The sequence below is a fragment of the Lytechinus variegatus genome, chromosome 1, assembly GCF_018143015.1.
Source record: "Lytechinus variegatus isolate NC3 chromosome 1, Lvar_3.0, whole genome shotgun sequence".
In the NCBI taxonomy this organism is placed as follows: domain Eukaryota; kingdom Metazoa; phylum Echinodermata; class Echinoidea; order Temnopleuroida; family Toxopneustidae; genus Lytechinus; species Lytechinus variegatus.
The window spans coordinates 6865445-6937533 of record NC_054740.1 but is presented as its reverse complement, the minus strand read 5'-3'; the positions used below and the strand labels follow the sequence as shown (position 1 = coordinate 6937533).

Sequence of the window (72089 nt, the reverse complement as noted above, 5' to 3'; positions counted from 1 at the left end):
GTCACATCCCCACGTCATGGCTGGGATACACCATGAATACTGGAAGCTTATAGTATCGTCTTTGAAAAGAACATTCTATGGAAGCTTAAAAGTGCCACCGAGATGTTGAGATAATTATCTTGGGAAGTGGACATCTTGATAGAAAAGATCTGATGACGAGATCCCGGATCTCATCATGTCGACATCTTTTAGAAGAGATGATCAGATGACAAGATCCTGGATCTCGTCATGTCGACATCTTTTAGAATAAATGACCAGATGACATCATGACAAGATCCTAGATCTCGTCATGTTGACATCTTTTAGAAGAGATGATCAGATGACAAGATCTTGGATCCATGATCATTTCATCTTATCATCTCTTCTAAAAGATGTAGACATGACGAGTTACGAGATCATGACATCTGATCCCCTCTTCCACTGGATGTAGACATAATGAGATCCGAGATCTTGTCATCTGATCATCTCTTCTACAAGATGTCGACATGACGAGATCCGAGATCTTGTCATCTGGTCATCTCGTTTAAAGGATGTGGACACGATGAGATCCGGGATCTTTTCATCTGATCATCTCTTCTGAAAGATGTGGACATGATGAGATCCTGGATCTCGTCATCTGGTCTTTTCGCTGGCAAGATGTCGACTTTTGTACATTACAAAAACACAAATTTTTACTCTGCCTCATTATGCTTACCTAGCAAAGCTTAACTGAGATATTCTGGATGGTTCTTCAATCAAATGCAATCAATAAAAAAAGAACTATACGTATAAATATAATTTCTCTTACAATTCTTATATACATGTATAAAAAAAATTACAGAAGTAAACTGGATATTAAAGATGCCGTTTATAAATTGGACATTGTTTTCTGATGCTTTTCAATTAGTGACTCAAAAAATTACGAATTAGATCACAATTATATTCGTAAATTACTGAGGTAAACTGGATGTTAAAGATGTCGTCAAACTGTAGATGTTTCTGTTCCTTTTCAACGGTGTCAAAATGTTCTTGCCTTCCCATGTCAATGACGTCACTAAATGTGAAGGAACCCGGATGTTCATCGTTACCCATCATGATCAGGGATTCCAAATCTGGGAGTCTGGTATTAAGAAAAAGATCGGGAACAAACTTAGCTTTTAGAGTATGATCAGATGTGGCACATCGGTATAAATAAACGAGTCAATATTTTTTTTATTTTCTATGCAATTTCTGTTTTCACGATTTTCATCATTAGACTGGTTCCAAAAATAATTCACAAATGCGTTCTACATCCAATTACGAAGTTCTTAAATTCTCAGTACATCCCGTAAATGACAACTACAATTAGAGATGGCCATTAGACAAAAGCTGAGAATTTTCGATAGACTATACTAACAAGAAAAACCTTTTCAGAAACGATATTTTGTTTCTGTTTCTTTGATATTTTTCGTGCAGAGAGGAAAGGGCATCTTTCGGGATTCGCAAGGTTCACAATTTCAGCCAGCGAGTACTATTGTGGCCGATGTAACAATTAAGCCTTTTCATGGTGAAGTTGCCCCCCCCCCCCGAAATTTTGAAAACTCAAATTTATTATTAAATTTTTCACAAAATTCACCAAAAGGGTGCACAAAATCCTTAGAATTCACTTCATAAAATGCAAAAGCGCGCCGTGACAAATTTAGTTGCTTCGCTTTCGACTTTCTTCGAAAAATGTTATGCTTGCCCCCCCCCCCCTCCCTCTACTCCCACCGGAAAAAACAAATCTGCGTACGGCCAAGGATAAGCACTGTCTTATAGATACCGTTTACTGCTGAGATGACCAGGTGTTGCTTTCTCGAGCTCGGGACAGATGTTTGAGATAATATCATAATACCTTTGTGTCTTGAATGGTTTAGATGCTATCAACAGCTTCACATGAGCCTGCAAGGGAAAGGAACGAAATATACCGCCTGTAACCAAAGAGTGAAATTCACTCAGAAATGAGTGCAGTTCTACTACCTATTAGAAAATTTGATATTAGCATTTATGTACCTTTTTTATGAAAGGGGAAATGCGGCTATCCATTATTTTACTCAGTAATCAACAAAATTGGAACTATGTAGATCTAACAAACAGGACTTTGTATCCAAGACTTTTGGCCCAATAACGTTGTAGTGGTCGCATAAAAGGACTATTTTTTCTACTTAATAGCACAAATTAACTCACATGAAAGACTGAAAGATTAATCAGAGAGCATCCTCGCACAAAAGCGTCATTTCGGGGGGGGGGGGCACTGCGATTATCCCCCTTTGGGCAAACATATCGATTCCTCCAATAAATTTAACAACTAAAAAAAGTATGATAAGCCAAGGAATATTATTGGAAGGAACTGTGAACATTAAACTTGGCATAAAATAATATCAAACATAAACATTTGTTATTTTTATGCAACATTCTGTAATGGCGGACAACGCGCGCCGAAAAAACAAATACCTTTTTCACCCCCCCCCCCCCCGAACCGAAACATGTATCTTTGCCTCTGTCCTCACCTTGTTCAATGCATACTCGATCTCTGTCTCAAGATAAGCTGGGCTCAGGTTGACCAAGATGGCGCCTAAACGGGCACATGCAAACAGGGTGAGTGTCCATTCTAGAGAGTTTGGTCCCCAGATACCGATGCGATCTCCCCTCTTCGCCCCGATTGATGCTAACCCGGCTGCAAGGCGATCAACCTAGAATAATATAAAATGGAGTGAAGTTTTCCTGTGTAGACCTATTTTTAATGTAAGAACTCCTTCGCTTTCACGATATAACTTTCCAATATACGAGTATTATCAATTAATGTTTGCTCCTGACGGGATTTGTTTTTCCTTGAAAGCAACAAAGTTGATTGGTGATCGAGGATTATCCGAAATAACAAAGCACTTACGCCACACTTTAGCGAAGTGAAATAACTTTTTAAATATTTAATATTTATGTGATGATAATTGTTTCAAAAACACGTTTGATTACGTATACTTTTGGAGAATCAGTAAATAGAGCTACTTGAATCACAACTCTCAGCACAAGTATCGGATCATATCGCTTAGAGACCTCATCAGGAGTCAGCGCTTCTCGATGGCATAGTGGAGGAATCTTGACTACACACAAAACAAAATGAGTTTGAATCCCAACTCAGGTAACTAAAAAATTGATACAGAAAGTAGGTGGACTGGAAGTCTCGACAAGATTTTTGCTATTTTAGGTGGGGGTATTATACCTTATGCACCCTAAGGGCATGATAGGTCCATGCTATGGGGTAGACGTGTACACCCTCGAAGGTGCAGATGGTCACCCCAAATTAGGGGTGCACCGCTATAGTTGGTACTCGTATCGGGACAATCCTCTGCACCCATAGGGGTGTAAAATTGCACCTGAATTTCTAAGAGTGTCAGTAATGTAATGAATAGCCCCTCCGTTCAAAGGTATGAAACATTTATTTGTATTTCAATTAACATTATTCTTCCTGCGGCAGATATTTTTCCCTGCCAGGGGCGGAGTAACGTATTTTCGTTTGCCGGGGACAAAGCCAAAAAAGGGCACTTATATGCAAAAAAAAAATGCAATTTGGTGCATTCGGATATTTTCATCTTGAGATTATCATCTGTGTGAAGACGTTGTGGATTTTGTAGTAATTAAATTGAGCAAATTTTTTTGGAATTGATTTCTGATTGATGAGATACATATTTAGGTTTTATTTTTATCTCGTCGAGTGGTTTGAAAAAAAAAGGCAAATCTGAAGTTGTAAAACTTAATTACTAACTAATCACTGTTAAAATGGCATCATTGCGAGATGTTGCGAGCCGAGAATTATGAGCTCAAACTTTTGTAAATTTCATGTAATAAGACATGACAAGTAAACATTCTGTCCTCATGAAAAAGAATGTGAATCTAACTAAAGAATTAACGCGAGCGCGAAGCGTGAGCTGACATTTTTATATACTGACCAGAAAAGAAGCCATTTAAAGACTGCATTTAATAACTCATAAATAGGATACGGGCTACATATCTCACTAATCGAATGATGCGAGCGCGAAGCACGAGCTTAAAATTTGTGATATTCTAACCAGAAAACTGAACATTCTAGGCATTTTATTTAACCAGGAACAGAAAGACTACTATAAACAATAAATGCGAGCGCGAAACAAGAGCCAAAGATGTGTGATATTCCAACCCGAAAACTGGACATTCTTTGGATTTTTGTAACCATAAACAGGACACCTTAAAATAAATAATAATTGATGCGAGCGCGAAGCGCGAGCCAAAAATTGTCTAACCTAAAATGTATTATGTTTCACCTCAAAAAGGGGATTTCATTTTTAAAGAGTATTTCATTATGAAACAGAGCACATTCATTCGATCTGAAAAAAGGGCATCTTTTCCTCCGGGAATGGGGGGGGCACTTGCCCCACCCCACCCCCTCAGTTCCGCCGCTCCCTGTTCCCTGCATCATATTATTAATGGGATAAAGAATTCCTCGCTTAACAGCTTGATAGCTAGAAAAAAAATACAATGTGAAAACAACAGGTTTAAAGTAACACCACGGGGTGTGACCTCGTATTAACACCGGGATTATGATAGTCGAATTCGACACTACTTACTTCCGCGACACACGACGGGCTCAAGAACTGAAAATGTATTGTCAAGTGCCCTTCAAGGCAAAAACATCAAAGTCTTTGAACATGCTGACACATTCTACACACATTGCTTTTAGTTTTGCATCACTGCCAGTCAGGATGAATCCAAATTTAAAGTATTCATGGTAATATTTTCTCACAGTTACCTTCTGAGACTTTTCAACAGTAAACTTGTTTCCTCCCTCACCCTTTCGCTTAAAAAAGGTAATTTTTTATGTAAGGCCTAAGTATGTTTCGTGAAAATTGAACACAAAGCACATTTGAAAAGGTCCGGTAAGGTTCACATCAAAGTTAGATCGAAACCACCATATACAATATGCATGTATTGTATGTATATTGCAACATGCACGGTGCTTTAGCTTTGTTTGACCAACGTCGACTGATCGAACATGACACTTTTGGACTGTGCTATAGTTTTTCCCCTATTTCTTTTTCCTCTGGATCTTCTTGCGGCCCACAGGTTGAGAAGCGCTGCATTAGAGTGCATTGCTCTTGTAGATCGAGTGTTGTCGTACTTATGCAGAAAAGGCGCAGTCGCAGGAACACGTGTAAGAGGAATTGCAGTGAATATACTAAAAATAATTTGCTGTTTGAGCCCGACCAAACAGATAACTGTTCAGTCAATCAACCTGTGTACTAATAATTGATATCAGCGAAATGTGATACTTTTCAACTCATAATATGACGCGCGAGTCCTTTATTCACATTTGAATTCGATTTAAAACCGGTGGGGTTAATTCAAAGTTCCTCTTTCTTGCAGTGTTCATTTAACTGTATCACACATGCGTGTCAAAATTATTTGTCAAAAGTACTATTGAAAACATTACTACAGCTGCATTTGTGCTAGTAGATATTCCCTTTTTTCTGATCACATGTCAAACATTGATTCAAACTTGAGCGAGCACCAACAATTTGTTCCAGTGTACGTCACAAATTGCTTAGCGCCTAAATGAGGGAAACTGACAAATTCTGTGATACACCGCCCACCCCCCCTTAACCCACACTGATCAGCTGTAAACATTGGGATACAAGGATGATCGTTATGAAGACGTCGTCCAATTAACAACTCAGAGTCGTTCATGTTTGAACATGAAGACATAAACATTCTCAGCTTTCAGAAGCACAAATAGACACACTCATTCGACGACAGGTGAATATGTACATCCAATGATTTAGAAAAGTGGCATAATTTTTATGTGATAATCGTAAGGGACCATATATTATGAGTATTCGGATTGGGAAAAACGACATTATACACACCCATCTTGTATCGAAACGACACGTATGAGCCATTATGAGAAGGTATTATGCAGGGTAAATAAAAATACAAAATAGAAATATTGGGACTGTACAACAATAGTGTGTTAATAGAGTTGACTGGCTGTTTCAACCCTGGGGTTTTAGCAGATCGAGTTGTATGTCAGGCGTCATAATGCTTGACGGTTTTTATGAATAGAGACCAAGGATGTTTTACCACCATGAAAAGACTATTTTCTGGTTGAATGCTTATATTAAGGTCTTCGTGATATTTCTCCATACGAATCCACGCAGTATGCCTATGAATATGAAATACACGTAATGCACATCTCATTGGTACCAGTACAGCTAATCAATGTAAATGACTGTGTCATGTTAAATTCAGCTAATCATAGTGGTGTTATTTTGTATATGTTTTGCATACATGTATGCATGAAATGCACAGAGATGATATTTTGAAACATTAAACTGTCTGATCTAGAGTTTGAATAAAAAAGCTTCATATATGATTTTATGGTCCCAACTTAGGGTTTTAAAGGACCACGGAAACGGAGGTTACCTCGAGAGAAATGTATAGTAGAACAACCAAGGAAGGGGGAGGAGTGGTATGAACCACTAGAATAAAATAATCCAAATAAATGTGTGTCTCAGTCAACTGTCAATTAGAAGAAAAAAATATCACACTATTTTCAAGATGCATTTTCCGAGGAGAGTTAATTAAAATTAATGAAGAACAAAAGAAGAAGAAGAAAGAAAATAAAAACGAAAGAAGGATAAGAAGTGGTAGTATAGTAGTAGTAGTTGTTGCTGTAGTAGTGGTGGTAGTGGTAGAAGTCGGTAGTTAATTAGTGGAAAAACCGTGGTGTAGTGGTTCTGATCGACTCTCGCCTTGTAAACAGAGGTTCGTGTGTTCTAATCCAACCGTGGTATAGCGTCCTTTGACAAGGCGTTATTCCACAATTTGCCACTCTCGACCCAGGTGCTAAATACACCCTGTAGGATGCGAAAGTGATTGTATGTTTGAACTTGCCAGCGCCATTAAGAGGCTGATATGCGATGAATGCAAGGAATGCTCCCAGGGAGTGGAGATTGTGCACTTTTCGTGCGGGATTGAAATGAATCCAATGACCGGGATATGCTATAAAGCGATTTGAGCCGTTATTGGAAAAGCGCTATATAATTATAAACAAGGCAAATAAGCGATGTCGTGTCTCGTTCACTTGTGAAAATAACCAGAAATGTTGCGATTTGTAACGGTACGCAACATAACTGTATCAAAAGTTCATTGTGAAATGACTGGGATGAGATAATATTTGTCATAAGAGAGTCTTGCACGTAAACTTTAACGTTGACCTCAAAATCACCTTTGACCTTACCTTGACTGTGACCTCCCACTGCTGCAAAACATGCAGGTCTCTGATCCTACCTCGACAACAGAAGATATTGTTAAAAAAAACTGACGGTTGCGGAGTTATGTGTCATAAGAGTCTTGCGTGTAAACTTTAACATTGACCTTGAAATTACTTTTGACCTTACCATGTGACCTCCGACAGCAAAATAACATAAAGGTCTCCTAAGTACATCTACAGCCCAAGTTTGGTGACTTAGGGTTGCAGAGTTATATGTCCTGCAAGAGAGAACGACGGACGATATTCACCTCTGGTGAGCGAGACAACTTAGCTATTATTATAATGGTGGTGGTAGAATGAAAAGGGGCAGAAAATAAGATGAGGATAAAGATTAAGACAACATAATTGTTGAGAGGGAGGTTTATACCAAAAAAGAATGATTATCAATCAATGCCCACCTCTTGTTGGAATTGATAGTAAGTCTTTCTGATTCCATCTTCACGAAACACAACGAACTCTCGATCGGGATGTTCATTCGTAACCTCATCGAGGACCTTGCCTAAGGTTTTGCCGACGAGGACTGGTGAATTTGGGAAAAGATCACGGCCTTGGGCATAACTAGATGTGTACTTTGTCCGTAAGCTGTAGGGATTACTTGAGATAAAGACAAATCATTATTTTTTATTGGTGTTATCTTGGGTATATATACGTCACATTGTTACACTAGATTTAGAAAACAAGTGGAATGCATGCCTCTATAGCAGTCTCGCCTCCATTACGCGATTCAATATGGCAGCAGGGCTGACTTTGAAAACTCCTATAAAATAAATATTCACAAAACACACTATTCATATAATGATATAGTCCTACATGTGCCCTAAATGACAACTGACCTTGATCATATGACCTATAGGACTTAACAGTGATACTTGATTACCCCTATGTCCACATTTCATGAACTACATCCATAAACTTTCAAAGTTATGATGGCAATTCAACAATGACCCCCCCCCAAAAAAAAAAAGAAAATTGCCAAAGTTCACTGACCATAATTGACCATTGACCTTGGTCATGTGACCTGTCATCATCTCTGTCAAGTCATCAATATTACTATAAAGACTATAATTAAAACATAAATTAATCTTGTTTTTTAATTGAAAACAAAAATCTGACACAAGTCCTCAGTTGTGCTCGGTATCGAACCTCGTACATTATTGTGTCTATCCTCTCCTCTATTTTCTCTTTCTCTCCTGTCCGCTTATCCGCCTTCCTATACCGCTCATTTATTTACGGCATCAATCACATTTTTCGCGCATTATATTCTTTCCAGGTCATTTTATATATTTTTTTCTCCTTTTATACACATCATTGAATCCAGTGTGCTTTCTACCTACGTTCTGCAGCACCCATCCATCTTCTCAGGGCATTCTCCCCTTTTTCTTTTCTTTTTCGGGGGGGGGGGGTGGGGGGAAGGGTGGGGATATTTTAGGACGGGTTGTTTTGTCCTATACAAACTATATTTTTTATAACTTCGTATTTATTTTGTGAGTATTATTTCTCTCTCATTTATTCATTTTTTCTCATTTGATTACATATATCTGTATTTGTACTTTTGGTTGTGTTATCTATTTTTGAGGGGCCCACATTGTACAAGCATTGCTTTTTAGTGGGTCCCTCCATTTCCATCTTAATTTAATTTCTATTGAAAAATGGTATACTTATTTAAAACCTCCAATGTGTTGCCCAAATTTTGTAAGTGTTTTTTTTTTCACAACATATGTATTATTATTTTTGTTTCTTTGCAACGGATACAAATACTTATGTTTATATATGGTATACAATTTGTTTTTGTTTGATGGAAGTGAAATAAATAAAATTGAATTGAAATTGAATTGAATTGAATTGACCTGAAACTCGCACGGGAGTTCAGTGATACTTGATTACTAGTAATCTTATATCCAATTTATAATATGAACTGGATCCATAAACTTCCAAAGTCATGACGGTAATTCAACAAATACCCCCCAGTTAACCAAAGTTCATTTTGACCTTAGTCATGTGACTTGAAACTCGGGGCAGAATATTACGTAATACGTTATAAATTACCTTTATGTATAAATTTCATGAACTAGGTTCGTTGAAAAGTTCAATACACTAAGAGTAATGGGGAATATGTGGAGGAAATAAAGTTTCCTGTCACCAAAATGACTTTCACACCATATTTGTGTAGTCCTATTAATAACCTTGGCAATGTTAGATCATTGTATTTGTGTTACAGTCGCATCCCGTCACAAGCTTTTGCTTCAAGAGAACTATGTATTCTTCTGCTGACAAAAATTTTGTACATAAATTTATATGACGAATGATTTTATATAATTCATATTGAAAATGATACTTGTGAAAAAGTGAAGACAATAAAAGTTTACTGTCATGATGCGGTGTAAGTCCCCCTCCCCTCCCCCATACACCTACATAACAAATGATCGGCCTTAATTATGCCATTACATTTGCCAGTAAAAAGGTGAAAGAAAATAGCAATTATCGCTGCCAGAAAAATATATCCAAGTTCCTCTTGTCAGTTTTTGTATATTATCATGTCACTTCCAGTTTTTCATCATGGAGGAAATTGGCAACGAATTTCAAAACCTCGCTAGCTTACACGTAGGTTTAGCCTATAGCATCAACGACAATGAAAAATCCTGTAATGTAAAATGATAAAGCCCAAAAAGAATCATAACTACGAAAACAATTAACAATTACAATCCTTCAAAGAATCATAAATCCTGAATTTTTAAAATGAAATATCGAAATTTTTGCTCGCTAGCTTGCTCCGCTCACTCACAATTTCTAACGATACACGATACCTCGCCCCTGAAAGATTTTGGCTCATTACAGCACTGATTCAATGTTTATTGGACTTGAATCGGGACTGAAAAGAGTATTAAATCACCCCGAAGTCCTTCGCCATGAAGTGTTACTCGGAGCTGAACCGCTCTTGAATCGATGTGTTCCCCGAACATATTCTTTTACAGGGTTTCTTGGTTCTGTCTTTTTTATGGCAAAGTATAAATATTTGCATACGAGTGGGTCGAGAAGCCAAAAGTTCTACATCGAAACAATGAGGTTAATGATTGTTTACCAACATCTTTATTCCTCTCCGATTGTTGATTCTGTACCTTTACAGCTTTATCTAAACATAGATAAACGGTAATTTAAAACTGAACTGGTAAGATTTAACCGTTTTCGGTCAAAGGAATGATGATTTTTCTTAATTGCTGTTTTTTGTGATGAAATTTCTTTCACGGGGTGTGAGATAGAACTTGGTTTATATTCTCATATTATTATTGCAAATATACTTCCACCCCAAGCGCGCGCATATGGCAAGCCGTATTGATATATATTGTGATTTTGTGATATCACGAATTCGAATTACTGATATCACTAATTCGAACTACTGATATCACTAATTCGATTTAGTGATATCAGTAATTCGATTTAGTGATATCACCAAATCGAATTAGTGATATCACTAATTCCCATATGTTTTTCACACAAATCCCTTTTTTGATATCAAGAAATAGAATTCGTGATATCACTAAATCGAATTAGTGATATCACTCAATCGAATTAGTGATATCACAAATTCGAATTTGTGATATCACTAAATGAATTTGTGATATCAAAAATTCGAATTAGTGATATCAGGAATTGAATTTGTGATATCACGAATTCTATTTCGTGATATCAAAAAACGGGTTTGTGTAGTAAATGAATAGAAATTAGTGATATCACTAATTCGAATTTGTGATATCACAAAATGAATTTGTGATATCACTAAATCGAATTAGTGATATCACTAAATCGAATTAGTGATATCACTAAATCGAATTAGTGATATCACTAAATCGAATATGTGATATCACTAATTCCAATTTTTGATATCACAAATTCATTTAGTGATATCACTAATACGATTTTGTGATATCATTAATTCGACTTAGTGATATCACTAATTCGAATTAGTGATATCACAAAATCGAATTTGTGATATCACAAAATGTACAAACATTTAAACATTGATTTTACGCAGAATTTCACTTTTGTTTTCGAGCATTAGTATTGTGCTCAAATTCATTTTGTAATTGTGCCTTAATTTAGCGCTCGAATTCACTTGGGAATTTTTTACTTTACTTTCTTTTGGCCGACAATCACATATATGGCAAGCAGTATTGATATATATTGTGATTTTGTGATATCACGAATTCGAATTACTGATATCACTAATTCGAATCACGAATTCGAATTACTGATATCACTAATTCGAATTACTGATATCACTAATTCGATTTAGTGATATCACTAATTCGATTTAGTGATATCACCAAATCGAATTAGTGATATCACTAATTCCCATATGTTTTTCACACAAATCCCTTTTTTGATATCAAGAAATAGAATTTGTGATATCACTAAATCGAATTAGTGATATCACAAATTCGAATTTGTGATATCACTAAATGAATTTGTGATATCAAAAATTCGAATTAGTGATATCACAAATTCGAATTAGTGATATCACTAATTTCGAATTAGTGATATCACAAATTCGAATTAGTGATATCACTAATTCATTTAGTGATATCACAAATTCGAATTTGTGATATCACTAATTCGATTTAGTGATATCACTAATTCGATTTAGTGATATCACAAATTCTATTTCTTGATATCAGAAAAGGGATTTGTGTGAATAACATATGGGAATTAGTGATATCACTTATTCGATTTGGTGATATCACTAAATCGAATTAGTGATATCACTAAATCGAATTAGTGATATCAGTAATTCGAATTAGTGATATCAGTAATTCGAATTCGTGATATCACAAAATCACAATATATATCAATACGGCTTGCCATACTACCGTTACTACTTGCCTCATGGTCATCATCAACATCATGTTCATCCCCTTCCTCGCGCTGGCAGATATCCAACAATTTGTTAACACATTCTTTGAGATAACCATGCATTTCGACAGCGAGACCAGCGGCTACTCTTTCGAGGTTTACTTTCACTGCGTCCAACTTTACCCCGGGGGGGCACTCAGTATATAACGCATAGTGGGTATGTGCCGCGGAGGGGACCCCCATTTTTACACTCAAATTTCCGAGGCATAGCATTTTTGCCTTGTTGAGAAAAAGAACAAAGAAAGCCGCTCCAAGGCATAGCATTTTCTTCTTATCGAGAAAAAAGAAGAGAGAAATCCGCTCCAAAGCTTCGCATATTTTTCGTTACGCCGCTCCGATCGCGTTGAATGTGCTGCAATTTTGGTGAAAAGCGGCCGCAGAGCTCCCCGGCGGAGGCCGCGCTAGCTGCATCATGCACGCATGACCGTTCCGTAGGGATGCATACGCGCTCACACGCTGGCGATCCGTTCCAAGGACCCCCGTTTTCACAAACATTTGTCGTTCCGAAGCCCGTTCCAAGGACCCTCCTTTTTACAATAAGCCCGCTCCAAGGCCCCCGTGTTTTGTCTCGCCCGCGGCACACCCCCACCACTTTTTTGGTCGAGTGCCCCCCCCCCGGGAACTTTACCTTCGCCAATACACGTTCATCGTTCAAAATCAGTGTTTCCACTTCTCGCAGAGTTCTACTCATTCTTGAGAGTACGCTGTCTGGTACCACATCATCATTGACATTAGCCGCCATATTACTCAAATTTGGAATTGTCCATAAAACATGAAGAGATAATTAATGATGGATTGGCACATGAAGATTGTGGCAACGTGAGTGTAGGTTAGCGAGAGTGTGTAGTAGACGCGATGTCGAAAAAATAATAATAATATTTAAAAACAACAAATTGGCAACATATCACGAAATGAATTACTGATATGTTGCCAATTTTTGCACAATTAGCGTTCATTTTTTTTGTCTAATGTGCCACTCAAAACTAAATTTCAACCATAAAAATGCAAATAAAGTATAACTTGTTCATTTTTTTTAATAAAAAAACAAACCCCAAAATATCATACGTCAAAAGAGAATACTGAATGATTACATAGAAATTGGCAACATATCCTTAATTTCATTCTTGATATGCTGCCAATCGATTTAAACGAATAAAGTGCAAAAAAAAAATCAGAACTGAATTATTGCACTAATGTAAAGGTTTAGATCACAGGTTATTTTTTGCATCAATGTAATAAATATACCAAGTGAATTAAAACGCTAAACTAGCGATAGAAACAGAGCTGAATTTGAGCACTAAAGTAAAGCTCAAAATACCACGTGAATTCTAGCACTAAAGTAAAGCTCAAAATACCACGTGAATTCTAGCACTAAAGTAAAGCTCAAAATACCACGTGAATTCTAGCACTAAAGTAAAGCTCAAAATACCACGTGAATTCTAGCACTAAAGTAAAGCTCAAAATACCACGTGAATTCTAGCACTAAAGTAAAGCTCAAAATACCACGTGAATTCTAGCACTAAAGTAAAGCTCAAAATACCACGAGAATTCTAGCACTAAAGTAAAGCTCAAAATACCACGTGAATTCTAGCACTGAGGTAAAGCTCGAAATCAAAGCGATATCTTTCACAACATGAGTGCTAAATTTCTTTTGTCATTTTGTGATATCACTAATTCGAATTAGTGATATCACTAAATCAAATTAGTGATATCACTAATTCGAATTAGTGATATCACTAATTCGAATTTTTGATATCACAAATTCATTTAGTGATATCGCAAATTCGAATTTGTGATATCACTAATTCGATTTAGTGATATCACTAATTCGATTTAGTGATATCACTAATTCGATTTAGTGATATCACAAATTCTATTTCTTGATATCAAAAAAGGGATTTGTGTGAAAAACATATGGGAATTAGTGATATCACTAATTCGATTTGGTGATATCACTAAATCGAATTAGTGATATCAGTAATTCGAATTAGTGATATCAGTAATTCGAATTCGTGATATCACAAAATCACAATATATATCAATACGGCTTGCCATACGCGCACACATAATTATAGGCCTAGGTCCATGGTTTTGACACAACTTGCCTTTAGACATGTTAGATCGATGTCAACAAACAAAACGAATAGTATTTGTGTCCAAAGAGTAAGAGTAATTTATCATGGATTTCGTGTAGTTTATTTCTTAAAAAATAGAACAGGTAAATATTATTGATGCGTTAGTGCGTGCATGTGATTAAGTTCTCAACGCCTCAACGCCCAGCTGTATAATTAATTAAGCGGGTAATTTTAGCCCCGATTTTTTTAGCTAAAGCTCATTACCAAGAATGAATATTTCTGCAGAGACTTACCAACAACTTGGTGATCCATGAGACAATATACCCGTGATCGGCTGAGATTTCAGACCGATTGGAAGACGAGGCTTGAGGAATCCCTGCAAAAACCTGTAACGAATTATTCTCGACATGACTATACAACCACCGAGCTCTGATAACACAGAACGGGAGAGTCAAGGGATCTTTTCAAGGTAAAACAAATACCGAAGCACATTCGACAACGAGTACCTGGGAATGCACGGGGAGTTGCTGTTGGCATATACTTTGAAAGCAAGCCTGAGATAGCAAATGATACTGATTGTACCCATTGTACACGTATATTCTTCCTTGTAAACATTTCAAACCATTCACCTTGGTAGTACACCCTGTATGGCCCGGCCTTGTCACCTTTGTGCTTTTTTTTGTATTTTTTTTCGGAGCAGGCCGGGGGAGAATCATAAAGAGGGTGCATATACGTCGAATTCGTTCGAGTTTTTCAAATCTCTCACTTCCACGAAATAAAATAATAAATGATTATTAAAATTGTTAGGTAAGAAATATTTGCTAAGGGTTCTCATTTCAAAATGAGTGCAAATACACAGGCCTAATCAATGGAGGCACAATAAAGGGTGGGTAGAAAAACGAACACGTGTTGTCTCAGTGGATTGGAATGCGTGTAGATTACATAATCACAATACGGGTTTTGATTATTTTGACACAAATTAAGTCGTATTTATCAATACGTCACTGAAAATCGGGTGGGCTTATTGATTTATTATAATGTTATGCAACCAATGTGGGCCTTCAAGATAGCGATGAATATATCTAACAGATAATCGTTAATCTTTTTAGAAACAATGCATTTCCTTTTATTTTGACTCCATAATGGTTTAAACCATAACAAGTATACTGTTGATCGATCCCCTTTCCGCATTTTTGTTTATGCAGTCGGGGATTTAAATGGCACATGAACAACTAAAATTCTGTTTTAATACAGAAACTCACATTATCACATGCAGGGGCGGCGTAACCGGGGTCCCAAAAAAATCCACGTAGGAAGAAAATGCTATTTTAATAATGGAAAGTGCCCAGGGTTTTTGTCTCACCTGCGAAGCAAAGTGAGACTATAGGCGCCGCTTTTCCGACGGCGACGGCGGCGGCGGCGGCGGCGTCAACATCAAATCTTAACCTGAGGTTAAGTTTTTGAAATGACGTCATAACTTAGAAAGTATATGGACCTAGTTAATAAAACTTGGCCATAAGGTTAATCAAGTATTACTGAACATCCTATCCCATAGCTTAGAATTTCATGTCACATGACCAAGGTCAAAGGTCATTTAGGGTCAATGAACTTAGACCATGTTGGAGGAATCAACATCGAAATCTTAACCTGAGGTTAAGTTTTTGAAATGTCATCATAACTTAGAAAATATATGGACCTAGTTCATGAAACTTGGACATAAGGTTAATCAAGTATCACTAAACATCCTGCATGAGTTTCACGTCACATGACCAAGGTCAAAGGTCATTTAGGGTCAATGAACTTTGGCCGAATTGGGCATATCTGTTGAATTCCCATCATAACTTTGAAAGTTTATGGATCTGATTCATGAAACTTGGACATAATAGTAATCAAGCATCGCTGAACATTTTGTGCAAGTTTCAGGTCTCATGATTAAGGTCAAAGGTCATTTAGGGTCAATGAACTTTGGCCGAATCGGGGGTATCTGTTGAATTACCATCATAACTTTGAAAGTTTATTGGTCTAGTTCATTAAACTTTGACATTAGAGTAATTAAGTATCACTGAACATCCTGTGCGCGTTTCAGGTCACATGACCAAGATCAAAGGTCAATGAACTTTGGCCGAATTGGGTGTATCTGTTGAATTACCATCATAACTTTGAAAGTTTATGGATCTCATTCATGAAACTTGTACATAAGAGTAATCAAGTATCACTGAACATCCTGTGCGAGTTTCAGGTCACATGATCAAGGTCAAAGGTCATGTAAGGTCAATGAACTTTGGCCATGTTGGGTTTTTTGTTGAATAACCATCATATCTCTGTAAGTTTATTGGTCTAGTTCATAAAAAGTGGACATAAGAGTAACCATGTATCACTGAACATCTTGTGCGAGTTAGAGTAGTATTCAAAGTCAGCACTGCTGCTATATTGAACCGCGTGATGCAGGTGAGACGGCCAGAGGCATTCCACTTGTTTCCAAAATGAAATGGGAACTTTTTTAGAATTAGATACCCTTTCTAAGAGAAAACTTGATTCATTTTAGGTAAGATGAATCACAAAATTTGGGGCTCGCGCTTCGCGCTAGCATCAATGATTGTTTACTAAGGTACTCATTTTGTTATTGGTTGCAAAAGTGCTTAGCATGTCCAGTTTTCAGGTTGGAACTTTCTCAAATTTTCAGTTCGCGCTCGCATTATTCGATTGGTGAGATCCTATTCAGTCACCAGATGCGTCCCTTTTCTGGTCAGTATATCAAAAAAAATCAGCTAGCGCTTCGCGTTCGCGTCAATTAATTTTTAGTTAGATACACAACTAAAAACTGCTCGGAATGTTTGGACCTTTCAAAGACCAAAAATTGGCAAGGTCGTACAGCAGTCTCCAAGATCACTGAAATTGTCATCTCTGTGGCATTGCTCAGAAAGACCCCTCAAAGAACTTTGAAAGACTGATGGATATTTTTTGTCTTACTGGTGTTAGACTAAGTCCTTTAGAGAACTTTCAACGGTCTTTCAGAGATCTTTTATGCAACAGGTGATCTTTCATAATTCTTTCCATGGACTTTGCCTGGTTTTAATGATCTTTGAATTATCTCTCATGAGTCTATACAGTGATCTCCGCAAAAATCTTCAGAGACTGACAAAAGATCATGGAAATACTAATAAGAACTCTGAAAGTTCATTGAAAGACCTCTGAAAGACTGCTGAAAGACCATCAAAAGACAATTTTCCTATAAGACCGCTGAAAGAATTTTGAACCGTTCCAAAAAAAATTTGGGACTCACGAGGACCACGAACACCATTGAAAGACCTCCATCAGGAATCGTAAGAGACTAATTCAGAGATCTTTGAAAGGTCGTTGAAAGACATTTGAAAGGTCAAGCAAGTTTCATGGTCTTACAGCATTCTTTCAAAGGTCCTTCTCTGTGAGGAATGGAGGTCGTACTTCAACCCCGCGGTCGCGTCAGACCAAAAGTAAAAGATGGGACTTGCTGCTAGCTACTCTGTTTGACGTTATATTATGAATAATGCACGCATGGCCGTACGCAGAATTTTTTTGCTGGGAGGCAGCAACGCATGCATGAACTTTATTCGAAAACAAAAATCGAAAAAGACCGAGCTTGTCATTGGGACGTTTTAAAAAATGTAAGTTTTCGAAATGACTGGGGGAGTATACTTCCCCCTGCCCTCCGCTGCGTACAGCCATGAATGCATGGTAGCTGCCAGGCCCATGATCAATTGAACAAAATATTTTTTGGAGTATTTCATATTTCCATTTCGACAAATTTATAACGTGTTTTCCCTGGTCTGGCATTTTATTTTTAACATTTTCCGCATTTGGCAGGCTGTGTTATAGACCAGGGGAGCGTTTCATGAAAGGACTTGTCGGACGTTTTATCCGACAAGTCCCATTTTATTCGACAGTTACCTTAGGAACAGTACCTCTCAGCCAATTATAATCAAGGAAATATGTCAGATCTGACAACTTGTCAGACAAAAATGTTGATGAAACGGTCCCCAGGATTTGGGTACAGAGTGCAGATTGACGTTTACAGAGGGACGTGGTCAAGGCACACACCACTATACTATTTCCCCATAGACTCATGTGTTACAAATTATATTTTAAAAAAAATGCCCAAAATAAGTCTTGATAATGACACCATCCAAATCTTTATCATTTGGTAGTTCATCCAATATGCTTCACGCTAAAATATGATAGTGTTTTTCAATATTTTTTTGAGCAACAGGGACTCAAACCCAGACGGCGGCAAACCGTGGTTGCAGTCATAGTGCTCACAGGGTTTCTAGGGCAACTAACTAAGTTCCCATAAAATCCAGCACTGATAAATTACTGATCTCCCATGGGACTGAACGGATAAATGTTTAGATATCCCGGGGGGGCCACTTCCATTCACGAGTGGATACCATGCGCGACCATGGGGTCTCGAAAAGCACCCTAAACACGTAATTTCCATATTCTGAAAATGCACCCCTTAACAAGTATTGGCGTGTGAAACCCTACCCTTAACAAGTATTGGAAACAAAACGATGCTCTTGGCAAATATTCCCTGGAATGAACCCCTAAACAAGTACAGGAATGTTTTGTTGTTACGGGTCCTTCGGTCGTCGGCTTTATCTTATTTGGTTTAGTACGACCCCAACTTCTACACCTCGCGCAAATCGGACTCTAAACACGAAGTGTTGGGGCAAAAAAGGACATCCTTTATAAAATATTTTAATTTTGTTTTATCATCCCCGCAAATTCGACCCTAAACACGTAATTTTCCTAGCTAAATAGATACCCTTTTTTCATTATTTTTGTGTTTTTGACACCCTTATCACGTTACGTACGTAACGTGCCCTATCGTGAAAAGGACATCCTTTTTACGTGTTTTTTTGGTCGCGCATGGTATCCACTCGTCAATGTAAGTGGCCCCCCCCCCCCCCCCCCACGGGTTAGATATGCAACGTTGATTTTATTTTGTCTAACCATTTACATGATTTAGGGGGAATCCCGAATAGTGGTGTGCGTCCGTAGGAGCTGAATGTGATGGCGCTCTTCAATATCTCTTACACAGAGATACGATCTTACGTATACGTAAGCTCCCGAAGGGAGCTAGAGAGGTAACTCTTTTCGCGCGTTTTTATTTCCCATAGGTTTTGTACACAGCCAATATGGCTGCCGGCGGACAATTTGAAGGGTGATTTTGGAGGGTCAATGTTTTATTCATAAGAATGACGTCAAATTACGCAAAATGCACTTCTCTGATTGGCTAAGACGCTAATGTTTTATTCATATATTATGAATTAAACACGTTTTTTCGATCCCACAATTCCCTACGAGATCTGTGCGAAGTGTTGTTCTTTTGGACTCTGCGAATTTCCAGTTTCTACAACGAAATAGCTCGACTAATCATCTGTTTATAGAATTGATGTTCGAAATCGTGATTTCTGAGTGAACTTCATTGGAGCAGAAAATCTTGGAGGGAACATCAATATTAACTTAATGACATTCCATAAGAATAAAAGTAAGTTAAGTTCATTTTCATGTTTTGATCTCACTTGCAATGGTGATGTGTTTGCCGGGGTTCGGGGCCCATCCCGTATTACTTTACTACGTAAACCTCCATTTCCATACACTCCCATTTCTTTTGCCTGACTTCCAAATAAATCATCTGTCAGTTAGTTTCTCAAAAAAATAGGCCTAACTTACCATTTGTCGTAGACCTTCATCGGAATATGCTTCATGTAGGCAAAAAGTAAACCTGTATTTCAGTTTTATTGTCAATTATCAGGGGTAGATGTGGACTTGTTTCCGACCTGACGACAAACTGTCGATTTTGGTCAGAGCGAGATCCGGCCTTGATATCGCCGGCGCTCGCCGGCTAGCAAGATTGTCGATGTAGTGATGGGGTATGAAAATAGCGGGGATGGACTAGGCCCAAACTTCAAGCTTGAAAGTTGAAGTTTAGGCCTAGTCCGTCCACGCTATTTCATCTTCATATGAATAAGTATAATTCTCAGCAGCTTCTATTATTCAGAAACTTTTTACTTCAGAGTAATCATGAATGAAATCCAATTGATTTAGTCATGTTAGTGTTAGGATTTGAATGAAATGACTTAGACATAAATCAAGTTTCTATTTGAACAGGATGCCCTGGGCCTGGCCTGGGGTGGTATTCTGAAAACGTTTTTAGTACATAGTTATTACTTCATTCAAATATAATGTGATTCTTCAGTTATATACAGGACCAGCATAGACCAGGTCCTGATTCAGCTATACAGCTGAAGCAATATGTGGTTAGAATCATTTTACTTTAATAAACAGTTGGGTACCTGGTATGCGTATGCCTCTGTGAAACTTCATGATAGAGAGAGAATGAAGTTTTTGGACCAGATAATTTAGTTTGGAATATTCATACTTCAATGATATGGGCAGCTGGATTTTTTAAAATATTGTTTAAGAAGAGTAGTTTTATTTATCTCTAATACTCTCAAACTAAAAAAAATGTTTATTGCAGATCCAATAGGACCAAGATCTTAGCAGTTCACACCCGGTCAGAGGGACAAAATTGAGAAGCATGCAGATCAGCAAGTGTGAGTTACACTCTAATGAGGAACAGGACATCTGAATTGGAAAATTGCAAGGTATGCTTGTTGTTTTAATAATAATACAGCCTGTATCTAAGCTCATCCCACCCAAAAAAACCAAAACAAATAGTCTAAATAAATATTCCCTCTTTTGGGGAGGGGGGTATGGCCAATTGAGCTGAATAAAGATGAGATGTCATGTAAAATTAAAGCTCCACTGATAGATAATATTTGCTTGAATTCAGATTCACCAGTATTTCCATTTTTACCGACCATACCTTATGTCTATGTGCATGTACATAAAAAAACATGATATTAACAGTTATCATCTGATAAATATTTGAAATAATTTGCACTCTTTATTATCAAAACATACTGTAAATAGTTATATTGATATATCAATTTATTTGGATGTAGAACTAAATAGAGTTTAAATCTTAATAAAACTGGACTACATGTAGATGAGTAAGAATAATTTACATCAGCAGCTCATTTTGTTCTTTCTCTATTTTTTACAATGCAGATTTCCCGCTGCCCAAGCTGTTTAAGTACCGGTATCACAACAAGTACCAAGATGGAAGAAGTATGTAGGCCAAGTTAATAAGTAGTTACTTCAAATTAATGTGAATAGACATATCAACAAAGCATTGAATGTTCTTTAAACTGCATATCTGTAGAAAAGAGTGTAGTACAAGTTCAGGTTCATCAGCAGGCAATGACATTAAAGTATAAAAATTTTACACAGAATACAAGTAAGAAATATTTTTTTTTCCAATGGGCAAATGTATTACCTTTTATTAATATTTAATACTTCTACTAATTCTTAGAAATTTTTGAGAAATTAAATATAATTTCCATTTTAAAGGCCTATTGAATACAAGACAAAAATTTATCTTTTGAAATGAAAATATCGCGTAGACAAATGTTAATAAACGTGATCAGAGGATTAAGAAATAATTTTAGTATCATTCCTGGACCTCCATTATAAACAAGTTATTACTATTATAATCTTGTCACTATGACAATTACCATGGTAACAGGGCTGAGCAAGAAATCAAGGTCTTTATGGTAGCTGCAATGGGCTTGGACAAAGTTACCATAATTGCAAGTCTTCATAGAATGGCTGAATAATTATGTAGGAATATTAAATTGCATTTATTGTTATCTTACTTTTTAAAAAGTTTTGACATGGATAACCTCAGCAAAAATATATAAATAGACTATATTTTTAAAAATAGATTGAATTCTAGCCACAGTGACAGTAGACAATATCAAATTTTGTGAATGATTCACCAATGTATTGACTGGGAAAGGCACTCTTTAGGGAGATTCTGGAATTATCCCCCCCTTTTATGTGGAGTGCTCTCACATTAGTAGAATATTTCTTGTCAGCAAATTTGGAAGGAATTTACCTCCTTTTTTTGAGTGACAAACTTTTGTGGAAAAATAAACAGAATATCACAGATTTTATGCTCTTTATGAAATCCTGGATGCATCCCTCATATTAACTATTAGGCTCATCGACATTTTTTAATGAAATTTTAATAAACATTGTATATTTTGACTGAAGTGTAGAAAAATGTTCTCAATCCTTTATTTTTTAAATCTAAGTTAATGCTTGTAGACTCTAATTATTATTGTTATGTTATTTTCAATGTTTTAGAAAATGGATTTCTTAATAAACATGTTAATTTTGAATTAAATTATCTGATCTTGGTCATTTTCATTCATTAATCACCAATTTGTGATATATTGCTTCCAAAAATTGTTAAGCACAAATGGCACAAGATGTTGCACTCTGTACTCAAATGTGATGATACTACTGTGACATCATGAGAGCAAACAGCAGTTAAAGTATTCTTCAAGAGAAATAAGGATAAGAGTGGGAAAGTAATAAAATGATAGAATTGTTTGCCTTTATGCATATATTTGTGTGTGTCATTTTCTGAGAGAGAGAGAAGAGGCAGGAAATTGGGGTGGGGCAGTTAGAGAAAGTTGTTTGTTTTGGAAGAAGCAATCATAAGACCTTACTGTTCATGATGGGTGTACGGGGGAGGGGAATTATTTCTACAAAATATGGAACCTGTATATAAAATGTATTTTTCTTTCCATACCAAAATTTACCAGATTCATTTCCAGTTGAAAATAAAAAATAAGTATCCTATAGCCTACGATGGGTTTGCTCTCTTGCCTAGATAATTTTGAGAATCCCCCTAAAATATTGTACCTAGGTCATGGTTATTGATGAATGATGGTGACATAGAAGTCGCCATTTAAAATTAAGTGCTCCTGACTGCTATTCGTAATAGGACCTATATTGGAGACTACAATGATTATATAAAATAATTTGATTTGTTCTTATTTTGTGTTCAAATGATGAAATAAAGGTTCGTTTAGTTTTCTGCAATTAAATATGAACAGAAAAGATAAAAATGTAAATGAAGAGTTTAGTTGCAAAAGGGGTTAGGTCCATTCTCATTCTCACTTATACTGCATTACTCTTATGAACTAATTTGTTATGATGTACTACCCTATCATGTGAACATAAAATTGGGTATAAAAGGAATCTACCTGTCTTCAATTTTTTTCTATATATTCTTTAAAAAAAATATCATTGTGGACCACTGGACCTAACCCCTTTTGCAACTAAACTGAAATGAATCCAATCAATTTTGATTAAAAAGGTGATTTTTCTTTCTCATGTGAATTTCAAATTTTTGTTGTTTTCATTAGAACGACTAAAAATATAGAGGTTTTGAGACAGAAAACAATAAAAATTTATGAACTATGGACCTAACCACTTTTGACAAATGAGCTCTTCAGAATAGTTTGTTTGCAAAAGGAGTTACATGTAGGTCCACTCTTCCATTTTGCGATATTTTTATTTAAAACTAAATTGCAATATTCTTATGCGAAATTAAATTTTCATGATGCCCTACTATGTGAACATAAAATTGGCTATGAAAGAAATCTACCTGTCTTCATATTTTGTAAAATATTCATTTCCCCCCCAAAAAAGTGTGGACCTATACCCCTTTTGAAAAAAAAGTAATTTTTCTTGGCCATTCTAGATCACCTTTTAGTGGGAATTTCAACTTTTCTTTGGTATCATCTTATAGAGCTACTAAAAATGTACACATTGAGACCAAAAAAAATCAAATTTGATGAAAAATGGACCTAACCCCATTTGCAAGTGAGGTCTTCAAATAAGGGCTTCAGAAACATAAAGAGATCAACCGAGGAACATTTACACGATTTAAGGGAAAAATTATTATGGCACCATTTTTTTTTTGGGGGGAGGACCTCTTCTGTAATATAAATAGTGAATGTAATTAATAGAATGAAAATTGTAAGGAAAGAGGGCAAGTCAAGCTCAATTAAAATCCCTCCCATAAAGTTTCCAGTTATTGCCTTAGAAAAAATCCAGGCAACTTGCAGCTGAAATAATGCAGTAATAATCGTGACAGGCAAGAACAAATGGATCAATAAAAATACGATTACTTATGAAGAATGAATGAATGGCCGTGGCATGATGTATTTTATTTAGACACGTACACCAACGGGTCGCGCATTATGCTAATTACAGACCAAATGCTAATTTACATATTTTACGCTATGCGCGAAGGGCGTTCCATGACCACGCCTCCATTTCGCTGGTGTACCAAAACAGTGGCGGCGTCCATAGGCTTGTACATGTAATATGGGAGCAGTGTGCACTTTTGACCCTCCAAAATTTTCTTCAATTCTGACCGGATGCAGAAGCGGAGTTTCCACCCCCTGATCTCTTAGTATATTCATTCAACCCACGCATTATTCTAATCAAATCAAAATCAAGGAAAGTTGTCAGATCTGACAAAAGTGTCGGACCGTGGTGAAACACTCCCCTGGCCTGGCCAATATTGACTTCAATGGGCTAAATCCGGCTAATGTATTTATAAGATAATATCTTAGGGCCCCATATGGACCGATTCCCGTATATAGCCCGGTAAATTGCCAATTCGTCCAGAAAGTTGAGCTGAAGGCCTCACGAGGGATCTAGGGAGACTCCACCCCCCCCCCCCCCACTCAGTGTTATTTAGGGTACGCCTATATGCTCATTCCCTCCCTTGAAAGCATCCCCTATCGAACGTCTACCACCATTTTTGAACCCCTCCCCCCTTTCGAGGGCTTTTCACAGGCTTTTTCTGCCTTGGAGACCATTGGCAGTGGAAGGCAAACAAGTACTAGGGGGGTCGATCCACCTGAAATTTTGGGATGGACACAGGTAAAAAATTTGACAAGCAAAAAAAGGAAAAAAGTTATCAAGCACAATTTAGGAGGGACCACCAAACTTTTTTGACAGGCAAAAGAAAAAAAAAAAAGGTTATCAACCAAAATTTTAGGGGGGAACACAAAAATTTTAGCGGGCGGACCACCAAACTTTTTTGACGAGCAAAAGGAAAAAAAAAGGTTCTCAACAAAAAAATAGTGCAGGGCCTCGATCTCCTTCCCCCCTTTCCGCTGCCTATGTTGGAGATCGACCCCCCTATCTCCGGAACACTGCTCAATGTACCCTCCTCCACCCCCCCCCCCCCCCCCCCCCCCCCCCCCCCCTCCTATCTCAGGTGAGCTCCCATTCCAACAAAAGGTCCGTACTTATAATTACTTTTCAAAATGAAATAATTCTGAATAAGCTTTCAAAACTAGCAGGAATTACAGGAATTTGATCCCGGGATTCGATCAATTTTCTATGTGTTTCCAGATATTTTATAACCCCCTTTTAAAAATTCTCAGGAGTCCTAAGAGCTGGAGAGAGATAAAAAAAAACACCCCTTTTATAAAGAAATCTCCGGGTGAAATAGAATTACCGGTACCCCCCTTTTTTTTTACAATTCGCGGGCCGGACTAGATTCTCCCGCGAAAAGGTGCCCCTTTACCGGACAGTTTTGAGTGGGGGCCGGGGAGGGGGTCTCGATATGAACCATAGAGATATATACTTAATAACCTAATTAGTATACATCTCTATAACTTAAAAACTTCAGCTTTAGCTGAGCTGAGTTGAGCTAGCTAGCGAGCAGCAGATCGAATCATCAGGGCGCCGAGCGTGGTAGACCCCACGCGGCCCGGCCGGGAGCCTGGCAGCGCCACGGTACGATTTAATACCGTATCTATATCGTCGCTCAATATGAAGTGCTGCATGCATGTCTGTAAAACTCTGGGAAAAACGACACAGCCACTGAGGAAATTATCAGTAATATCATGGACGAAATTTCGGAAAAGCGCCGAAAGATGGAAAAGAGCTCATGGGGTATATTCTTGGACGGCTGAGAAGGTGTGGGATGCTTTTAATTTGGATGAAAATGAGGATCTTAAGGATGACATCAGCGCACGATTTGGCTTCCACCGGCAATGCTACCAGCGATTCACTTGTATAGCGAAAATAGCACGTGCCGAAAGAAAGCTTGAAAAGCAGCTTCAACAACAGCATTCCTCATCGCTGACTCAAAGTATAACGAGTGATGATACTTCAAAAAGCCAACGAAAAGGTTAAAGAGCTTAGATTTTTAAAGATTTCTCATGCTCGTCTTGCTAGTACTTTTTTAGTAGTGCCAACCGTCACCATGGACACTAGTGCACTTTCTCACCCATTCCGACCAAATGTAACCAGTGCTCACAGATAACCCGGAGGCGTATCTGGGGAGTAAAATAAAGTCATCTACTCTAGGAGTCTAGCCTACGTAGATTAGATGACTTTTTTTACTCCCCAGACTCCTCCAGGCTACTCACAGACTAGTCGGTCGCTGAGCTGGGCGGGGTGAACGCATGAGGCCGGCCGGAGCAGGGCTGCAGGATTTTTTCGTTTGGCAAGAAATGGGTGCGAAAGTGCACGAGCGCCGATAATTTCAAGCATACGTGAAAAGAATTTCAGTATGAAGGGGGGACATGTCTGGGAACCTAACAATTTTGACTTTAGGTTAAATATGAGTTTCTTATTATTTCACAAAATTCAGCTGACAATGTTACTTGTACTTTTATATAAAGACTAGTGTGCCAACATTTTTCCGGGGGGGGGGGCCACTTACATTGACGAGTGGATACCATGCGCGACCAAAAAAACACGTAAAAAGGATGTCCTTTTTAAGATGGGGCACGTTACGTATGTAACGTGATTAAGGGTGTCAAAAACACAAAATATTGAAAAAGGGGTATCTATTTCGCTCAGAAAAATATACGTGTTTAGGGTCAAATGTACAGGGATGACAAAACAAAATCAAAACGTTTCATAAAGGATGTCCTTTTTTTCCCCAACACTACGTGTTTAAGTCCGATTTGGGCGAAGTGTGGAAGGTGGGGCTGTACTAAACCAAACTAATGGTGTGTAAAGGTAAAACCGACGACCAACGGACCTGTGACAAACAAAATATTGCTATATTTGTTTAGGGGTTCATTTCAGGGAATATTTGCCAAGACTCAAGAGTATCGTTTTGTTTCCAATACTTGTTAGGGTTGCATTTTCAGAATATGGAAAATATATCGCTGTACTTGTTTAGGGGCTCGATTCTGGGAATACTTGCCAATAGTATTTGTTTCCAATACTTGTTAAGGGTAGGGTTTCACACGCCAATACTTGTTAAGGGGTGCATTTTCAGAATTAGGAAAGTACGTGTTTAGGGGGCTTTTCAAGACCCCTTGGTCCCGCATGGTATCCACTCGTCAATGGAGGTGCCCCCCCCCCTCGGGCATTTTTCTAAATTTATTTACCGGTAGGTAAGTATCCTTTCGAACAACAAGCACCGCAAATCAGGGTGCAATATGCCTGTACAACCTTTTACCAGATATCATTTTTGTCACAGGCCCATTGCATTGGAATGAATTACCCAAACCCCTCCGATTCATACTATCATAATCATAGAAGACGAACAGGAAATGGGAAAAAACATCTGATATGGATTAATGGTGGAATCTATTCTATTCTTTTTCCTCATTTTGTACATATCTTATCTCTTTTCATGTGTATACAATTTTCATTTACTTTTGGGTATTAATGTATACATGTAGTATCATATTTGATTTATTTTGTTATTTTACATAGTTAATTATTTTTGTTTATATTTGAATATGTCACCATGTTTGATATTAGTGTTTGTATGAAGAACCCCAACGAAAACCAGCTTGTTGCTGATTGAGCTACCCTTCTTTTAAATATTACAAATAAATAAATTAAAAAAAATTAACAGAAATATCTAGATCTTAGATCTTCTAGACAAGATAAAAATTTTTGTTCCAAAATTCCTATGCAAGTCATGAGATTGAACAAAAAATGGTGCCCCATGTACTTTGTGCACCAATTCACTTTGCACACGATTCAGAAATTCAGGGATTTTGATGAAGGCTGTAATTTGAGGCCACCTCTTGAAATTCAATATTTTTCCACCAGAGTCAGAGTTTTGAGTCAGATTTTCTAATGAAAAGTCTAACATTACATGTATATTAATATCTATGTATTTCAGGTATAAATTTTGTGCCTGTTGTGTATCTTTTCTTAGTATGCGGGGGGGGAGTTACCTGGATTATGATTGGAAGGGGTGTGAGGCTTGGGGCTTGAAACCCTTCTCAAAATACAGACCCATGCCTAAGGATTTTTGGTCGGCCGAGTGTGCCAGATATGCATAGAGTGACGCACCCTGGTGCCCATTGCTATTGTCAAAGATACTACAAGCCTTGTAGTAGGGGAAGATCGGACAGTATAGACCGAGTAATGAAACGCTTGAAAAGAGCACCCTACAGCGTTGAGTAAGCAACAACCTTTTTTTACCTTTGTGTATCGTGATATGGTTGTGTACAAAACATACAAAACATCCCTTCTCCCATTTTCCCCATAATACTCATTGCTAGTGGGCATTCTTCTCCATGAGCATTAATTGAGCATTTCAAAAATTCGCCGAAGTGTCCGATCTTCCCCTTATAGTATCTTTGCTATCGTACCAAGATGTTGAAATACTACAGGTAGAAGAATCTACTAGTCCCGGCTACTCATACTCTCCACTGGGACTATTAGATCTATAGACATTTCCTGGGGCTTTTCCCAGGGATTCTTGTTTTTTTTTCAGAAACAGACTCATGTCTAAGGATTATTCAGTTGAAAAATAGGACCCATGGCTAAGGATTTCGTGCAATAGTAAGACCCATGTTTAAGTTGTTTTTTTTTTAAAAAACGACCCACTTGAGTGGCACATTCCCTCATGCAATTTATATGCGAGTAGCCTTCCCTGGGCAGTGTGTGCGCAGACAAGGGGCACTAGGCAGACTTAGGGGACCTTACCATATCATGTGCCCGGAGGTGCTTGTCTAAAAATGAGGATCTGGTGTGTATTCTGGTCATTTCTATTTCGAACATTCCTTCTGAACATAAAATTAGGATTAGCCCTAGAGATTATAGGAAAATATTTGAAACATAAATCATTTCTGAAAGTATAACAAAAGTAAAAAAAAAAAGAATTGTATGATTTTTTTTTGCTCATCTATTTGTATCTCTTTTTATTTACTTTTAGAAAATCTACAATCGACTCCTGTTTCTGCAGTCCTAGTCCCACAAGGTGAGCTGAAAGATTATTTAAAGTAATCTTCAACTAATTCTGCACATAACAAGGTCAAGGTGTGGTAAGGGGGCACATCCAGTGCCCCCCCCCCCCATGAGAGCCAAATGTAGCTTTCTGTGATGTTAACTTCCTTCAGTTTAGTCCTTCCTTATATAATCTAGATGGATACTGCATCTTTTATCTCACTGCAGCCACAGATAGTAGTCTTACGCAGTTAGATGTATTAATGCAGTATCTAACTGCGGAAGACCACTAATAGTGCTGATGTTTCACGTAATAACATCAGATTGGTAAAGGCAAAAGCAAAGATTTGGCCTTGCCTTAGATTATAGGCTTCCTTTAATTGAGAGTGAAACCTGTATGTTTTTGCTTGATTTCTGAACTAACAAGCCCCACCTCTTTTTTTTTTAATCTGTCATCAGCCTCTTGTACCTGGTATTTATCAATTGCATCTTGATGCAATGTAATTCTCTTTTGTGAGGTTTTAGAAGTGCCAGGGGGTAAGATAGTGAGACTGCAGTACCTTATCAGGCCCAATGGAATAATAAAGCACTTCTCCATGACTCCCCAACCGGGTGCTTTTGTCTTATTTTGTCAGACATGTAACTGATACTGGGCTTGGGGCTGTATCTGTGTTAGCACCTTGATAATCCCATTTCCAATTTTTTCCCTTGTTTTTTTTTTATCTCGAGATTGTTGTGGGGTACTAGTATACATTAATATTTTATGTCTTATCTTATTGGCACATCCAATATTATCAGGAATGACAGAAACATCCCCTTTCCAGTTTTTTGGGAACCAAATCTTGGTCTTTGTCACATTGAATTTTCCCTTGAAATTCAAATTTTCATTCATTATTTTCATAGATAATGCAGAACCACCAGCCAAACGTCTTCACAGATCTCCAGTGACAATATCCTCTGAAGAAGAGAGGAAACACATTGAAGGGGAATGTTGCATCATTTGTAAATCAAACCGTTATTATCGGGAATGGCATTCTGGCAAGAGACTAAGAGAGCGTCTTTCCACCTGCCAGACACCAAATGCTAGAAGTTTGTTAGAGAAGGCAGCAAGAGGGACTGGTAACCATTTTACATAACTTTTTTTTCCAGTTGATTGCAAATTACGTGTGAAATATTGATGGTTTTTTTATGTAAATGTGAAATGAAGATATGAAATGAGTGCTGTTGAAAGAAGAAAGGTATTTATATAATATTAACTGGCCTTGAGAGGAACATCAAATATTTTACCCACAAAAGAATTATATTGGCAAGTCTTTAGATGAGGGCAGTATTATTTTTTCAGGCAATGTCTTTGATGTTCCCTGAAAGAAGAGCCAGTCAATATTTTTATCATCCAAATCAGACATCTAGAACAAAAATCATGAAAGTGGAGATATTTCTTACAAGAATATGGTTCTACTGTGTCATGTTTATACCAGGGGCCTGTTACAACCGATAATGTCGCACCAACGCATAATGTCGTAGATTGCGACATTATGCCAAGAGTGTCCGACGCATAATGTCGTAGCAAATTGTCAACGCATAATGTCACATGTCGCAACGAATAATGTCATCGCGGTATTTTCTTCAGGACTCGAGCTAGAGATAAGATATAAAATATACTTTCACTAAGTATTTTGAGACACGAGAAAGAGAATTAAAAGTAATTGGCAAATCAGGATAACTCTTTGTATGGATATTTATCGGTTTATTGCCATTTCGTCCACTGCCTTTTTGTCTCACCTGCGAAGCAGAGTGAGACTATAGGCGCCGCTTTTCCGACGGCGGCGTCAACATCAAATCTTAACCTGAGGTTAAGTTTTTGAAATGACATCATAACTTAGAAAGTATATGGACCTAGTTCATGAAACTTGGCCATAAGGTTAATCAAGTATTACTGAACATCCTATTAAAGTTTCATGCCACATGACCAAGGTCAAAGGTCATTTAGGGTCAATGAACTTAGACCATGTTGGAGGAATCAACATCGAAATCTTAACCTGAGGTTAAGTTTTTGAAATGTCATCATAACTTAGAAAATATATGGACCTAGTTCATGAAACTTGGACATAAGGTTAATCAAGTATCACTGAACATCTTGCATGAGTTTCACGTCACATGACCAAGGTCAAAGGTCATTTAGGGTCAATGAACTTTGGCCGAATTGGGGATATCTGTTGAATTCCCATCATAACTTTGAAAGTTTATGGATCTGATTCATGAAACTTGGACATAATAGTAATCAAGCATCACTGAATATTTTGTGCAAGTTTCAGGTCTCATGATTAAGGTCAAAGGTCATTTAGGGTCAATGAACTTTGGCCGAATTGGGTGTATCAGTTGAATTACCATCAAGACTTTGAAAGTTTATGGATCTGATTCATGAAACTTGTACATAAGAGTAACCATGTATCACTGAACATCTTGTGCGAGTTAGAGTAGTATTCAAAGTCAGCACTGCTGCTATATTGAACCGCGTGATGCAGGTGAGACGGCCAGAGGCATTCCACTTGTTCTCCACTATCGCATGGTCGGATATCATTTCGTCTACCATTAGTTAGTCAACTATCAACATAGTCCAATAATCATTTCGTCTAATGACCATCTCGTCTAATAGCCAGTTGGTCTAATAACCGTTTTGTTATAATCATTTAGTCTAATTGTATTTTTTTCAGTTGGTCCAATATCCAATTTGTCCAATATTATAACGTCTATTACCTTTTGATTGAGTAGCCAATTGGTCTAATAACCACTTGGTCTACTCTCATTTCATCAATGTTCCATTAGGTCTAACATCAGTTGGTTCGCTATCACTTTGTCTAAACCCATTTCAGTTAACAATCATTTGATATCGTTGCCATGGGTCCAATCACCAATATGTCCAATCACAGGTTCTAGGACAATTACCTCCCGGACAATCACCTTCCGGACTACTACCCCCTGGACAATTACCCCCCCCCCGAAAAATTACCCCCGGACAATTAACCCGAGAACAATTACCCTGGACAACTACCCCCCGAGGACAATTACCCCCAGGATAATTACTGCCGAGGACAATTACCACCTTGAGCAATAACCCTCCCCCAGGGACAATAACCCCCTAGACAAAGGGAGTGCATAGAGACATACGACGGCCGTACGTTTGACGTAAGAAGTACTCAAAGCATTCTCAAGTATCTTTGAATCAAACGAATGCAGTAGAAAAGCCGTTGAAAGTGAGCTCCATCTGCAAATCTTTACCAAAACCCCAAATTCTATCATAATTTTTATGTTATGGTAGCACAAGATCATTCGTTCTGGCAATCTTCACAGTGGTGTAACTATGGGGGGCAAGGGGCACGTGCCACCACCCCCCCCCCCTGAAAAGAAAAATTGGCAGAGGAAAAAAGGGGGAGAAATAAAGAAAAGAGAAGGGGAACAATAGAAGAAAGAAGAGGAAAATAAGAGGAGTAAATAAAATAAGGTGAGGGGAAGGCTTTGTTTTTATGTCACTACAGTATATCAAATTTTTGGTCACGCTTCGCGCTCGCATTGCCTGTCCTCTGGGGGTAATTGTCCTCGGGGAACCTTGACGAAATGAGAGCTCACCAAGTGGTTTTTAGACCAATTGGCTACTCAATCAAAAGGTAATAGACGTAATAATATTGGACAAAGTGGATATTGGACCAATTGAAAAAAATAAAATTAGACTAAATGATAATAAACAAAACGGCTATTAGACCAACTGGCTAAAAGACAAGATGGTATTTAGACAAAATGGTTATTGGACAATGTTGATATTTGACTAACTAATGGTAGACAAAATGATGGCGGAGGAAAAAAGGGAGAGAAATGAAGAAAAAAGAAGGGGAAAAAATAGAAGAAAAAAAAAGAAGAGGAAAATAAGAGGAGTAAGTAAAACAAGGTGAGGGAAGGCTTTGTTTTCATGTCAGTACAGTATAGGAAATTTTTGGTCATGCTTCGCGTTCGCATTGCCTGTCCTCAGGGGGTAATTGTCCGGGGTCATTGTCCAGGGGGTAATTGTCCTCTGGGGGTTATTGTCCGGGGTGTAATTAATCTTGGGGGGGTAGTTATCCGGAAGGTGATTGTCCGGGAGGTAATTGTCCTAGAATCAGTGATTGGACCTATTGGTGATTGGACCCATGGCAACGATTCCAAATGATTGTTAGCCGAAATGGGTTTAGACAAAGTGATACCGAACCAACCGAAGTTAGACCAAATGGAACATTGACGAAATGAGAGCTGACCAAGTGGTTATAGACCAATTGGCTACTCAATCAAAAGGTAATTGACGTAATGATATTGGACAAAGTGGATATTGGACCAATTGAAAAAACTACAATTAGATTAAATGATAATAAACAAAACGGCTATTAGACCAAATGGCTATTATACGGGATGGTAATTAGACGAAATGATTATTGGACTATGTTGATATTTGACTAACTAATGGTAGACAAAATGATATCAGACCATGCGACAGTCACGTGTGGGGAAAAAGGCAGTAGACGAAATGGCAATAGAACGATAAATATCCATACAAAGAGTTGTCCCGATTTCCAAATCACTTCTCTTTCTCGTGTCTCAAAATACTTAGTGAAAGCATATTATATATCTGATCTGTAGCTCGAGTCCTGAAGAAAATCCCGCTGTGACATTATGCGTTGCGACATGTGACATTGTGCATTGACAATTTCCTATGACATGCATTGCGACATGTGACGTTTTCGTTAGAAAAACTACGACATTATGCGTCGGACGCTCTTGGCATAATGTCGCAATCTGCGACATTATACGTTGCTGCGACATGCGTTGGTGCGACATAATCGGTTGTAACAGGGCCAGGCTCTGCACTTTACAATTGTGCTGTACCTGTAACTATAAGATTGCGTCACTTGGGACGCATATCCAGTGCCCGGATCCAGTGCTGTCTTTATTATGAGCTATATTGTTCCTGCATGAATGATTATGAGCGTATCTCTTTGTACGCATCCTCACATGCCCGGATGTGAGACCAGGGAAAATGCAAAGGTATATTTTGCGTTGTCTCAGCATGCAAAGTCAATACTCGCACAAAGACCGAGAAAAATACAAACATACCTATCCCTTTCCCAAATTCAGAGAATCTAGGGCAATACGGTTTGTAAATTACCAGCTCAGATGTCTGATATGGGTGATAATAAGTATTGTCAAATAGAGTATAAGCTTACAACAACACATGTATATAGCATATGATCTATAACATCTTGAAGCAATACTCAGGCAATACACCAAAAACTTGCCCTTTTAATAAAACTTTGATTACATTTCAATCATTCCCACCATACTCTGCCTTCTGTTATTCCATTTAAAGGTCAAGTCCACCTCAGAAAAATGTTGATTTGAATCAATAGAGAAAAATCAGACAAGCACAATGCTGAAAATTTCATCAAAATCGGATGTAAAATAAGAAAGTTATGACATTTCAAAGTTTCGCTTATTTTCAACAAAATAGTTATATGAACGAGCCAGTTACATCCAAATGAGAGAGTCGATGACATCACTCACTATTTCTTTTTTTTTTATTGTTTGAATTATACAATATTTGAATTTTTACGAATTTGACAATTAGGACCTCCTTGCCTGAAGCACAAAATGTTAAAATAATGGAATTCCACGTGTTTAGGGAGGAATGAAACTTCATTTCACATGACAATGACGAGAAAATAAAAATATTTCATATAATAAAATACAAAAGAAATAGTGAGTGAGTGATGTCATCAACTCTCTCATTTGGATGTAACTGGCTCGTTCATATAAATATTTTGTTGAAAATAAGCGAAAATTTAAAATGCCATAACTTTCTTATTTTACATCCGATTTTGATGAAATTTTCAGTGTTGTGCTTGTTGAATTTTTCTCTTTTTATTCAAATCAAGTTTTTGTTGGGGTGGACTTGTCCTTTAACAATTAGGCTTATAACTTTACCTTGTTGACTCAATGAAATAGTTTGTTTTGTGGTATGATATCATATGAATTTAAAAAGAGTATATGAAACTAGAATAATTGTAATTGATGATAGTATTAAATTTCAAGTGAAATACATTGATCACCGTATTGAGTTTTATCATTCTTTTCTTTTCATATTGTGTATAAATTATGAACTTTGCTTTTTTATGTTGACTTTATTGTATTTTCCTTACACTACAGGTAACCAAACATTACTCCTAGAACTCCAAGAAAGGGATGTGAATACATCAAAACTCCTTTACCATTCCAGCTGTTACTCTAAAACAACCAGAAAGTTTACCAAGTCTTACATCCCAAACGAAAACCCAACCGAGCCAGGATATCGAAGGAGTTTCGAACAATTTTGTAAAGATGTCATTGATACCAAGGTAATTAAAAATAAAGAAGTTTTGAATATGAAAACGTTACTGCAGATGTTCATCAAATGTGTAAAAGACGTACAGAAGTTAGATGCTTCATCTTACAGAGTTTTCAGTCTAAAGAAGAGATTGCAGAAGACCTACCCACAACTCCAGTTTGTACAACCCCCTTCTCGAAGAAAGAGCCAACTGGTGATGGTAAGGGGCGTTCAATGTCCCGACACAAGAGATTCCCTTCAACCACCAGATAGATTTGCGGTAACATCACATGACCTTGATAGTGATCTTCAAAGCGATGTAAGCACTGGTAATGATGAAAGATTGCAGGAAAAGTCATCATCTCAAGAGATTCAAGATACCTACAAGTATGTCATAGCCAGAAGTCTGAGAGATGAGTGCCTAGCATGTAAGTCATCTCCCACATGGCTACCTCAGAAAAATGATTTGTCTCTTGATGCGAGCACCAAGGAGTTGATACCTACTAAGCTGTTTAACTTTCTTGCTGTGCTGGTTGGCGCCTCTGATGAACCAGTGGAAGACGGGAAAATAAATGTCCCAGACATTGATGAGAGACGCATTGTGCCTTTAGCACAAGATATTATGCATGCTGTAAGAAACAGGTTCCCAAAACACTGACCATGACAGTCCAGCTGCACTTCAGCACACTAAAGGCTTTGCTAAACAATCTGCTGAATGTATTTGGACATTGAATGTGCAGTGATATGCATTTGTACTACCTTGTACTAGATTATGACACCTTAATAGCAGAGACAAATTACAAGGGCATCAGCCATTCCTCAGCGTAGGACAATTTACTTTGGGAATGAAATCCTGTCAGGAATAAGAGCTAATGGCATCATTGTGTATGATGTCAGTTAAATGAATTGAAATCATTTGTATCTTAGGACGAAACATTGAAATTACTGAACTTTGGATTATAAAATCAGAAAGTTGGGAAAAGGAGCTTAAAGAGTAACAAAAAAATCATACCAACATCGGAGTACTTTAAGTTGTAAAATGTTATTGTTAATGACATAATGATAGGATATGTTTACTTGTACGGTGTCTCATTTCCTGTTTTTCTTTTATTTGACACAATGGTAATTAATTAGGGCTATTTTGCAACTCGTGATATATATATATTTTACATTTCAAGGTCTAAATTGCCAGAACCCACATGTATTTTTTTTTTCTAGAGAGGGTGGAGCTGATCTGTATGGTATTGACAATATTGTCATTTCTAAGGGGGGAAAAAATGCAGTGGTATCCAAGGGAATATGTGTGGGTAGTTGAACTCTACTATGAAGAAATTTGATACCATGTAAAATTATCAATGCCAAATTACTTCTGAGCAAAGATTAAGAATCTAATCAAAGATGGAAGCATAAACATTTTGATGATAGATGAATTTAGATGTGACTGATTTGATAGAAATGCAGCTGTCAATTGTGCTTCAATTTCAATAAAAGAATGATTTCCATGGTACAGTACAATTTTGTTTTATCATGCTTGCATGCATGCTCTCCAGAGGAGTCTTTCACGCATGAAAAAGGATTTTTTTCTGACAGTTAACCGTACATGTAGTTACTGTTTGACACGGGGTACTTCTCAACAATTCCAAATCAAGGAAATTTGGCTCATGCTGCAACTTGTCAGACAGGTGTTGATGAAATGCTCTCATTTGGTACAATCCTTTTTTTTTCATTTCATCTAAATCTTCATGCCTTCAGATATTGTTTCTTACTTTGCTTTTCTGTAAAGTTTTTTTTTCCTTTCTCTTATTCTCTTATATCATTTTTATACTGATTTGTATTCACCTCATGTTGTTTTTTGCTGTGTCTTTATCCCTGAAGAAGAGGGAGGTCCCCAAAAGGCCAGAAAATTCTGTTAAACTTGCAAATATGTTCCAAATCATTGACAAATATTTATTAAAGATACAATTATGTGCTTAAAAGGTTTAAGGTAGAAATATTTGTTGTGGTGTGTTCAATAACATTTTTATGCCCCCGTAGACAAAGTCCGGAGGGGACAGCAAGCGTTGCCCCTGTCCATCCTTCCGTGACTACTTCCGTCCCCCGCTTGGTTTCTTTGCAATAACCCGAAAAGTATTTTCAAAGATTTTGGCATGTAGGTAGATGACACCAAAATACAGGCTAAGTTCGAATTTGGAGTCCGCAAGTCAAAGTTCACAGCTCATTAAATATGCTAGTTGGTTTCCGCGCAATAACTCAAAAAATATTTGATTTAAAATAAAATTTGGGTGTGTAGGTAGATGACATCAAAATACAGGCTAAGTTCGAATTCGGAGTCTGCAGGCCAAAGGTCACAGCTCATTAAATATATCTGCATGATAACTTATGAACTATTTCAACAGATTTTAAAAATTTGGGTGTGAAGGTAGATGACACCAAAATACACACTATGTAGAAATATGTAGAAATATTCCAATATGTAGAAATATTCCAATACGTAGAAATAGTCCAATGGACACAGCTCATTAAATATGTGAGTTGGTTTCTGCATGATAACTTGGGAAATGTTCAACAGGTTTTTAAAGATTTTGGTGTGTAGGTAGATGACACCAAAATACAGGCTAAGTTTGAATTAGAGTCCACAGGTCAAAGGTCACAGCCCATATATGCGAGTTGGTTCAAAGGTCTAGATATCGAGTACTCGGTGAACTGCATGTACTTTGGGTTACAAGATGTAGATGTATGCTTACAATGGTTTTTAAAAACCGGATACCAAGAGTAATACCTCGCACATTTGTTCTACGGCGAGTCGAAAACGGTTGTTTTAACATTTTTTGTTCCAGCTAAATAAAGGTGGTTTATATAACAAGTGGAATGCCTCTGACGGTCTCACCTGCATCACGCAATTCAATATAGCAGGAGTGCTGACTTTAAAAACTACTATAAAAATTATTCACAAAAAACACCATTCATACAATAAGATACAATGTTCATACTTCATTGATATTTGACCTTGATCATGTGACCTAAACTTGTCAGTGATACTTGATTACCCCTACACTGAATATCCACATTTTATACACTATATCTATGGACTTTGAAAGTTATGACAGCAATCTAATAATAACCTCTAAAATGGCCAAAGTTCAATGACCTTTGACCTTGGTCATGTGACCTGAAACTCGGATGGGATGTTCAAAGATACTTGATCACACTTGTGTCCAAGTTTCATGAATCAGATCTATAAACTTTCAAAGTTATGATGGTAATTCAACAGATACCCCCATTACATAGCCAAAGTTCATTGACCTTTGACGTTGGTCGTGTGACCTGAAATTGGCACAGGATGTTCAGTGATACTTGATTTCTCTTATGTACAAGTTTAATGGACTAGACCAATAAACTTTCAGTTATGACGGTAATTCAACAAATACCCCCAACTTGGCCAAAGTTCATTGACCCTAAATAACCTTTGACCTTTAACCCTAAACAGAAGGGGGGGCTGATTCACCCTTCTCCCCCCTCAACATTTTTGCGATAAATCCGCCGCTCGAAATTTTTTGACCGCGTCGCTTGCTGACTTTTTACTTTCAAGTCTCGCGCAACTTTTGAGACTGGTACCATGTTTACACTTGATCGGCTTTTGGTTCAGAACCAAGTCGATGCAGAATGGGCTTTTGGTTTGCGTTTACACGTTGTTACAGTTCGCGGATCAGAAACACGAGCCGATTAAGTGTAAACACGGTATTGTTGTAACCCCCGGGTACGCGGTTACAAAATTACGCAACATTTTGTAAGTGCATGCAGACCCAGAATTACTCAAGAATGTGAATTTGTGTACAAATCCAATGCAAATAGTGTTTTTAGCTAAAATTTAAAAATATTATTTTTACTGCTTAAAATTAATCAATTTCATCTTCTTAATGGTCAAAATAAAGTCCCCGACAATTTCCATTGAAAAAACATCCAGAAACAAAGACGTAAAACAAGGAAATACATAAGAAATTTAGAAAACGATAGAATACATAAGAAAATAAATGTGATGTTGAAATTTTTGAAAAACAGATTTGATCAGATGCCTATCTTATCTAGAGTATGTGAAACAATAATAAGCATTTTAGGGGCATTATTTTATTAATTAGAGCAAACCAATGATTTTACGCATAAATTAGCATAATTGATGGCAATGAGATTTTTTGCAGAATTCGATATTAGTTTTGTAGATAATGCCATGGGTAACGCGCATGCCAATTTTCGTTGCGATCGACGGCCGAGATTATATTGGGGGCTCAAAATCAGCCCCCTCCCATCATGTGACTTGAAACTTGCACAGGATGTTCAGTGATACTTGATACTATTATGCCCAAGTTTCATGAATCAGATCCATAAACTTTCAAAGCTATGATGGTAATTCAACAGATTGCCAGTTCATTGACCCTAAATGACCTTTGACTTTGGTCATGTGACGTGAGACTCAAGGAGGATGTTCAGTAATAGTTGATTAACCTTATAGCCAAGTTTCATGAACTAGGTCCGTATACTTTCTAAGTTATGCTGTCATTTCAAAACTTAACCTCCGGTTAGATTTGGTGTTGACGCCGCCACCACCGTCAGAAGTGGCGCCTATAGTCTCACTGTGCTTCGCAGGTGAGACAAAAATGAATAAACCACTGTTTTCAACTTGCCGTACGGCCGCCATAGAGAAAATGTGACCGAGGTATTAGATACATGTGTATCAATCCCCTTTTCCCTCAATATTTTTTGTTGGTACACCATATCACATTTCCCCCACCCCTTTTTAGATTTCTATCCACTCTCTCTCTCTGTACTTGCTTCCATTCCCGTTATTCTTTGATAAGCCCATAAACAAATATTGAAGCACTTCCACCCTTTCCTTCCAATTCACTCTCATCTTTCTCTCATTCAATCTTGTATGTCATATGTGACAGTCAACACGTCATGGTTAGTGTGAAATCAATTAGTTACCAGGCATCAACATTTTTTATCAGAAATTGTATTTTCATCATAGCTACATTCTCTCATGTACAATATAATATTGAAGAAAAAAAACAAACACAATTTCATTAAGAATTCCTTGTTATCAAACTGCAAAATTGAATTTTAGTTTTAGATGTAAACAAATCATTCTCCATCTTATAGTCAACACACAAGACAGCCCTGTAAAGGGGCAAATAGTAGAAATGTAGAAAGAAATCAATCAATTTCTTCCAGTATAAAAAAGATAATAAAATAAAGATAAAGAGCCACTCACATGTCAATTCTAAATTCCTACCAAAAGCAGGCAATTGAGTGGGTAAAGAGCAATGGAAACTGATAATGTATCAATTTAAAATGACAATTGACTAATCTTTTCCTGATACTGGTAATTCGGTAACACAATTATCTATAGTAAATCTCCTACATCCAGGAGTAAGTTATATAAGTGCATAAGTTTTCAACAAATTTTTTTAATCTCTATCAATTCATTTAAGAAGCAGAAACCTAGATTGTCAAGTGACGGAAAATATTGTGTATACCGACGGCTTCCTTTCTTCAGGGTTTCTAAATTTACTTCAAGGAGGTATATTCAATATCTGAGATAATATAGCCCTTAAAATTCTGCTTATTGCATGCCTAGATTAAGGTTGATAAATCAAAGATAGCAAGATATCAAATCAGTAATATTGATTGTATTTCTCATTGACGGCCTATACAATTCAATTTCTTGACAAGGGAGAAACAGACGGGATATTTTGATGTAATGTGGTATTAGAAAACAAATGTGGGCATGGCCTTCTTTTCATCATGCTATAAGATTGAAGACAGATGTGTTTACCAATTGTATTAGCCTGTATACTGTAGATTATTAATAGCAATACCATTGATTTCAAAGGGTTAAATTTGTAGCGCTGACTTTCCAAGACAGGACCTGAAGAGCATTTCAAAGAGTTGTCCAGTATGTTTTATCTGACAGTTATCATAGCAACTGTACTTGTCAGCCAATCAATGTCAAGGAAAGTTGTCAGCTCTGACAGTTGCTGATGAAACTCTCCAAGAAACTATTACTATTATTGTGTAAAAAAATTCTTAATTGTCCTTGATTACAAAATAATACTTGTCAGGATTTACGATAATGAAATTAAATGAGAAATAAATAAATTAAAGAAAAACAAATAAAACATAAATAACTTGAACATTATAAATGTTCTATTAAAACTGTAGGTCTTTCAGGCAGATTGCAGCCTTGAGTAAATATTTCATAAGATGTCACAGATCAATGAACAAAACGTACAAAAAAGGCGAGTCAGTGTCATATTCAGATTGTATATATAAATACGGTACCTGTTTTCTTAAATAAAATGAGAAAAATTTTGGTGTATCACATAAATACTTTCTGTAGCTACAATATCTAAAGAAATTGTAGTTTTCCTGTCTGGAAAATAAGCAATTATGAGCCAGTTTCTCTAAATACAATAACTAAAGATATTTTAATCCAGCTTAAAAAATAAAATTTTATCTCTGACAAAACTTGTCAGGTCTCATAATTTTGTGTTGCTGAGTTTAATTTGATGTTCTCATATTTTTGGAATGCTATCATTACCAAGAGTTCTTATCTGAAGATCTCTGTATAATAGAGCTGAGGAAATACAGTCCCAATATATTAACTGGGCAATTTCATTGATATCTACATCTATTTTCTAGTTATGATTTTTCATGCTCTCAAATGATCTTGGGCCTGTTGCCTTAAAGTTACTATTATGGTAATTTGCCATCCAATGGTCAACAGCCAATCAAAATCAATGATTTCAGGGAAGTTACCATTGGATGGCCAAGTTACTATAATAGTAACGTTTGTGCAACAGGTCTCACGACTTCAGTATTTCATGAAGTGAAGTAAGAATGTAGGAAGTTGGGGGTTGGACGTACAAAAGGTTGATTACTCTACAACTACTCATTGCTATATCTGAGCTTTAACAGTCCCATCGATTCTACAACCACAGGATGATTTTAAAATTTCCAGTGTTGCCAATTTAAGAATTCCATTATCATTAAAGACAACATAGACTAGATGCAAGACTAACAGAGTTAATCAAAGGTAAAAAGTGATTTCCAAACTCATAGTTGCTTCAGCTGCCCATAAGAGAGTTGAAAATAGCTACAAAAAAGGTAATTCACTAGTCTCAAATTACATGTAGGTACCTCATTTAATAAACCAATATTTCATTCCACTACGATTGAAAAAAATGTCCTTGTGGAAATAGACTGGCACATTGCAAGGATTGGATTGTTATAAACACTCACATTAACTTGCTATTTTATTTAATATTCTACAATTCAAACTCTTAAATAACACAACTGAATTCTAATAGCCATGAGCAGATTATTTCTACAATACTGGAAAGTAGAATTCATTGTCCCTCGGCACAGCTAATACTGGCAGGAATTTCCCTAAAAAATATCATTTTGTAGAGCCAAAATATATTTCATTAACATATAGTTTCAGAACCTATATTTCTTACTAATACTAGGCTTTTCGATCAGTTTTAATGGGTCCATTGCCAAGGCCAATTCAGATCTCAGCCATGAAAGGGTTCATCAACACACAATTTTCATAAAGCTGTTATTAAGTTACACTGTACAAATGATTTTACGCATGCTTGGTTACCCTTTCGTCACTTACTTGGCACCTATTCCAGTCATGCATAACTTTATTAACAGCTTTATGAAACACCACAGGATAGCAAGGTATTTCCATATAATCATACTTAAATATGTGTGGAGTTTATGAATAATCATAACATTAGATGACCATGTTTTACATGTGATATTAGGAAATAGGAGATTGTTATAAGAACAATTTTTCCACTAATCTAACACAATGGTTTTTTTATACCCAGTATCTGGCACTGTGCTGAGAATCATGCATACTGCTATCTTGAAAACTGGTATAGCTCTTGTGAAAGTGGAATTAGCATATTAGTTATTATATCCCTTACTTAAGATTGTTGTATTGAGAGTGTACACAAGGAGAAAAAGAATAGTTTTACTACGAAAAACGTTTGCCGTGAAATAGTTCACTTTCCTTGCTGACGTCACGCATAGTCCATTTTTTCCCTAGGGAAAAAGTGAACTTAACGTTTATTTTTTCTCGCGATTCGCGAGCTATGCGACGCGATGCGAGCAGAGCGCTGCTCCACTGCATGCCTGGGGAAACTTTTGGCGAGCTGCACTAACCAGGTGCAAGACAATCCATACGGCAAGACTCATTATTTTCTCAACGATTGCTCAACTTATTAAAAATCGTTTCGCTGTAAAATGGTATGAGTAGAAGGGATATAACACAAATATACAATGACCCACTCTCGGAACAGACTAAAACTATTCGCACTCAGGAACATCACATAGTACTATTCTCCCTCAAGCTGATGGCCCTCGAGAGAATAGTACTATGTGATGTTCCTTCGATGCGAATATTTTTAGCCAATTCTTTGAGTGTCATTGTATATTTGTATACTGACTTATGACAAGAGCTAGGGAAAGGGAAGGAAATAAATATTGGATATTTCAAAGAAACTCAAAGTTAAATATATCATCACATTGTACAGCAGAGTCTGCACAAGGAAACCTTCCATTAGTCGAATCATCGCCTAACCCCCAAAATTATTCGAGACCAGAATATGCAAATCATCTGTCGATATTCATCCAATGAGAACAGATTCTTTTGGTCCCAAAGAGAGTTGACTATAATTGGCTGATTCAACTGTATGTGGCTTTTCTCTGAATCAAAATTGGAAATTATAATTCGTACGTCTGTTCAACCATCAACTAGGTCACTGTTTCATGAAGCTGATCATAATGTTGCACATGACGAATGGTCTTGGCATGAGGACTCCAATCGTTCATAGCTAATGTTGAAGATAATCCAACCATCAACATACAATGTTAGGATATAAGATATCATCTACCACAATTTGATTAGATTATTAGATCTGTCCTCTGTTGATTAATGCCAGGAATAAATAATTTCAGGCTCACATTTGGCTCTTCATTTACCAGCTTCATGAAACAGCCACCTAGATAAAGACCATTCTCAGTATTGCATGGCATTATCAAGAATCTCACAAATTGATGGAGCTTGATCTACATGCTTTCAGAGTACACCATCTCTGAAATACCACTCAAGCAGTGATACACCACCTCAAGAATGTCTTCCCTTCCTAGAAGATAATGTGAATAAATTGACAAGCATGGCATCAAGGATAAGTTAGAACATCAGTTATCCCCTGTTGAGTTGCAGGAGAGCTCTATGTCATTTGACCTTGGGGAAATGTTGTTGGTAGTGGGTGAGCCATCGTTGGAATTCATCTTCTCTTCTTCGACGACACTTTCATCATCGTTCTCCATGGTGTGGTTCATCTTTGGTGGTTGGAAAGCGCTTGCATAAGGGAACAGCTCATGGCATCGTGTCTTGTATTCGGAAGCCATCGATTCACACTTCAAGTCCGACTGGAGAAGCTCCAGGACCCGGATGCAATTCTGAAAGAAAGAAAATTCTACGATGACACTTTTCTTTCTGATGTCAACGGCATCACAATGATGACTTACAATATCCTATTTATGGGGGCTTCTTCCATAAATGTACTAGAACTTAAATATTACAGTTTCAAAATTATTTTGTTATGGTAATTTTAGCATCAAACGAAGCTTGATTAATCCTTCTCAATAAAAATATAATTTCATGTTACACCAACAGATCATGTTAAGAAATAACTCTGTCTTGATCTTATATTGGAAACAAATTACAATTTGAAAGCACAAGACAATGTGAAAAGCATTGGAAATTCCTGTGATACACATTTGGGCTCAGTTACTGATTTTGTAACATTGGAGAACAAAAATATTCCTTTGCAGGATTCAGCAAAATTTAGGCCACTAGAGAGATAATGATTTTGATATACGAGACAAAAAGCAAATGTAAATTACAAAACATCTATGGTCATAAACTTCATACGATTCTATTGAACAGAGAACTCTTGTTGATTAAGCAATAGGTTTCAACTTCTAGATGCAAGTCACTTGGCTACAATTAAAAAGAAGCAATTAAATATGAGGGAGTAACACAAAGGATAGAGGCAAGAAAAAGGCATAATAAAGAGAACAAAATGTGTAGGGACATCCTTCAACTTTGTTGTCTAGTTGTTCCGACTCGCCAAAGTCAATCACAGGGATGTGGCATCGAATCATGGCCAAAGCGTTACTCCTTTCTGCAAGAAATTCATCCACAGAGAAGTATGATTATTGTAAGAATTTCTTACCTGAGTATTTCTATTTGAAAGGTTGTCTCCTAGGTGAGTAGCTAACGAGATTGCTTCATCCTTCTTGGTAGGATCGAGGAAGTACATACTTAGAGCACCTGGTGTGGAAGAGAAAGAATTTTAACCTTCATCTCGCACCATATAGCAGATTTACAATCCACAATGATGAGAAATAGTAGTACAAATATAACCAAGCATTGGGCTTTCTTGGTAGAATCACACATCCACTGAAATATCAGCACATTTAATTCAAAATGTTGACACACAAGTTTGATAAACTTATCCAATAAAACATTTTCACTGAATTATTTGAGCTAAAAAGGCTTTGTGATTCTTATTCTTCAAATTATAAATTTTGCAAAAAAAATGCCCAAGTCGACTGGGCCCGTTTCTCAACACCGTCATAAGTCTAACTTCTTGACTAAATCGGAGATAGTGAGCTACTTGTCCGCTAACCGTTTCACGAAGCCCTCTTTACCAAGATCGGGTACAACAACCTCACTAAATATTTATGACGCCTCCGAACCTGTCACAACTTCTTTCTTAATGACGTAGTGGCATCACGTGTGTAGACTATGACATGCAAAAGTGCCTAGAAAATTATAATCTTATATGTTATCAATCACATCCAAACACAAGTTGGATAATGCATTCTATGATCATTGTAATACAAAGAATCTACAAAAACTGTTGGTAATACTCCACAAAACCATTCATTTTGAAATAGTAAAATAATTTAATCGATAAAGATTCAACCACGTCAGGCCATCCATAAATGGACTCGTATTTGTCATTTTCAGACCCCTATTAACATTTTGATAAATTCTATCTCTAATTTATGCATAGAATTTGTCAAAACGCAAGTTTTAGTATCTAAGATTTAAAAGAAAACTGTTAAACTATATTTTGATGTTTGGAATCGTAAAATACCGTATAATTATCATCATTTTACAACAAAAACCGTTATGGTTTTACTTTCGTAAACTATTAAAATTGGATATCCCGGGGGTACCCATCTCAACGTCCACATGTGATTTTTTAGTCACGAGATCAATTATTCATAATTCCATATTCTCAGCAATTGAATGCTCTAGTCTTCATGGTCTAAGTATATATGGTGCATAATATACCTGTGCTATTATTTTTAAAAGATGAAATTCCCAATTCATCACAATATTTGCAATTTTGTTGTAATTTTTCTTTTTGAAAATTATGCTATTTTGTGACTAAGGCTACGTCTCGTCTGCTCTTTTTATCGATAATATCGATATCAAGGTATTTTAGTTAGAAAGCTTTTCGAGAAACGGGTTTAGTAAGATTGAACTCCATGGTTGGTGGATAAAGATATGACTAACTTGTCCAGGTGTTGAGAAACGGGCCCCTGGTGTGAATATGTCCACTTGTGTAAGGCCTGCTCCTACTGGCTGATGGACACATGTTTTCATAAAGGATACAGCGGACAAGCAAATTTTTTGGGTAGCTCTGTTTTCAACTGCTTCAGACAATGGACAAAAGGAGCGAACAATGAAATCACATAGGACGGATGCTTGATGGATACAGAGCATATGAAACACGTATGCAGAGAGTACACAACGGATGGCAAGATTCTTTTCCAGTTAACATCCTCTCTGCATCCATCAGTCAGTGGGACCAAACCCTTAGATTGACATTGTTTTCAATGGCCACAAGTCCAAATTTTAAATGAAGCATTTCAGAAGAAGATAACTTCTAAAATATACACTGTGATATATATACAAGAGGTAAATTGCAATACAAGCACAAGAAATAAAAAAGAATCACTGCTTCTGTGGAAATAATAAGTTCAAATTTTGTTTCAACATCTTCAAGCTTTCCCAAAACAGAACAGATAAGTTATTGTTGTTTGGCTGCATATTCCCTGATAGTATTACTAGTACGCAACTAATGCGACACCTGTTGAAAGGTTTAATATATTCCTTGTTTTCAAAGTCTCAACATAACAAATTCAATACAGGTAACTTTGCCCAGGGCAAATCTTTTAGGGGAAACACAACATTTGCTCTTATGACTATTGTTCTTCCGCTAATTTATCTAAAGACATTAGGTGAGGGTTGTGATGGGTTTTCAATTCAGAATCATGTGATGATTAGGATAAAGTTAAGGTAAGGTTCCAAGCTCTGGTTTATTTTTTACTTAATATGTAGGACCATAGGAGCAATTGTTGTAGAGGCAACTGTCATGGAAGCCATTCAGGAACAGCGATATCTGTGCAACTAAGGATAAATGTGATTGGAAAGAAGTGATACAAAACACTTGCACTATCTGTTCTTGAATGATTGCTTCAAATTTGGTTAATACCTGGGTTTGGAATATCAACTTGTGCACTTTTTTCCTGTACATATATTGCTGCAACACTCAATAATGCAGCTTTGATGGCTATTTTATCATAAAAATGTCAAAATATCTCTAACCAGTTCTCACCTGATATTCTATGTGTTTGGGATGAAAGGTGAGAATCTGTAAAGGACTTGTTGTATTGTACAATGTCTTGACCTTCAAGTAGAAGCTGAACTTCTTGTTGTAGAATGGTTCGCACTGCTTCATGTTGTTGCTCTAGTCTCTCATTCACTGTCAATATCAAAGGAGAAGACAATCACAAATTAAAAGGATAGACTATCTCTGTATACCTGCACCAAACCAGTGAATAGTGTGTGTGGTTCAGACACAACACACATATGTGGATAAGCGTTCTATTAAACACCAATTCCAATTTTTGAAGATGAAAACCATTCAAATGGCCTTTTTTTGGCTGACAATTTATCAATTGCAAAAGAAATATTTTAAATTCAAATAAATAATTTTTCGATCAAAGTGAATACTAAACAAGAGACGAAAATAAGTAGCATCTATTACAAGGCCAATTGAAGGCCATTGAATAAAGTGATACATCCACAAGGATTTGTTTTTCAATCTCCTTTAAATGTGATTCCTGTCAAAAAATAGACTCTTTTTTTTCCTTGAGTTACAAGATACTTCTTCAAATTTCACAAGCAAAATATGTACAGCAGTAGTTGATGCACGTCAACGTGCTTTTAGGCAAGCAGAATGGAAGCTCTCACCTTTTTTACAAAACTTAACTATACACTCATGTAGCTTGGGATTCAATCTGTCCACTGCGCAAGCTCTCTTGATAGATTGTAGCATCAGAAGCAGCTTGTCTGAGGGTGAGGAAAACAAATCACAGAAATTAAAAGTGACCAACTACAATTAACAATCATACAAGTAATAACCAGCACCCTTGTGGATGCCACATTTCATATGCATTACTCAAAGTTAAGTGGTTTGATCTTCAAGATTTTCCTACAATTTATTGCAAAACAATCACCATGGCAAACAAAGTTTACAAATTGAATATATACTGAAGTAGGCCAGAGTCAAAACAGATTTGTTTTCACTAGAGCTTGCCTTAGAAATTCAGCAGACAAGTGGTCTGTTAAAATAGAGGAAAAAGTTTTTCACAATTTCTGAAAAGGTATACTTATATTCTGTAAAAATTAGGATGCACTAATTAATCCTAAATTACCTTTTTAACAATTTTTTTCTTATATCACTTGCATCTTCTTTTTTGTAGACTTGTAATTAAATCTTCTTTGTAAAGACATTACCAATACTCTCATTTAAAAAATCCCATGGACATGGACATTCTAGCATTGGTATTTTGTCAATAACAATGGACAGGATGTGCTTAATTAGTGTGCCTTTTGGGGATAATCTCCTTACTCCTTTTATGAATTCTCGAGTTCTAGTCTTCTCTATATGGTCCTTTGTCAAATACTGGTAAGGTGTTAGTGTGCTTCAAAAAACTTGCCAACTAATCCCTCTTTTTTCAAAAAGGCTCCTTCACAGACCAGTAGTTATACATAATTGAGAAGTTTAGAATCTACTCCTCCAATACAGACACTTCACTAAATTTTTTTTATGTGGGATTTTGTGTGCCCAGTCGCATATAGACTGACCTTTCCTGTAGTAGATCTCAAAAGCCATAAGGTGTGTTTCTATGAGGTTAGCTGCTAAAGTTTGTAATGGCTTCAAGAAATAGATAGCTTGTTCCAGTGGGTCTTCAATCTAGCATGGGAACAAAGAAAATGACAGTATGCTTTAAAAAGAGATTTGTAAACAAAGCTGTAAATATAAAGCTAAACTTGCTCTTGAATAGTTGGATTCAGTTCATCTAAGTTCCTGATTATCAAGGAAATAAACAAGATGATATCTTGACTACATGCATGAGACTTTGTGCCTACACCTTAACCTGTTTTTAAAAGACTCTCTCTTTGATATGACACTAATACTGTCAGGGATTGAACCCTACAACCTCCTGTTCATGAGGGGGGCACTATACCACAGAGCCTCTATGTCAAGTTCTCACATAAAATAAAAAGTATTTGAATATTCAAATGATTTGAAATTACATTGTGTATTTGGTTTACTTTGACTAAAGAATCAAAATACATGTACAGGCTACGCACCCCTCGCAAATGTCCATTTTGAAATACTTTGGTATAATTCCGTAGGGAATGACATCCAACAAACTCATGATTACGAGACAGCCACCCTTCCTCTAAATCACCATGTGCAGTTCTTTATAGCATGGAAAGAAAGCTGGAATATTCACCAGTGTCCTGATCAAATGGTTTTTATAAAGAGTGAAAACGAGCAACAAACCACTCACCCTTGCCAGTTTATCTGGTACTAGTTCTTCTTCCTTTGGCCCATCAAGGTCAGGGTCATGCTTGTTCTTTCCTTGTTTCTCATGAGCTTTGTTCCTTTCCTCTTCTTCCTTGAGCTGTTGAGCTTTCTTCTGCGCTCTTCTCTGCTTACTCCGAAGCTTCTTCAGTTCCTTAGGGGTGAGATTTGCTGTGTCAATGTCGTCTGATGCATCAGAGTCTGCCAGTGGCTTGTCATGTAACCTGAGATACACCTGCAAATGAAAAACAAAAAGACATTTCAAATGGTTTAAAAGCAACATGAAAAGAATGTAACTATAACTTCTAATGTAAATACACACTTTGGCTGGTGTAGATTATGGATCAGTGAGAAAAGATATATTCATTTATTGCTGTAATTTTTATATCCATATTGAGATTATCCACTTCAAAGCAACAATGTTACAAATTTTTGTTTCACATACAGTTTGAGCAATAATTATTGGACCATACAATATGGGAGCTTAGTAATTAAGTCAAATAATAATTTTCCAACTGTATATGGAAAAGCTTTTTTAATAGTGGTTGATACATCATGAACTCAATAAAGTTTTAATGTCATAACACTCCAATTTCATCATAGATTACAGTTCTAATTTCATAAAAGAAACGATAAATAAATATTAGAGTGTGAAATAAAGCAAAGTGGCTTGCCTCTATTGCTATCTTTGCACATCTGAAGTAGAACCTATGATTTCTCAGAACGTCTTCTAACCTCAACAGGCTGAGGTAGGCTCGTAACGTCATCTTCCTCATACAGTACGAATGAAAGTCAAACTGGTCTTCAATTATTTCGGTAAAATGCTGCAAGATAGAAAACAAAGCATGAGATAAAATCTATCTGATAAAAAATTCTGTGTAACATGAAATTGTAAAATATTTCTAGAGAAGCTAGGCATATAATTCATCATAAAGAATGGACTTAATGGGGAAACAAATCTTACCCTCTCACAGGTGTTTTCTTACAATTCTATAGAAAAGTGTTTGTTTTGCATTTTAGTAATACAAGCAGTCATACAAGCAGGGGCCATTGGGAAAACAATTTATGCTTGTTTTTTTTGGAATAGGTGAGGGTAGGAAGTGGTGACAAGATAGACAAGAAAGTGTAAAAAGAATTTAAATGATCTAGACACTTCATGCAGAAATGCGCAAAAAGCTGTTTTCACAAACAAGAGATCCTGATGATGTTTGAAGGTTTGCATGGAGGTATGAACAATCACGGAAGTGGTTTAAGCTATACAATGAGTAAAGTCTTGGAAGGACTGCATACAGTCAACCTGCCAGAAACGTCAAGTCTCCTGCTCGTGCTCTACAGCTCCATTCACCAACTCAAACCAGCCTTCTCCATTCTACTCAAGCCTCTCACCCTGCCTACTACTCAGCTTCCCCCTCCTTCTGGTTTACAGTCCTTCTAAGGATTACAACATTCTGAAAAGACATACTATACTTCCAAATCTCCACTATCTCACTTTTCCATTTCACTTCTATCTCTATCTACTATTATCTCAGTCCTTTCATGACTTTACACATGGTGTACTGTAAAACACCTCTGCAAATGCATGATCCTGGTTACATCATTTGTAGCACATACATAGTACATGTTGTGAGATCGTCCCCTCCAACCCGAAAACTCTGCTTTTAAACAGCATTTGTTCATTCTGCTTTCAAAAAGTATGAACCCAGCAAAAATTAGTCAATGATTTTGCTCACCCTGTCGACTTCATGGCATTTCTTGAGAGCCTCGCCGTACATGCCTTGTCTCTGGTAGCTGAGGGCGCATTCCGTTTGAAACCACATACATTGCATTTCATTCAAGTTTTCAACAGCTGGTACACCCTCCTGCAACATTCAATTAAAAGCATATTGAGTTAACCCTATCTAGGCCGGGGTATTTTGGGAGTTCATATTGCCGGGGAGGGGGGGGGGCTCCCAGGCCCCCCTTGAGATCTCGGCCGTCGATCGCGCCGAAAATTGGTTGCCTGGGACATAATCTACAAAACTGTATAGTAATTTATTTCATGCGAATCGCTATTAAATGATTATGCTAATTTATGCGTATTTGTATGCAAAATCATACTTTTTCCTCTAACCCCCTAAATAAAGCTCCAAATGTACTAATTTTTGGTATAGAAACTCTTTGTGGTGTTCTTAGCAAGTGTACAAGAAAAAATTGCAATATCAAATTATTTTCTTATGTATTATATTGTTTTTTGCATTTTCTTATGTATTTCTTTGTTTTTTTTACCTAATGTTTTTCATTGTTCTTTCAATAAAATTTGTTGGGGACTCTTCTAGCATAAAAAAAACATTTAGACCAGCAAGCTAAAAATAATCACACATTGATGAATTTTAGTTGAAAACACAATTTGCATCTACTTTGTACACAAAACATGTTTTTGAGCAATTTTTGGTCTGACAAGCACTTACATAATGTTGCATAATTTCAGAACCACGTACCCAGGTGATGCAAAATTGGTCTCAAAAGTTGCGCAAGACTTGAAAGTAAAAAGTCAGTGAGTGGCGCGGTCAAAAAATTTTGCGCGGCGAAAATATCGCGCGATTCGTTGAGGGGGGCCTCCAGGGCCCCCCCCCCCGGCATAGATAGGGTAAAAATGTAAGTCTACAATATTAACTTTGCCAAAAGAAGAAAAGATGATTAGCAAGGATGTCCAAAAAAAAGGAAAAATACTATTTCAAATTTTTTCCTTGTCAAAGAAAAAACAGTCTGCATACAACAAAGAGAAGTTATGAAAAGAAAATTATCACTGGGAAACCAGGGACAGATAAAAATGAATTGGATATCTGCAGTAACAAGCCTTCTATCTCACTTCCAGCAGCTATAAACATACATGTTTGAATACATGTAAAATCATTTAATTGTGACAAATGTGGCATCTCAGTTTCCTTGTAGAAAATGTGTGCAAGTCACTTCCTTTCATACCTGGGGACCATTTCATACAGCTGTACTTAAGTTGAGAGCGACTTTAAGAACGACTAGTGAACCCTTCTTAACCCTAAAAAGACTGGAGGGGGCTGATTCAGCCCCCCCCCCTCAACATTTTTCGCGATAAATCCGCCGCGCAAAATTTTTTGACCACGTCGCTCGCTGACTTTTTACTTTCAAGTCTCGCGCAACTTTTGAGACCAAAATTGTGACTCCCAGGTACACGGTTCGGAAATTACGCAACATTTCGTAAGTGCATGCAGACCCAAAATTACTCAAAAAAGTGAATTTGTGTACAAATCCAATGCAAATAGTGTTTTTAGCCAAAATTCATAAATGTATCATTTTTCCTTTTACTGCTTAAAATCAATTGATTTTCTCTTTTTTATGGTCAAAATAAAATCCCCGACAATTTCCATTGAAAAAACAATAAAAACAAAAAGTCGAAAAACAAAGAAATACATAAGAAATTCAGAAAACAATAGAATACATAAGAAAATAAATGTGATGTTGAATTTTTTAAAAAATAAATTTGATCAGATGCCTATCTAGAGTATGTGAAACAAAAATTAGCATTTCAGGGGCATTATTTTATTAATTAGAGCAAACTTATGATTTTACGCATAAATTAGCATAATTAATGAAACATGAGATTTTTTGCAGAATTTGATGTTATAGTTTTGTAGATAATGCCATGGGTAATGCGTGTGCCAATTTTCGTCGCGATCGCGCGATCGACGGCCGAGATCATAAGGGGGGCTGAATCAGCCCCCCCCCCAGTCTTCTTAGGCGTTCAAATAGCCCAGTCTTTTTAGGGTTAGGCGCTAAACCATCGCCAATTCAATACCATGTACCACAAGAAAGGATCACCAGTCGTTCTTAAAGTCGCTCTTAACTTCCGAACAGCTTTATGAAACACCCACCAGGTGGGCATTTTCTAAAGTTATTCGGATATATGTGACATAAAACAAAGGACCTGGAATAGAGATGAACGCATAAAGGCATTATGCGTTTTTTTACAGGTGATTTCCCAGGTTCCCCATTAGTTTGTCTAGGATTTGCATGCAAATCTGTCTGAAAGATGTGAATCTATGCCTTTTGTAAGGTCTCAATCGTCTCTTTCTGAAGTTACTTCATGTAGTCACGAAGGTTTTTTTTCTCAACCATGACAGAAGGTGGATAATATAAAACAAGTGTACGATAGGGATGTTGACAATACTGCTATCATTTCTAGCCATCTTGATTTTAAGAGCTCCTTATCATTATAAATCATTACTGAAGAAATGTTGAAAACCCTGTTTGATCTTTACAACATACAATATTCAAGGAACAAGTAAGAATGTAATAAGAACTATTCAGGGATGCCACTAAAATTCTATTTAAAAAAAAAAACAAATCTGAAAATCATAAACAACCACTTTCCTACATGAAAAAAGGATTTTTTTTATGGCTGAAAATATGAAGAACAGTCTGAATTGAGACTTTCATCTTAAAAGTGGCATCCCTTTGTGTAAATATTGGCGATGCCCTATGATTTCAATCGACTTACTCGTGTAAATTTGCTACACATGTCCTCTGCTTGCTTGATCATGTTAGCTCTCAGCATATACTTAGCACATTTGTAATTAACATAGCGATCTGCCGTGTCCAAGGACTGGGCTTCATCAAGACATTCTACAGCCTTCTTGGCATCCCTTGCATGCTAGAAAAAACAACAAATAAACTGTAAGAGCTGGAATGGTAGTAGACTGAGGAGGGAAACAATAAAAGTAATAGAGGAATAAAGAAAGCTATTTGTAAACAAATTTTTGGCATTACTCCTATGTGTTTAAGATCGCATGCTCGATCTGTAATGAAAATTGACTTATGATTTTCATTACAGATCGAGCATGCCAAAATGCTGAAATTTGTTTACATACTATAATTTCTCCTATAAAAAGCCTTTATTTACTAAAGAAAGTTAGTTGTATCGTTATAAAGCGAATACTTTGACATTTCTATTTATTTGGCATCAATATTTCATTAAAATATGTTCAAGATATGTCTGCTTGTAAAAAAATATGATTTTGCAATTTTGTTCATTTCATTATACTTCAATGATCATTACCCTATAAAATCTTACAAGACGCTGTTAAAGGTAATGTCTAAACTTATCACGTCACCAACATCTCTATTTGGGGTTTGGAGCACCACTTCCCATATTTTAGAATTCATTGTTACTCATTACACTTATACACAAATTTATTGGAAATCTCTGCTTCTCCGGCACCCATCCTCAATGGGGAGGTTGTGGAAGCATTGACGCCAACATTTGGTGAGTGGTGGCACAATCTTTGCTCCCGTGTTGTAACAGACAGGACCAGAAACAGTCATCTAGAGCCAGGCGCACACTACACTATCCCTTGTGATCCAATTTAAAATGATATTGTAAGAGCATTTGACATGAAGATTCCAATCTTTAAAATCCCAAGATCTCAGTTCTGAATTGTCGTATGAATACTGAAATTATAATTCCAGACTAATTGGAAACTCCCTGTAGAAATAAAGTTGATTTGAATTCCAATAATGATGTCATCGTCAGATGCAACTTGAAGTCAAAGCAGAATTCCTACCATTATGCTGAACTTCAAATGGAATGAATTCACTTCTTGGAAAAGTCTTATTCAATTCAATAAAAAATTGTATTGTAGTCAGATCGTGTAGTGTGAGGTGGGCATTAGATCCATAGCTATAACCTTGAGAATTATTCTACGGCACAGCTCACCTTGTAGATTTTAGCTTTGGCAATGAAGAGTTCTATGAGAGTTGGGGTGTGTTCAATGGCCCTGTTAATGAATTCAAAAGCCTTCTCCAAGTTGCCTAAGTGATCATAGTGCTGAGCAAGAAAGTATAATGTCCATAGAAGTACTGTCGGTGGTTCACAATCTCCTTCTGTAGGGTCTGCGGCAGTGAAGTGAAAGCAAATATAAAATGAAGATATTATGGCATTAAAATTCATGATGCTAAACATATTGTTCGTGTTTTTTTTTTTGTACTTCATCACCACGATGAACCTCTTCCACATCATCAATATTGTTCGTTATAAATTTGAAGTCATCACCACTAGTGCCATTACCACTAGTGCCATTACCACCAATGGCAATGTCATGGTCAATGTTATCACCATCATCTTCACCATTAGGCAAAAAAAAATAAAACAAGGCAAAGCGATTTTGTGTCTCGCGCACTTATGAAAATGACCAGAAATATTGCGATTTGCGAGGGCACGCAACAGAATTGTATCAAAACTTCATTGTGAAATGACTTGGATGGAATAACACTTGTCATAAAAGCCTTGCACGTTAACTTTAATGTTGACCTGAAGATGGCCTTTGACCTTACCATGTGACCTCTGACTGCAGCATAACATGCAGGTCACCCAAGTCCATCTACCATAGAAGTTTGGTTGAAAAGCAACTTACGGTTGCGGAGTTAGGTGTCATAGGATTTGTGACGGACGGACGACGGAGGACATTTGGATCCCTAAGTCTCGCCTTCACCTCTGGTGGGCGAGACAAAAATTGTTTACTTGGCGTTACCCGTCCAGCCCTAAATATATTGCCAACCTCACGCTTTTGAAAAAAAAATTATCTGATATTGACTGCGATCGATTGCATAAATATTGATATCGCAGTGCAGAAAAAAAACCAGATATTCTTTGCTTTTGTATGTTCTGTGCATCACCACACTGTACTGTGTATTGGCCACCTTTCGCACGCGAAGTGCAGTGGGCTGGGCGGGCATTACGCCGATACTGCTCACTTGGCAGAACTGCATGGACAATCCAAGATGGCTGTATATGGCGTCCAGTTCACGGGCAAAACATACCGTGGTCTATCCTTCTCATCAGATCATCCCCAAGGTCTGAGGACCTATCTACGCAACTGTATGTATGTGTATTAATTACTACTTTCACATATGCAAATATAAGCGACGACAAAAAACAAAAAAAAAATAAAAAATCCGCCCTACCAACCCAAATTTCCGTTGGCCTGTTACGCCGAGTCAACAAGATATTTTTTTGCCTTATCATCATCACCATCAAACCTACATCCACAACCATCAGCAAATTAATAAACTCCACTACATCATTCACAATCCTTCCCACATATTATTTCATTTTTTTTCATAGTCACCGTCATCATCAAAGTGATGATCAACGTCATCACCTTCACCACAACCATCACCACCTGCATCATCACCAGGTTTGTTCAGGGCACTGACCTTCTTTACTAAACCTTCCAATGGAGTCTAGGCATTCCCTGTAGCCTAGGACCATCCTTTCTATTGCAGCGACCTTAGCAGGCTCCTTGTAGAGTCCTCGTAGACTGGTGAAGGCAGGAGGAACCCCTTTCCTGAACATTTTCCTCAAGTATTCATCTAGCATCTTGTCAAACTCTTCACCTTTATAATAGAGATTTATAATATCAGACAGAAATAAATCAGCAATGCCACCAGCAAGGCGAGCATATCTACCAAAGAATTTACTATCTACTGGGTTATAATTACAGACACCCCCCCCTCCAATGTAACAAAACATGATAGCCAAGTGCACTTGCAAAAAATTAGACCTTTACAAATTACTCTTTAACCTTAATCAGGCTAGGCTTTTTTTCCTGCTATACAAAACTAAGAATGGAAATAGCAGCCCACACCCCCCAGGGGCCGCGGAACCGGGGGGGCTTGAGCCCCCCTCTTTTTTCCAAAACCGTGTACAAAAACGTAAAATTGACCATATTTGTGATTTTTTAGCATGGTCGGCCCCCCACTTTGAAAATCGTTCCGCGGCCCCTGCCCCCCCCAAAAAAATGAATATTCAATTCCACAGGCGAGGGTAGGAAAATGATGCACTACCTGTCACAAACTTGAGAGGCAATCTCTTGGGTGCTGCTGCCCTTGGATATTTGCCCATGTAAGTAGTATAGATGGCTAATCTCTCAGCCTCGGTAGTTGCATTGGTACTTCTCTCAAGGCCTTCATAGTATGCCCAATTCTCAGGATTCCTCTCCAGGAGGTGCTCAAAGATCTGCCTTGCTTCGTCTGCTTTGCCAAGCTTTAACAGCAGATCCGCTAAATGAAACGTGCAGAAATTTGACAGAATTATCAGTCTATGTCCTTACATTTAACACCTATGCTCAAGATAATTCTTGGCTAGATAGTTGAAATTAAATTATGATCAAGAGTTAATACTTCCAGTCATCATTCTTCGCATCTTTACAATGACAAAGGAACTACTTTGGAGTTTGGCCCAATACTACACACTTACCCTACCGAAAACATTAATACAAAGAGTACAATAAGCCCAAAATAATCTACACATACGGTACCCACTTTCAGTGTGTCAGTGTCTTCCATTTTTGTAATTTCTTAAGTAAAATACACACTGAAGTCTTTAAACAGGGAGGCTGGTAGATGACAATTTGGTTATTCAACGACTTTTGTCAGCCGGAATAAAATTGAATTCACATCGTGGATCCTGAATTAACATCACAGCTTATACAAGCAAATTTGATCTTGAAATGGCTGGAAAAAATTGCCCATTGGTGACACCATCATGCATTTGTATTCAATTAGCAGCAAGTACATAAACACAATAAGAGTTCCATTTGCCTAAATAAATAATGAAGTACTGTGTTGTTTAATTCAACCTATACCCAGGTAGGGTCTCCCAGGCCCCTGTTGCAAACAAGATAATACAATCTTCAAGTCATTACCTTTAGTTTCTTGCAGACAGACTTGATCACATATTTGTTGTTGGTATTGAATGAGATGATTCAGTGCTTCTTCGTGCATACCAGCTTCTCTCATAACTTGATTCATATAGAGAAGAAACTCACTATGTTCATAGTCATACGATTTCACCTGCAGGAGGAGGAAAGATTACATTGTCGAACCCTAATCAGTTATGTCAAGTTAGGGTACATGGGGGTCCGATCCCTCTTTCTCAACTCTCATCTTGCAAATTAGGCCAAGCAGTTTCCATAATATTGTTGGCAAAATTAGCAGATTATAGCAAAATTCTAAGCATACATTTTAGTATTAAAAAAAACATACCATGTGTATAATTGAGATTTTGTGTTTCAATCAGATACAATTATTCATGTCTGGACAGGTCTTTATCGTCCAAATTTGAAATATGTGATCTGGGCACAAATATCTGCATCAATTTGTAATTTAACTTGAGTAACTTGGATTACAAAATCACAGCACAACACCCAGTTGCTTCATTTGCCACAATACAATTCAAAAGAAATAATCTAAAACATAGTAAAAACACCAAAGATCTAAGGAAAGATCTTAAGCTCACACTTCAGTACTTCATACTCATGGTGGGTGTTTATTCTAGCTGTTCATTAGTTACCAGCAACTTTACAAACGACTGGTGATCCTTCCTGAGGAACAATATCAACACCGATCGATGGAAATCTGGTGAGTGTTTCATAAAGCTGTTTGTAAAGTTACGCACAACTTTACACATGACTGGAACATGTTCTTAGGTCATAAATCAATTACATAGGATATCACATAGCACAAGAAAGGATCACCAGTCATATGTAAAGTCATTTGTATCTTACGAACAGCTATATGAAACACAAACCAGGTGTGTATCGCCACAAGAAACAATTACAAGTCTTTCGTACAGTCACTAATAACTTAAGAACAGCTGTATGAAACTCCCATCTGATGTTTATTAAACCTTACGTAAAAGGGGATGCAATTTGACTACCCCCTTGACAAATTTTGTCACTATGCCCCTGCAACAAATTTTTCGATTGCGCCACTCGGTGAGTTTTTACTTTCAAGTATTGCGCATCTTTGAGACCACATTTTCAGCGCCCGGGTACGAAGTTCCGAAATTAAGCAACATTTTGTAAATGCATGCATGTCAGACCCAAAATTGCTCAAAAATGTGATTACGTATCCAAAGTCAATCCAAATTGTGTTTTCAACCCAAAATTAAAAAATGTATGATTATTGGTAGTTTTTGTTGGTTTAAATTAAATACATTTAAATTAGGGTCAAGAACTTTACAAACTAGAGATGCTCGGCGGGTCGCACAGCCGAACACATGTATCCCCAAAACCCACCGCGTCATCCGTCATTGCGATATATAGAGCTCACACAGAAATTCGACAAAAAAATACAATTATCATGGCGACAATGACCCTAGCATGCAAGTCCCCAAGTCCATCTACCATCCAAGTATGGTTGAAAAGTGACTGAGAAAGATTCTTGCATGTTAACTTCAACGTTGACCTGAAAATGACCTTTGACCTAAGCATGTGACATCTGACTGCAGCATAACATGCAGGTACCCCACATCAATCTACCATCCAAGTTTGGTTGAAATGTGACTTACGGTTGCAGAGTTAGGTGTCATAAGAGAGTCTTGCATGTAAACTTTGACGTTGACCTGAAAATGACCTTTGACCTTACCATGTGACCTCCGACTGCAGCATAATAACCAGGTTCCCCAAGTCCATCTATTATCCAAGTTTGGTTGAAAAGTGACTTACAATTGCACAGTTAGGTGTCATAAGAGAGTCTTACATGTAAACTTTAATGTTGACCTGAAAATGACCTTTGACCTTACCATGTGACCTATATACCATACCATACCATCGCTTTACCGTACTCAACCTTCATGCCAAATTTGACGACGATCGGAGAAAAAATGCAGCTGAGAGATCGCTCACAAGGAAATCTCTGCGGACACGGTGCGACGAAGCCAAATCCATAGTATCCTCCGAACTCTGTTCGGGGATACAATAATTCTCAGGACTTTATCAACAGGTTTATGAAGCACCCTTGGGATATTTTTGCCAAGTCCAATCTTGAGGGAATGTTAGCTAGCTCAAGATCTGTAATTCTTTATGCTTGCAAACTGATCTCAACCAGGCTAAAGACCTAACTGCCAGACCACATGGACATACCTGTACTTCAATGAATGTGTCATATTACACTCAATAGTCGGTCAATATCTATACAGAGTTTTCACAATTACTATGCAGACACACCAATCCTTTTACATATGCAAGTCAAATCACAATGGAAAGCTCAGGGGGTTTGTCAAAGTTTCGTGGATCAGGACAACTGATCGTCCAAAGACCGGACAAAAAACTGCAACTGTCATTTGTCAAGAGTCCAAGGGCCCGTTGCATAAAACTTGTTGCCTGAGAAAACTCAGGTTGTTTTTACCGGAGTTTTTGCCCTGTGCTAAAGTCAATGGCGGAAATCAGACTAACCTTAGTTTTCAGTTTTTACCAGAGTTTTCTCAGGTAAAAAGTTTTATGCAACAGGCTTCAGGACAACATTGCTATTTTGATTCAGTAATTTTTGACGAAGGCTATTTCGTCATTGAAGGGTTTTGACATAAGATTTTCTGCATTATAGAAAGCGTCTGCGTAAATTGCGAAATGCGAAAATTCACTATTTACTCACCTGTTGTGTTTTTCTGAATTCTTCTAGAACATTGAGCGAGGTGTCATACTCTTTCAAGAGATGAAAGGCCATAGCGTATCCAATCCAGGATGCTCTTTGAGCTGGTCGCAAATGAAGCAACTGATATCTTGTCTCCTGTACATGGTTAAGATCAATCATATCAATTTGATCAATATAGCAGTTGTCATATAAAACATGAATTTAGATGCCAAATAGAATTTAAATAAGAAAAAAATAATAAAAATACATCAAAATCAATTGAAACAGGAAAGTTATGCTTGAAGGGTCTAAACCGATTTCCTATCGCTCTCTTCAGAATAATTTTCTCCTTCAGATTGTTTATCCCTCAAATTAAAATTGCTCTCAACCCATGCATGGAATTATGATGAGCATTTCATGGATGTAATGATGGAAATATGATGAGCATTTAATGGATGTAAAGATATCAAATGTGAGATTTCAGCAAATTTTTAGGAAGATTTTTTTTTTAATCTATACGATCAAACAATTGCAAACAAAGGAAAACATTATTAACAGTGGGTTGAACAATGTTTAAACAATTTGACTCAGCCCTACTCTCAGCTAAAATCTGTACATTCCCCTGTAATATCTGCTACACAAGACTCTTCGTGTAGCAGTCTTTGAAAAATGTGGAGCAAATAGCAATAGGATATCAGGGAAATTATATCCTGCCATGACTGCATGACCAATAATAATCAATATGTGCAGAACAGAATGCACTTGTGTATCATTAGCAATCAATTACATGTGGAAAGTCAAACTAACATAGTTCTTACCTTGTATCCTTCTAAATCTCTCATTTGAATCTGAAGCAATGATAAGTCCCGTAGGATCTGGAGATTCTCCTGTAAATACACAAATACAACAGTAAAATAGTACTTTGGGCACAAGCAATTTGACTTCTTGGTTGCCAGAGTTGGCGGGTATTTCATAAAACTAAGTACCAAATTTACGCACAGTATGCGCAACTTAATGTATCACTGGAACATGTTCATAGGTCCTAAAATGAAAATAATTGAAAAAAAATCAAACACTCCCCTGAACAATCTCTTATGAGCAACATACATTCACCTTCTCTCCAGCTTTCATAACTCCTGTCCCACCTTGAGAATGAGTAACAAGATAACATTATCCCATCCTCTGAATAAGCCTTTTAACAAGGTTGGCCCAAAATTACACCAGGAAAATACAATTCATGAAAAAATCTTTAATTCCCCATAAACTGCTACTTACCTTGTCCCATTTCAGTGCATTTCTATAGGCTTTGATAGCCTCATCATATTTCCTCTCTGCTCGCTGTATTAAACCAAATACATGCCAGCCTGACACAACGTGCACTAAGGAAAATGAACTATAATTATTCACAAACATTTATAGCAATAAAACTTTATGTTACGATACTCAGAGGGAAAGATCACCCCCAACAACACTGAAAATGACATTGAAACATGTTGTGAAATTCATATTGCATATGCTTAAATGTGCAATGGAGATAGCTTGTAAACAAAGGAACCAACTATGTCATTTGATATCTGGATAAATTTTTTCCCCCTTCAATAATTAAAAACATGGTTTGATTCCTATAGAATGTGTATTCATGAAAAGTAGCCTTTCTCGTAAATTCAATGGGAACTATCAAAAGCTAATTTACCATAAAGTCATAGACAAATATTATGTTTCATACAATAAATTACAAAAGAAATGGTGTGGAACATCATCAGCTTTTGCATATCCCCTTTGTCGCACATAACTGTTAAGACTTAAGTTACATCAAAGAACTGAATATTTTGTTTCTTGCCTTTAATCTAATTTTGAAACAAAATAGTATTATGCCTGTTTGATTTAAAGCATGGGTGAACTGACCACTGTTGATCTTCTTTCAAACTAATGTAAGCAAATCTATCTGATCTCTAAACTTGCAGAGATAAGATCAATGACAGGTCAAGTGTTAATGATTTCAAAACACAGATCCAATTGGTTAATACTGTTTGTTATAATTTGCATTGCTGTACAAAACTATACAGAACTTCATACAAAAATCATTCCAACCTAATCAAGGGTTTTACCTACTTTACTGAATTGTGACAGATTTAAAACAATCTCAAACCGATATTAATCTAGCTCCTAATCACACAATTTGAGGTCAATCTCAGTTGAGTTTAAAGGACAAGTCCACCCCAACAAAAACTTAATTTGAATAAAAAGAGAAAAATTCAACAAGCATAACACTGAAAATTTCATCAAAATCTGATGTAAAATAAGAAAGTTGTGGCATTTTAAAGTTTCACTTCATTTCACAAAACAGTTATATGCACACCGTGGTCGGTATGCAAATGAGGGACTGATGACATCGCTCACTCACTATTTCTTTTGTATTTTATTATATGAAAAATTTTATTTTCTCATTGTCATGTGAAATGAAGTTTCATTCCTCCCTGAACACATGGAATTCCATTATTTTTAACATTTTGTGCTTCAGGCAAGGAGGTCCTAATCATCAAATTCGTAAAAATTGAAATATTGTATAATTCAAACAATAAAAAACAAAATAGTGAGTGACATCATCGACTCTCTTATTTGGATGTAACTGGCTCGTTCATATAACTACATGTATTTTGTTAAAAATAAGCGAACCTTTGAAATGTCATAACTTTCTTATTTTACATCTGATTTTGATGAAATTTTTAGCATTGTGCTTGTCTGATTTTTCTCTGATTCAAATCAACTTTTTTCTGAGGTGGACTTGACCTTTAAATATGAATCCACTACAACTCTCTGTGAGAACATTGCACTGCATATTTCAAAGGATACAGACATGACTCCTGAGATCATTCCGAAGGCCTCTCTTCACCAGCTCTAGAGCTTCTTCTTTCTTGCCTAAGCAATTCAGAATGAGGCCTTTCATTGACAGGGTTTCTAAAAAAAGTCAGAAATAACCTTCATGTACATGTACAATGGTTTATCAAGGATTTTGATAACACAGGTGTAGTATTCTATTATTTCCATTTTCCAGAAGTACATTGTAATGATTGCATAATATTCTTTACTTCTACAAGATATCACAATATAAAACAACAAATTCTGTGACATCAGTAATAACAATGGGATTTTAACAATTCATAATCAATTACCATCCACTATAAATTATGGAGACTGCAGAACAGATTGGGAAATCATTGTTTAGGCCTATAAATTATGGAAATTTTTATAATAGCCAGGTACTAAATAATGAGATGCCTGCTAATAATAAAATCAAAGGTGATCTCTTTACAAGAATATCATACACAATATGAATCATGGTCATAGAAAAGACTTTGACATTAAGTAGGGCCCATAGATTTTTTGCACACATGATGGAACCACCTCCATGAACTAACCTCCGTGTTCGGCAAACTTTGCATTGGACAGAATTTGCTTGGAAAACTTGAGTCCATTCTTGTACTGCTTCTGTTCATAGCATTTCTGTTTTTTAAAAAGAGGGCTGAAATTAGTAGATGGTACTTGCAATGACATGAAAGGAATCTACACACTCAATTGTCAAACTTATTTCACACAAAGTCATGACATCTGATGATTATTTTCCAATGAAACTGACGTACCTGTATACAACTTTGCTGTCCAGTCTTTTCCCTGTAGTGTCTTTATTCATAAATGATCATGTAGGCCGATATATTATGTCAAAACAACTTAATACAAAGGTCATCTCTGCAGTCGATATACATTACAACTGCAGCCTTGGCACTGGGAGCTGTACTATATATGGTCATGCGTCATGAGGTCGCCCCCTTTTGCGTTACATGGTGATTTTTGCTTTCGCGACACACTTTCAATTTAAAAAACATTTATCTGACAAAGTATACACCCTATGATAGCAAAAGTATACATTTTCTGAAAGGAAATTGCACAAGGAATCCAAATCTGCACTCAAAAATGGCATTAGGTGTAAGGCAACAGTTTGACATGGACTTGAATAGGGAAATTCTGATATTTTTATTAATCTCATGGTTTTTGTCATAAAATTTTGTGTAGTCCCCCTATGACAAAAATAATGCTTTATTATGACAAAACACATTCAGACCTTTCTAACCATATATAATTGTGTAGGGTTCATGTTCAATTAATGATCTGAAAATTGACCCCGACTTTAGCCAAAAAAAATCATGCGTTTCAGGAATCGTATACTATATATCAGGTGTTATAATGCTTGCAATACCATCATTTGTTTGGTTTTCTTTGCCTTGTACATCAGAATTTATAAGTTATTAACATTTTAAAAGGAATTGATGGTACATGTAGGTACATAAACAATTCAAAGGAAAAGTAACAATTGAAATGTAAGTTACACAATTTGCTTACCGAGGCTCTTATTACAATGATCTGCCAAGTGATGATGACATGCAAGAGACAATGTCTATACAATGTAGGTTCAGCAGTAAAGACTGAAACAAGTTTGCAGATGCTGTACATGTATGTACAAACATACATAAATTTATATGACTACTGCAGCTTCATGAAAGAAGTTTCTAAAGTGCAATTGCACACATTATATCCACATAGTCTGCGTTTGATAGTTTAAAGCCATGGTGGGTTTTGATGAGTTCAAAGCCAAAATATAGTATGCAGTCCTTTGGTATGATAGAATTTGAGGTAGGTTATGTCCATTTGACCATTTCACACAGATACTCTTTGTTCAATGTCAGTGTGTGTATTTAGTGAAATATGTATACATGAATGTGTAATAAGACATCAGTGAAGATGTCCAAACTTGGTGCTTTTAAGAAAATAATGCTAAACCTTCTAAAATTCGTAACACATTTTTTGGATGTTTGAAGGTCATTGACCTTTGTCAGTTAATAATTTGGATGATTTGCCTTAATACTGAGCAGTATTTTCATCCAATCAGAATTGTAATTGATGCAAGTTTTGTGCTAACAATAACTGTCATTCAAATATGTGTCAATCTGGAAGAAATGTCAAAATTAAGACATTGCAAATTTATCAGATTTTTATGTTTCAACCTTATCACACAGGTCTATGACATGGCCAAACCTACTTTTCAATCATTAGACAGTAAAGTAGAGTATGTTAGCTTTAATTTGATACCAAGTTTGTAGGTTTAGGCCAAGTTTTGACAAAAATATTGATGTTTTCCCAAAAATTGCACCAAAAATTGCATTTTCCCATTGACTTTGTACAGGCGGCGCCGCTTCCGGGTGCGCCGCTTCCGGCACCACCCCTCATCACCTCTGATGTCCTGACTTTTGAGAGCTATAACTCAAGTTCTATAAAGTCTACAGCAATGAAACTTTCCAGGCTATTGCCTTATTAATTCAGCTTTAAAATGATACTAAATTTGTTGGAATAGCCTCTATGGTTTTGAAAATAATTAAGAATTACTATAGCACGAAGCCAAAATGTGTAACAGCACCACCCTTTTGGGGGGGCGAGCTCATGACGCATGACCATATAGTTCTTTTTTTTATTAAAATCAAGAATGAAATTACATGAAATGCCATGAACACATGAATAATCAAAGTGTTGCACAAACTGTATGAGCCTGAATAGAAATTCAAGTGTGCTTTTACAGATATCAGCCACATGAAAGTTATATTTCAGAGGATGTTTATTAGGGATCTCGAATGCAACTGGAAATGTAGTGTGCACAACGCTATTTATAGTGCTTCATGCTTTGGAGAGTAAAATCACGTAGTCAGGTTAGCAAAAGATTCTTACTCTCCAGGAGACTCCGGACTAAGGGTAAAAATACAATTTTTATATTTATCATTTTGTCAAAATTGAGGAAATCTGACTTTTCTTCTCAAAATGCTAGATCAAGTTTCTGTGGGAACTGTACGAAGAATTTGTCAGTGTTCACACCTCCATCTTGGCTTTTTTCTGTCATTTAAAGTTGCACAAAGTAAATGTGCCGATTGCTCAGCTGTGTAGCCTGTATACTATCAAAACACTGCACGGTTTCTAATACCTGGCTGATGATGTGCCCAACATTTTTTTTCCATGACAATAGGCAAGATGGCGATGTAACCAATGATTTTATTCTCACCATTCCTAAAACTTTTGGGGCTAGCTTTTCAAAAAAAAGTTATATTTCCAAAATCATTTTAAAACTTGCAGAATGTTTATATATTCAAAAGTCTGACTCATTTTGATAATTAACATTTCATGTGACAACCTAAAGATGCAGCCTTTGCTTTCTCATCGAAATCTAAGACTTATGACTGTGAAATTGAGATAATGACCAAGGAAAAGGTAACAAAGGCTTTGTTCAAGAAAATTGTTTCTCAATAATGTGAGATTCTCAATCTTGGCACACTCACGTCACGTTCATAATTATGACATTATAGATCAAAGCATACATTACATATGTAGATCTACATGTAGAGCATGGACCTATCCAAGGAGGATTATTCTATTTTAATACTGGGGGTTAGCCAGGAGGCTTCTAGAGAGTAACAAGTGGAATGCCTCTGGCCGTCTCACCTGCATCACGCGATTCAACATAGCAGCAGTGCTGACTTTGAAAACTACTATAACTCGCACAAGATGTTCAGTGATACTTGGTTACTCTTATTTCCACGTTTTATGAACTAGACCAATACACTTTACAGAGATAGGATGGTAATTCAACAAATACCCCCAATGTGGCCAAAGTTCATTGACCTCACATGACCTTTGACCTTGATCATGTGACCTGAAACTTGCACAGGATATTCAGTGATACTTGATTACTCTTATGTCCAAGTTTCAGGGTCAGATCAATAACTTGCAAAGTTATGATGTTAATTCAACAGATACCCCCATTGCCAAAGTTCATTGACCTTTGACCTTGGTCATGTGACCTAAAATGCGCACAGAATGTTCAGTGATACTTGATTACTCTTATGTCCAAGTTTTATGAACTAGACCAACATACTTTTAAAGTTATGATGGTAATTCAACAAATACCCCCAATTCGGCCAAAGTTCATTGACCCTAAATGACCTTTGACAATGATCATGTGACCTGAAACTTGCACAGGATATTCAGTGATACTTGATTACTATTGTGTCCAAGTTTCATGAATCAGATCAAAAAACTTTTAAAGTTTTTTCATTCATTGTTGCCCATAATTAGTAAATTAATCATAAGGATTGCGCATTCAAAGAATTTAGATAGTTATAAAATTACCGAGGAGCTGAATCAAGGTTGTGAAATTATTAGCGCCACCAACGGGCTTCCTTGTATTTCCGTACAAGAGAAAGCGAAGTCACTTTCGAGGCCGAGGTAAGCGAAATTTGCTTTTTTTAATGATTATTATAGTTTTATAATTTTTTCATAGGCCTATTTAATGTATTGCTACTTACCGGCAAGAGCCCCGGTGCGTAGCGAGGAGTTTCAGCAAATATTACTTCAGCAATGAAGCGATGTTTGTTTGCCGACTACTTCGAAATCCAGGGTCAAACACGGTCTATGTATTGTACGAGGTTAGTATATACAGGTATGGTTGGAACTACCCCTTATCGACCACCTAATCTTCTAAGCATCGTATCTTCGAAAATATTCATCAATTTTACCCAGTTTTCGTCTCATTTGTGCAGAAAATTGAGCAGATCAGATTCCTGTTTCGCTCGGCGACTCCGATTCAATCCGCGTATATATAGACGAACAACGAATGCGACGATTTTACATCTGCCCATTTGCACCCGTCTTTTTAAACCGACCACCTGCGATACACTAAGTTTACGGCCGATTCTTGTCGCGGTGGCGAAATATTTTTACTCTTTCAAATCAGTTCTATGACGTAAACATGCTAAATGATCGCCTCACCACTTCCACTGCGAGCTCCGGCGCATGATTCGACGATTGACGACGGATATTTGTTCTAAAGCCGTTTCCATCGGATTTCTTGGTTTTTCAGCGGCGTTTGGGTTTGGTCAATACAATTTTGATTAATTCTACTAAATTTCTACTTTATGTTGCTTCTTTTTTTCTCGTAAAATCGATTCTTACCGTTTCTATGGACACTGCGCCTACTCTCCCGCGCGTATAGTTTGTAATACGCAATAATTTTAACGCGCGCAAGGTGGTCGGTTTCAAAAGAGGTGGTCGATATGTGGTAGTGTCACCATACTAACCTCGTACAATGTGTGACTGTGAGTGCCTCCCCCCTTCAGTCTTGACTATCGCTACACAATATTTCATCATAGTATACACACATGACACACAGTGAAAGGTTGCACACTGCATTTGGTCTGCAAACATAAGTTAAAAGGCAGCCAGGCATGACAAACGTGTCTGACTCTGATGTCATGAACATCATGAAGCACTTCGTGACACTTTTCGTGAAGTTCAAACTTCAATTTCAAAAAATTCAATCTAGAATTCAGAGATAATTCACTAGATTCTACAACCTTGTAATTAAGACCGTTAATTAATCATTCATTCCTAACGATAACACCAAGACCCTTGAAATTTTGATATTCTACTTGGTTTTCACTGTTGTTTGTTGGGGCCGGGTGCCGGGAGCTGCTGCGAGCGGAGCAGAGAGAGGCACCACCTATCTCTCTCACCGCCGTCGGCCTCAGGGGCTCGGCGGGGGAGTACCCGGTGCGGAACCACGACCGCGACCCCAAATGAAATAAATTGTTAACGAAGAAGGCCCCTAAAACAGAGTCGTCTCACCAGTATTCTCTTAAAGAGCGCATTCTCCTTGGGAGGAAGAGGATTCGAAGAAGGCATGGTTTCAATCGTTTCACATTTGAACTACAAGTCCACCTAAATTAAACGATATTTAGGACGCTTCAGAAGTGTTTTAGTACCAATCGCACCTCGTGGTACGCACGATGATTTCTGTACAAAAATGGCCGTCAAGTGTGAGCTGCGCATGCGCGCTGCGCTGCAGATTGATCTCGAGCTATTTTTATTTTATTCCAAATTTGGTCAGAAATATTTTTTTCTGGGAAAGATTGGGGGGGATTTTTCCATATTGTGAAAGAATGATTCAGTTACAATAGAATCTAACGCTGCTGGCCATACTATTATCATGAGTTCTTGGCACTTTCTGCCAGCGCCCAGCGGCGGATACATCCAGTATGGGCCCGGGGCATGATAGCGGCCCACTTTTTCTTCCATAATGTGACAAGCAAAAAAAAAATAACCAAGATAAAGTAGAAATAAAGTCTTCACTCCAATCACATCATTTTACACCAGAATGAGGGCAAAACATGTTTTTTTTTCACATTTTCGCCTCCAGAAATCGAGGCGCCTGCCTGGGGCTCCTCAGCCCCTTGATCCTCCACTGCCTTCTGCAAAAGTGCGACCATATTGGAAGAGATTTTTTTAAAAAATAAAGAGAGAGAGAGAGAGAGAAAGGTAAGAGATCGAAGGAAGGAAACGAAATAGTTAAAAGAGTGGGCTTGGGCCGGTGCATGGTATGGGTATAGGTATAACTCCCAAGTTTCATCAATATAATGCTCCAATTATCTGCTTCTTTTAAGGTAACTTTACTTCGCCGATTTGCATCAGGGTTGTTCTTTCCCTTTGATTCATGATATTATTTGCTAAAAAATGCTATCAGAATAGGCCTACTAAGTAAAATATAGAATTATGAAAATGACTCGCGAAAGCCTTATCAGAACCGGATTCACAAGAGGGGCACTTTGTCAGTCACAAACAGAAATAGGGAGGGGGACGTCATCAATTTATCACCACTCAAACTATTTCCTCTATTATTATTTGCCAAAAAAATTGGGCTTTTTGGTGGTCAAGGACCTGCTTCCCGTCACCCCACTTCC

The 72089-nt window shown here is 37.0% G+C and overlaps 3 protein-coding genes and 1 long non-coding RNA gene across 5 annotated transcripts in view; 2 read left to right on the top strand and 2 right to left on the bottom strand.

Moving 5' to 3' along the window:
* The window catches only part of LOC121416625 (medium-chain acyl-CoA ligase ACSF2, mitochondrial-like), a 23389-nt gene extending 8432 nt beyond the window's left edge, over positions 1-14957 (bottom strand). The window contains exons 1-5 of one of the 2 annotated variants that reach the window (XM_041610194.1): positions 14577-14957; positions 7699-7894; positions 2508-2690; positions 1781-1899; positions 934-1099 (exon numbers count right to left, since the gene is read on the bottom strand). In XM_041610194.1, coding sequence (XP_041466128.1) covers positions 934-1099; positions 1781-1899; positions 2508-2690; positions 7699-7894; positions 14577-14692 — 780 coding nt within the window. In that variant the 5' untranslated portion in view covers positions 14693-14957. The remainder of the gene's footprint in view (positions 1-933; positions 1100-1780; positions 1900-2507; positions 2691-7698; positions 7895-14576) is intronic. The other variant, XM_041610140.1, reaches the window with a different exon arrangement.
* Positions 14958-19771: 4814 nt separating this feature from the next.
* LOC121405959 lies at positions 19772-22428 on the top strand. Its single transcript, XR_005968735.1, has 3 exons — positions 19772-19810; positions 20804-20930; positions 21397-22428. It is a non-coding gene; the product is annotated as an uncharacterized LOC121405959 (long non-coding RNA).
* A 3388-nt stretch (positions 22429-25816) lies between these two features.
* On the top strand, positions 25817-36566 carry LOC121416520. The gene is made up of 4 exons (XM_041610046.1): positions 25817-26398; positions 29405-29449; positions 30319-30534; positions 35644-36566. The coding sequence occupies exons 1-4, from the start codon at positions 26038-26040 to the stop codon at positions 36456-36458; spliced, it is 1437 nt and encodes a 478-aa protein (XP_041465980.1). The 5' UTR covers positions 25817-26037; the 3' UTR covers positions 36459-36566.
* A 4240-nt stretch (positions 36567-40806) lies between these two features.
* On the bottom strand, positions 40807-71173 carry LOC121416402 (N-alpha-acetyltransferase 15, NatA auxiliary subunit-like). The gene is made up of 19 exons (XM_041609945.1): positions 70978-71173; positions 65676-65760; positions 65110-65214; positions 63532-63620; positions 63075-63143; positions 62278-62412; positions 59550-59697; positions 58690-58905; positions 58060-58239; positions 56561-56736; positions 55346-55498; positions 52563-52691; positions 51507-51656; positions 50819-51067; positions 50106-50214; positions 49209-49307; positions 48571-48717; positions 46111-46208; positions 40807-45331 (listed from the first exon to the last, which is right to left on the bottom strand). Exons 1-19 carry the CDS (start codon positions 71032-71034, stop codon positions 45068-45070), a joined length of 2658 nt encoding a protein of 885 aa, XP_041465879.1. The 5' UTR covers positions 71035-71173; the 3' UTR covers positions 40807-45067.
* Positions 71174-72089: the final 916 nt, after the last annotated feature.

Bases quoted from the DNA above. Each gene is read 5' to 3' on its own strand.
- LOC121416402 (XM_041609945.1), bottom strand. From the start codon at position 71,034: ATGCCTTCTTCGAATCCTCTTCCTCCCAAGGAGAATGCGCTCTTTAAG. The intron at 65,761-70,977 runs GTGAGACGACTC...TTTAAAAAACAG, and splicing joins CGCTCTTTAAGAGAATACTG to AAATGCTATGAACAGAAGCA. The intron at 55,499-56,560 runs GTGAGCTGTGCC...TGTTTTTTCTAG, and splicing joins CCAAAGCTAAAATCTACAAG to CATGCAAGGGATGCCAAGAA.
- LOC121416520 (XM_041610046.1), top strand. From the start codon at position 26,038: ATGAAGTGCTGCATGCATGTCTGTAAAACTCTGGGAAAAACGACACAG. The intron at 26,399-29,404 runs GTTAAAGAGCTT...ATTTACTTTTAG, and splicing joins TTCAAAAAGCCAACGAAAAG to AAAATCTACAATCGACTCCT. The intron at 30,535-35,643 runs GTAACCATTTTA...CTTACACTACAG, and splicing joins GAAGGCAGCAAGAGGGACTG to GTAACCAAACATTACTCCTA.